General features: G+C 38.3%; 3 protein-coding genes and 1 pseudogene across 5 annotated transcripts; 1 reads left to right on the plus strand and 3 right to left on the minus strand.

The window, feature by feature from the left end:
* Positions 1-412: 412 nt before the first annotated feature.
* On the minus strand, positions 413-10,180 carry LOC104212434 (pentatricopeptide repeat-containing protein At1g62914, mitochondrial-like). The gene is made up of 4 exons (XM_070159228.1): positions 10,100-10,180; positions 9,780-9,840; positions 8,732-9,659; positions 413-1,655 (listed from the first exon to the last, which is right to left on the minus strand). The coding sequence occupies exons 1-4, from the start codon at positions 10,178-10,180 to the stop codon at positions 611-613; spliced, it is 2,115 nt and encodes a 704-aa protein (XP_070015329.1). The 3' UTR covers positions 413-610.
* Positions 10,181-41,178: 30,998 nt separating this feature from the next.
* LOC104239373 (large ribosomal subunit protein eL13z-like) lies at positions 41,179-44,645 on the plus strand. Of its 2 annotated transcripts, none has more exons than XM_009794001.2 (5): positions 41,179-41,404; positions 43,124-43,236; positions 43,333-43,466; positions 43,900-44,058; positions 44,178-44,645. In XM_009794001.2, exons 2-5 carry the CDS (start codon positions 43,131-43,133, stop codon positions 44,397-44,399), a joined length of 621 nt encoding a protein of 206 aa, XP_009792303.1. In that variant the 5' UTR covers positions 41,179-41,404; positions 43,124-43,130; the 3' UTR covers positions 44,400-44,645. The 2 variants fall into 2 exon arrangements, with proteins under 2 accessions (XP_009792303.1, XP_070016170.1); XM_070160069.1 differs by having other exon boundaries at positions 41,328-41,404; positions 43,076-43,236.
* A 1,532-nt stretch (positions 44,646-46,177) lies between these two features.
* On the minus strand, positions 46,178-49,595 carry LOC104239372 (uncharacterized). Of its 2 annotated transcripts, none has more exons than XM_009794000.2 (4): positions 49,472-49,595; positions 47,391-47,703; positions 46,915-46,964; positions 46,178-46,779 (listed from the first exon to the last, which is right to left on the minus strand). In XM_009794000.2, the coding sequence occupies exons 2-4, from the start codon at positions 47,686-47,688 to the stop codon at positions 46,549-46,551; spliced, it is 579 nt and encodes a 192-aa protein (XP_009792302.1). In that variant the 5' UTR covers positions 47,689-47,703; positions 49,472-49,595; the 3' UTR covers positions 46,178-46,548. The 2 variants fall into 2 exon arrangements, with proteins under 2 accessions (XP_009792302.1, XP_009792301.1); XM_009793999.2 differs by having other exon boundaries at positions 47,391-47,741.
* Positions 47,781-54,407, minus strand: LOC104239371 (delta(12)-fatty-acid desaturase FAD2-like; annotated as a pseudogene).
* Positions 54,408-72,089: the final 17,682 nt, after the last annotated feature.

Here is a 72,089-nt window from a genome sequence, read left to right on the forward strand (position 1 = left end):
TGTGAACATCACAAGAGAAGTACATTGATCGTTTACTAGAGTGCTTCAAAATGAAGAGTAATAAGCCATTTTACTTGCGTCTTCCTGGTCGTGTGAAGTTAAGCAAACAGGTGGTCCAAAAAAGAAAACACGGCCAAATACCAAATGTTTAATCAAAATTTTCTTAAATATAAAACAAAAGCAAGATGCAACAACAGGTTGCCAGAGAAAACTCCAAGTTTTATCTCTGCATACCTGCTGACCTCCTTAATGGGAACATTCTTTGACCTATTCACTCTCAGTAATTTAACATGCTTCTTGCAGATCTATGAGGAAAAAAACTCAACCTCTGGGATTTTGATCATGTGGAAACTCACAAACTTAAACTCAGAATAACCTGCCATCAAAAGCCACTAACGCAACCACAAGAACATGGCACAAACTTGAACCAATATTCATAACTAAACAAGTTCATGCAAGGACCTGTTTTATACAAAGCTCTTAGACTCGGCAACCATCTAAATAGGCACTACAAAACTAAGTATTTGAATAACATGATAATACTCATAGAGCTACTACATATATTGATCGAACTCTAGAATATTTCAATTGAAAAAAAACAGAAAACACCTTAAAAGAGAGATTGCCTCTGTGAAGCTTTCTTCCCCAGTATTGCCTCCCAAACCAGTGGCAAGAATGGCCCTTTCTTGTCCAAATATTCCCTAACAGCTTTCTCATCAAGGGTAAAACCCTTCTGCCTCACCGCTTTAATCATGCTTTGGGCATCTTCCAGACTCTTCTCTTTGCAATACCCATCGACCAAACCTACAAAGGTCATCAGGTTGGGGGAATGTCCAGCCTCCAACATCTCCAAGCAAAACTCGAGGGCGTCCTCTAATCTCTTGCCCTGACAGAGCCCGCGGATTAAGATACCGTAACTAAAAGCATTTGGAATTATGCCATTGCCTTGCATTTTCCGGAAGATCCTCACAGCATCATCATATTTGTGGGCTTTACAAAAGCCTTCTACCACAGCAGTGTAGATAACAACTTCAGGTATGGCACCCTTTTCACGCATCAGGCCAAAGAGCTTCATGGCCTCCTGGACCAAGCCGTCCTTGCAAAGCCCATCTAGCATAGCTACAGCATTGGGTATTAGGCCAGTTTCTTTCATTTTCTTGAATATCTCATCTGAATCTTCTGGTGGAGCTGGAGGTGCCTCGGAAGCAGGAGCGTCACTCCTTTCACCTTCGGGGTGAAGTGCAGGATTGGTGTTTGTATTTTCATCTTTACGATCAAATCCAAGCTGAAACCTTTTCAGAAAGTCTTGGCTATCCTGGGACTTGATTTGATTTTCATTATTCTCACCAGGTTTTCTAAAAGTTGTAGAATGGGTGGGGTTGCTGCTGCCGGGGCGCTGCCTTTGCGATGGATTGAAGGGCCTTCTAGGATCAGCTCTTAAGGGCCTATTCGGTATAGGATCAGGTGGAGGAGGGTAGCTGGACTGAGTGGATTCATCAGAGTATTTGTTAGAGCTGCTAAACGAGCGTAATTTTGTTGAGGAAAGTATCTCATTTACATTCACCTTAGGACAGCAGAGATTGCTGTAATATTTCCAATAAATGTTGATACCCTTCTGCCTCAATAAAGTTGTTCTCATAATGCTTATGTACTTGCTTCAGAATAGCGCCCAGTGTTACTTAGTTCTTCAATGCAGCAAAAGATAGCTTTATCCTGCTATTCCAGACAAAAACTCATGTCAGTAGACCAACGAATGAAACTTCAGTTGAAATAAACATTCATACCATGCAATCAAAAACACAAAAGCACTCATATGCACTTTCTTTTACTTATCACCTACAAAGAGAAGTGTTTCAAAAAACGGATAGAGGATTAACTACATGTATGATAGTACAAAAAAGCCGATGTCTACGATAACAAAATACTAGAGCATGAGAAGCAGCAACAGAAGAGTATACAACAATGTTATAAAAGTGTCAGAAATCAAGGTCAAGACAGAAAAAATGAGCAATACAACATCTAAAGGCACAATGTCGATCAACAGCATGCCAAGAGCAGAGAACTCCAGAAAAGACATGGAAATACCAATATAATCCCTTTAAGACGGTTGGTGACAAAGCAGTTACTTCTAGTTCCATTGTTTAACCTGTAACTGACCTGTATCCACTTGATAAATCAATAAACCCACCACACTTCAATTCCAACTAGTAGCAGTTGGCTACATAAATCTTACATATCCATTCTCCCTTATTTGGCTTACTTTATTCCAATACTAAAGTTTGTCTTTTAAGTCAAACAAAGGTTTATCTAAACAAAAAAAAAAATCTCTAATACCCCACTTATATCCAATGATAATGACAACAAAAATCCAACAACTCAAATTAAAAAGGCCACATAATGATAGCTTTAAACACAAAATCAGTGAACAAATATCAATTAATCAACTAGTATTACATTGAAAATGGGGAGTTGGGTGGGGAGAATATTACACTGCACTCACTAACAATTACTTTCTCAGTCCCAATTTGTCCCGCACCTTTGCTTATCGATAGCCAAATTAACTAATTTTCTGAGCTAAACGGGATAAGATTAATTTATTTTTCAAAAAGATTCAAACTCAATTATTAGTTGCAATGTTCCTCTTATCAAAATGGCTAAAAAATTACATTCAAAATAAAGGTTAAAGTTCACTTAGGTTGAATCTCGAAAAGCCAAACAATTTAGGATAAGAAAACAACAATCTTGAATTCGTAAAATAAATTCTCCTAGTAGTTAGAAATATCAAATTCCATAAATAGAGAGATTTGGTAAAATGATTAAAAGCTCTTTTCTCTTCAGAAAAAGACTAGAAATTTATAACTGCACAATAATATTTCTTCTTGACGGGTTATCAACAACAAAATACTTCAATTTTTTGACTCATTACAAAGAGAAATACAAAGGGAAAACATATGAAAGTAAGAAGTCAGCTTACAGTTACAGCGGTATTTTGCCGCAGAAAGATGTTCGGAGAAAATTCACCGATGGAGGAACCGACTACTGAAGCAGCATTACGTACAAAGTCTAAATTGGGCCAGAATGTGCGAATTTTAGAGATAATTGGGCTGGTTGACCACTTTTTGGTCCCGTTTTAAATATTAGAAATGTAGTTGAAAAATAACCAATTCTTAGTTACAAAATTAACCTAAATAGCAGCCCATTCAATTAATTAAACTAAAAATAACCGGAAAATATATAATTTATATATAATCTATGTACAATATATGTATAATCATATATAATCTATGTTTACCGGCTAGATTAAGTAAATAATAAAACCAGGCGGCTATATGTATAGATAATTGGGCTGGTTGGCCATTGTTTAGTCTCCTTTTGGTTATTTTTCAAGTTCAACAGGTGGTTATTATTTAAAACAGGATCAAAAAGTAGCCAACCAACCCAATTATCTCTAAAATTCGCATATTCGGGCCCAATTTAGACTTTGTACGTAATGCTGCTTCAGCAGTCAGTTCCTCTATTGGCGAATGTCCTCGGAACATCTTTCTGCGGCGAAATACCATTGTAACTGTAAGCTGCCTTCTTACTTTCATATGCTCTATCTTTATATTTCTCTTTGTAATGAGTCAAAAAATGGAAGTATTTTGTTGTTGATAACTCGTAAAGAAGAAATATTACTGTGCAGTTATAAATTTTAAATCATTTGACCTAATCTCTCTATTTAGGGAACGTGATACTTGATATTTCTAACTACTAGGAGCATTCATTTTACAAATTCAACATTGTTGTTATCTTATCCTGAATTGTTTGGTTCTTTTGGCTTTTAGAGATTCACGTAAGTGAACTTTAACCTTAATTTTGTAATGTAATTTTTTTTAACCATTTTGATATGAGGAGAATTACAACTAATAATTGAGTTCTTTTTGAAAAATAAATTAATCTTGTCCTATTTAGCTCAGAAAATTAATTAATTTGGCTCTCTATAAGCAAAAGTGTCAAACAAATTGGGACTGTGAAAGTAACTGTTAGTGAGTACAGTGTAATAGTCTCCCCACCCAATTCCCCTTTTCTCAATTAATAGTAGTTGATTAATTGATATTTGTTAACTGATTTTGTGTTTAAAGCTATATTTGTGTGGCCTTTTTGAAATTACATTTCAATGATGTTTAAATTGAGTTGTTGGATAAGTAGGGTATTTAGAGAACTTTTTCTTTTGTTTGGTTAAACCTTAGTTTGTGTTGGGACCAAACTAGGTTTGTTGTTGTTGTTGTTAAACCTTAGATTGACATAAAAGACAAACTTTAGTATTGCAATAAAATAAGTCCAAATAAAGGAGAATGGATACATAGGATTTGAGCCGAGGGTCTTCAGAAACAGTCTTTCTACCTCCACAGGGTAGAGGTAGAGTCTGTGTACACATTACCCTCCCCAAATTCCAGTTGTGGGATTATACTGGGTATGTTGTTGTTGTTGGATATATAGAATTTATGTAGCTGACTGCTACTATTTTGAAATTGGGTGTAGTGGATTGATTGATTTATTAAGTGGATACGAGTCACTTGTAGGGTAAACAATGGAACTAGAAGTAATTGCTTTGTACCAACAGTCTTAAAGATATTGTATTGGTATTTCCATGTCTTTGTTATCAAAGGTGCCCTTAAACCTTGAAGCGAGGCTCAAAATATGTTGAGCGCTTCGCTTTGCTTAGCGAGCGCTTCAGTGATGTGATCATGGCTCTAGGCATACAATATCATTTTATCATAGATTTTCTTCAATTTCTTTGTCCATATATTTGGTATTCATGCTTATAGATATTAATCATGGACTACATATACATATTTGTAGTTTTTATCCACTTGCACCTTTCTTAATTAAATCTCACATTTTTTTGTGCTTTGCATTAAAAGCCCCAATAGACCTTAGAGCTTTTTTGCGCTTTTCTCCTTTGATAACATTGTTCTAGACTTATCTGCTCTTACCACATAGCTGATCAATGTTGTGGACATCCTTTAGATGTTGTATTGCTCATTTTCTTTCTTGGCCTTGGTTTCGGAAACTAATAACATTGTTGTATACTCTTCCGTTGTTGCTTCACATGCTATTGTATTGTGTTATTGTCGACATCTTCGATTTTATACTATCATTACATGTAGTAAATCCTCTATCCATTTTTTTGAAACACTTATCTTTGTAGGTAAAAAGTAAAAGAAAGTGCTTTAGTGTCTTTGAATGCATGGTATGAATGTTTATTTCAACTGAAGTTTCATCGTAACCTCTTTCTGCGGCGAAATTCAGCTGTAAGTCTGTGTCTTTAAGCTCACTTCTTTCTTTCTTTTGCTTTCTCTATATTTCTCGCTCTAATGAGTCACAAAGATGAAGATATTTCTTTCTTTAAGCGAATTTTAGAGATAATTTTAAAATTCCAACATTTCTTTCTGGAGTTTTTTAGCAGCCAAAATTTTTTTTCCGTGTTAAAAAATAATAAAAGTTGAATGGTTTTGAAATGCTGATTAAAGCTTGATTAGCAGTTCCAAAAGTGTCTATTTTTTAATATCTTCCGAATTAATCCTTCCAATCTTTTATGAGCCAGCCTAGATTCTCCAATCGTCCTAAAGAATACTGGGCCTATTGAAGCTCAAGAAAAGTCTTTCATCTAGGGTTCCACTTAAAAACAAACCTCTATTCCTACCTTCTGGTTCCAAAGCCTCAAAGAAAAACCCTAGCTCAGCTCGTTTCAAGTTAGTTTCAATTTTTGCCTTCAAAGTCCCAAATATTTAATTATACGTATATTTCTTCATTTTATTTCTCGTTATTAAATTGTTTGTGCAAATCTTTCAGTGAGTAGTGTAAATGAAGTTAGCTTTCAACTGAGTTTTATATGAAATCATTGCATCAAATGCTTGAATAAACTTTGTTCCATCTTACATATTGAGTAGATATTAATATTATTCAATAAATTGAAAGTATGGAATATTGATATACAATTATTTATCTGTTTGTTATTTCTGAGGTACATATTTATGCAAGATGATATTTTAATTTAAGTGGTCACCTGCCTAGTTAGATATAAGCTCAGTTAGCAGACCGATGAGCTTGTGAATCATAGTAAGTGTTCAAATTAGGTATTTATGAAAATTTGAGTTCAGTTGGAGGATGATTTTTTATTTTGGGATTTTAATCAGGCATATGTAGAACTCAAAGCAGGACTATACGTTTTGCATATCTAATTACAAGTTTTTGAAAGCTGAATTTATGTAGCTTTGCGACTATTGAAACTTGGATTGTGAATAGCAACTTGTTTATAATGAATACCAAGGGATATCTCAAGAATAATTCTTGAATGCAAGCAAATGCCTCGGTATGTGAATTATAATGATAAGCCTATCTAGAAGCAAAACTACATAAAAAAGACCATTAAGAAATTTGTGCTAGAACACCTAGAAGATACCATAGGTGAAAATAGAACATGTTGGAATGTATATACACTTGTACAAGAGCATTTTGGTTGACCTATGTAGTTGGTTGGTTTCGTTTGGCCTACTAGTCAGTAGTCATTCTAAAGCTAATCTAGTTGAACTGCCCCATCTCGTAAGCCTTTAAAGATCTGCTCTTTTAGGTTCTCTCAGTAAATCCACCAAAGTTCTGTGCATTCTTGGTTCATTTTGCTCCAGGAATGCCATCTTTTATTGATATTGTTTCTTTTCTATGGTGCTGTACAATGTCATATATGGGTGGAGATAAAGGGAAATGTTAGATACGGTTGAGTACGCAGTTCATATTTACTTGTGTTTTTGTTCCTTAAAATTCAAAGAACCGTTTTCAAGCAACATTACGAAACAAGCAGCTTCGAACAAATGAACAGTCATGTCTCATTAGAGAATTCAACAAATGAACTAATTCAGCAGATTCGAAAACAAGCATAGTGGCAAGGAAAACAGTGATGTCTCATTCAAACTTAACAAATATCAAATGCGAATGAATTTTTAATATCAAATACCTCAGACTACGATCTCAACTCTGTTGGCCCAACGTTGCAGCTGCTGATGCACCACCAACGTGTGCTAAGGCAGTAGCAGCAGTAGGTATCGAGAGAAAAGGAGAAGCCAGTAGAAGCTCGGATGAGTGAAAGGATCGACGAAGCTTGAAAATCTGGTGCGCGGCTGATTTCCGGCGTTCTTTGTGTGTGTATCTGTTTATATGGGTGTGTGTTGCGGCTGAAGGTTCCGAAAATGAGAGGAGGGATTCATTTCTTGTCTTAGGAGATTCAAGAGTAGCTTGCCGCCGGTGATGAAATCCGGCAGCAGCAGTAACGGTCGGAAATCGCTTAAGAGAGGAGCTTCGTTTGGGTGGTGGACGGCTGGTCTAGGTTCGAAATGGAGAGGGTGGAAACGGGTTGAATAAGAAGAAGAAAAGTCGCTGGTTGAGGGCTGGTGGTGGCTGTGGTCGTTTGGTGTGAGGTGAAGAAGCAGCAGCGGCTGGAATGGGATCTTTGGTTGGTAAAGGGTCGTCTCTGGATGCTGCTTTGAAGAGGAGAGGTCTGAAGAAGAAAACCCCTTTGTTCCTTAGGTTAGACATGGTTATTAGGGTGGGCTTGGATTACGGGGCTGGGTTTGAATTGGGCCAAATTTACCTTTAAAAAGTGACCTTTTAACTCTACTAAACTAAGAATATTAATTCCTAAAATAATAATTATAAAATTATGAAATTATTCTTAATTAATTAAAACAAACTACATTATGACATGAAGTTATATATATTGATATTTTCGAAGATTATACTAAAAATAAAAGTGGGTTAAAAATAATATTTTTCTAAAAATACTTAATACCTTAATTAAATAGAAAAAAATAAAATAATTTTTGTATTTTTTCAATTTTTGTGATAAAATAAAGTAAAAGAGTCAAAACTAGTTAAAATTTCGATATTAGACCTAAACTAAATATTTAAATGCTAAAAAATATAAAATCTCGGGGAGGCTAAAAAATTACATGTCTACCGCTGTTGTATGTGCGTAAGCTCTGTATGGATAAAATGTAAGACAAGAAATGCTCAGCAATTTATGTTTCCCTGAACGTTTCCATATTTATGTTATGAGATCACATAACTCTTAAACTTATTGAGATATTTCATGTTTGAATTATAACTATTGATATTGCTTCTTAAATATTACTTTAGATAATGTTAAACTAGTCCCCTGAGCCTTTACATGTTCAAATCTAAATTCTTAAAATGCTTACCCTATTTTTCCTCAGTTATTTCTTGTTGTTTGGATAATAATCTTCTCATATGCTTTCTCGTCCCCTAGGGCAGCCTCTAATATTTTTGAATCACATAGACCTACTTCTTTAATTGCCAAAATTATGTTTCTTTTTCATGTTACATTAGTGTTTATTTGTTCTCATGATAAATTTCCTAGACTTTTCAATTGTTAGTAACTTCATTCCATATCATCGGCGTACACAGGTAAACCATGAAGCATAAAAATGTTATCCCCAACGGGCACTTTAAGAAGCATTGGCAAAACTATGTAAGGACATGGTTTAACCAACCTGCTCGAAAAACAAGGAGACGCATTGGTGAGTTTCCATTTGTTGGATGGCTTCAAGTCTCAAATTAAGCTTTGGCTCTAGTATACTTACATTTCCTGACCTCTTTTGTTTCTACAACTCCAGCTATGCAGAAGAAAGCTGCAACAATCTTCCCTAGGCCAACATGACAATGTTCATTGAACTACTACATATATCGATCGAAAAACAGAAAACACCTTAAAAGAGAGATTGCCTCTGTGAAGCTTTCTTCCCCAGTATTGCCTCCCAAACCAGCTTTCTCATCAAGGATAAAACCCTTTTGCCTCACCGCTTTAATCACGCTTTGGGCATCTTCTAGACCCTTCTCTTTGCAATACCCATCGACCAAACCTACAAAGGTCATCAGGTTGGGGGAATGTCCAGCCTCCAACATCTCCAAGCAAAACTCGAGGGCGTCCTCTAATCTCCTGCCCTGACAGAGCCCCCGGATTAAGATACTGTAACTAAAAGCATTCGGAATAATGCCATTGCCTTGCATCTTCCGAAAAATTCTCACAGCATCATCATATTTGTGGGCTTTACAAAATCCTTCTACAACAGCAGTGTAGATAACAACTTCAGGTATGGTACCTTTTTCACGCATCAGGCCAAAGAGCTTCATGGCCTCCTGGACCAAGCCGTCCTTGCAAAGCCTATCAAGCATAGCTACAACGTTGGGTATTAGGCCAGTTTCTTTCATTTTCTTGAATATCTCATCTACATCTTCTGGTGGAGCTGGAGCTGACTCGGAAGCAGGAGTGTCACCCCTTTCACCTTTGGGTTGGAGCGCAGGATTGGTGTTTGGATTTTCATCTTTATGATCAAATCCAAGCTGAAACCTTTTCAGAAAATCTTGGCTATCCTGGGACTTGATTTGATTTTCATTATTCTCACCAGGTCTTCTAAAAGCTGTAGAATGGGTGGGGTTACTGCTGCTGGGGCGTTGTCTTTGGGATGGATTGAAGGGCCTTCGGGAATCAGCTCTTAAGGGTCTATTCGGTATAGGATCAGGAGGAGGAGGGTAGTCGGACTGAGTGGATTCATCAAAGTATTGGTTAGAGCTGCTAAACGAGCGTAATATTATGAGGAAAATGTCTCATTTACATTCACCTTGGGAGAGCAGAGACTGCTGTAATATTTCCAATAAATGTTAATACTCTTATTTCTCAATAATGTTGTTCTCATAATGCTTATGTACCCGTTTCAAAATAGTGCCAGGTGTTACTAAGTTATTCAAGTCAACAAAAAATAGTTTTATCCTGCTAATCCCAATGACCTGTAGAGAAAATAATGAAACTTCAGCCGAAATATCCATTCATACCGTGCAATCAAAGACATTAAATCACTCTTATGAACTTTCTTTTACTCTACACCTACAATTAGCAGCATTTTAAAAAAAAGTAGAGGATTAAACCATATGATAGCATAAAAATGATGAATGACAAAAAGATATAAGAGAACATGAAGCAGCGGCAGAAGAGTATCTGGCAATGGTAAAAGTGTCAGAGATCAATGGCCAAAACAGAAAAAATGACCAATACAGCAGCTAAAGGCACAACACCAATAAGCGATGTGCGCATAGCAGATAAGTTCACGTCCAGCAACAACTTGAACATGGATATACCAAAATAATCTCTTGAAACTGTCAGAAACAAAAATATTCACTTATGATTCCCTTGCTCACATTACAAGTGACTTGTATCCACTTAATAAATCAATTAATCGATTATACCTCAATTAGCTACACGAAACCTGTGGATCCAATCTACTCTATTTGGACTTATATCATTCCAATACTAAATAATTTGTCTTGTAAGATCTCATGCTCAGTTTAATGAATGTTGTGATTTCTACAGCACTATTTGATTCAAATTCATTAGCATATCTTCCCCCTAAACCTGACCCCAACTATTTAGCAATACTTCGTTCTTATCATCTGCTTCTCATAAATTTCAACCATCTGCTTCTTCATAAATTCTCATAAAGGATGTCCACAACATTGATCAGCTATGTGGTAAGAGCAGATAAGTCCAGAACAGTATTATCAAAGGAGAAAAGCGCAAAAAAACTCTAAGGTCTATTGGGGCTTTTAATGCAAAGCGCAAAAAAAAAAGTGAGATTTAATTAAGAAAGGCGCAAATGGATAAAAACTACAAATATGTATATGTAGTCCATGATTAATATCTATAAGCATGAATACCAAATATATGGACAAAGAAATTGAAGAAAATTTACGATAAAATGATATTGTATGCCTTAGAGCCACGATGACACCACTAAAGCGCTCGCTAAGCAAAGCGAAGCGCTCAACATGTTTTGAGCCTCGCTTCAAGGTTTAAACGCACCTTTGATAACAAAGACATGGAAATACCAATACAATATTTTTAAGATTGTTGGTACAAAGCAACTATTTCTAGTTCCATTGTTTACCCTACAAGTGACTCGTATCCACTTGATAAATTAATCAATCCACCGCACCTCAATTTCAAACTAGTAGCAGTCAGCTACATAAATCCTATATATTCAACAACAACAACAACATACCCAGTATAATCCCACAACTGGAATCTGGGGAGGGTAATGTGTACACAGACCTTACATCTACCCTGTGGAGGTACAAAGGTTGTTTCTGAAAACCCTCGGCTCAAATCCTATGCATCCATTCTCCTTTATTTGGACTTATTTTATTGCAATACTAAAGTTTGTCTTTTATGTCAAACTAAGGTTTAACCAAACAAAAAAAAAGTTATCTAAATACCCTACTTATCCCACTTATATCCAATGATAATGACATCATAGAACATCATGGAAATGTAATTAATCCAACTCCTCAAGTTAAACATCGTTGAAATGTAATCTCAAAAAGGCCACACAAATATAGTTTTAAACACAAAATCAGTTAACAAATAGTATCAATTAATCAACTAGTATCACATTGAGAAAAGGGAAATTGGGTGGGGAGAGTATTACACTGCACTCACTAACAATTACTCTCACAGACCCAATTTATTTGGCACTTTTGCTTATCGAGAGCCAAATTAATTAATTTTCTGCGCTAAACAGGACAAGATGAATTTATTTTTCAAAAAGAACTCAATTATTAGCTGCAACTCTCCTCATATCAAAATGGTTAAAAAAAGTACATTACAAAATAAAGGTTAAAGTTCCCTAAACAGAGAGTTTTGGTAAAATGATTAGAAGCTCTTTTTTCTTCAGAAAAAGACTAGAAATTTATAACTGCACAATAATATTTCTTCTTTACAGGTTATCAACAACAAAATACTTCAATTTTTTGACTCATTACAAAGAGAAATACAAAAGAGAGTGCATACGAAAGTAAGAAGTGAGCTTACAGTTACAGCGGTATTTCGCCGCAAAAAAAGATGAACATCTTTCCTAATTTCCTCTTGCGAATTTGATTTCATTTGCTCATAATCCCATAATCTCAAAAAGAAGAAAATAGATAATAGCTTTCATATTATAATAGTAGTACCCAACTTGATTTAACCAGAAACTAGAAAACTTGTTTCCAAATGATTTGGACCAAATCCTAAACAATTTAGGTTTAGGCCTCTTGGTCTACTTCCTACAAAATTGATGAAAATCTTTTCAAGTAGTAGCAATAAAGGTGATGTTGTAGCATTTTCTTCTTCCTTTTTAACATTTGTAGTGGTGTTTTGAACACTTGATCCGACTTAACAAGTCAAATTCACAATTTATTGACATTTAAACATCAAAAAACACTGTTAAAAGATTGGCACAAGAGAATAGAACCTTTTACCAAACATTATGCAATTTGTGTTAAAAGAGAGCAAGAAATGTGAGTTTTCATATTTTTACTTGAGTCCGAGCCCAGGTAACTTCACAGATTTTTTTTTAGGCTGACTGAAGCAGCATGTAGCGGAGGAAATTCCCCCCGACTACTGAACCAGCATTAAGTAGAAAGTCCAAATTGGGCCAGAACGTGCGAATTTTAGAGATAATTGGGCTAATTGGCCACTTTTTGGTCTGTTTTAAATATTAACCACCTGTTTTAATGTAGTTGAAGAATAACCAATTTTATTAGTTAGTCTAAATTGCAGCATTAATTAAACTAAAAATAACCGTAAAATACTATAATTTATATATAATCTATATATAATATGTGTATAATCAGATATAATCTATGTTACCGGCTAGAGAAAGTAAATAATAAAATCGGGCGGCTATATGCGTAAAGATCCCTTCTTCATCCCTTTGCTTGCTTTTTCCCTGAAGTTTGAACTGCTAGAATATTTTTCTGAAATTTTGAATTGTCTTAACTAAGAGTCTGTTTGGAATTTACTTTTTTTTTCGAATTTTTTTCACTTTTTTGAAATCAGTGTTTGGCCATAATTTTGTTAGTTTTCACTTGGAAGATGAATTTCGGAATTTTTCGAAAATTTTAAAAACTTAAAAAACTGTTTTTCAAAATTTTTACTCAGATCACTCACAAAAATTTAAAAACAACCCAAAATCATATTCATGTCCAAACACAACTCTAATTTTAAAATACTATTTTCACTTGAAAAAAGATTTCACTTTTTTTTACAATTCTCATGTCAAACACCCACTAAAACTCCACATTTCTTTCTGTGTTATGATAAATATCACATTATGGTAGATGTCTACTCTTCTTCCATGATCTTCATCTCAAATGCTTAATGACATATTTTGTATGTTCAATGACATATTTTCTTCACTTTTTATACATATATAAAGGCCTTGTAATAGATAGAAAAATGCATACAATTAAAGAAAAAAATCTCTTCCTTCTCTCTATCTCCATTTCTTATTCATGTTTTACTGAATTGCTTTTATTTCCTTGTTCCATATTGCTACTTTGAATTATATTTCATAACACGTTATCAGCACGAGTCTCTAACCAATTGTATATATATATCTACAAAAAATTTCCTACATCCGAAAAGATTACAATTAGAAGTCATACATATCATCACATGGTTAGGTATAACGAGAAACTACATATGGTAAATAATGAAACGTAAGAAGGTATGATTGTCTTATACTTGTCATTCCTCTAATATCTCGTATGCACACATCTTTGTACTACACATGTATTGCATAAGCACATATCAATATTACATCTTTTATATCACATGAATGGAATGAAATTTTTGAAGTTCTATATGTGAAAATCATAGTAGTAGTTAATTGTTGATATGATGCATGTCATGGTAACCAAAGATATGTTATATAAGTTGTCTTATGCTTATTTGTATGCTAACTATCTTCAATCTGTCTTGCCGCGTTTAATATTTTTTACTTGGATGAATATTTTTTCCTTTTGGGTCTTTGCACTTGCATAAAAAAATGGTCATACTAATTAGTAGGGGTGTTCATGGTTCGGTTTTTCCCTAAGAAGAAACCAAACTAAGTAAGTCGGTTTTTCAAATATTAGAACCAAACCAAACCAATTATGTCGGTTTTTTCTCGATTCGATTTATGCCGGTTTTTCGATTTTTTCGGTTATTTGTCGGTTTTTTCTTAAATATAAGACATACACTACCAAACACACAATTGAAGAAGAAAATCTCTTCCTTCTCTCTATCTCCATTTCTTGTTCATGTTTTACTAAATTGCTTTTATTTTCTTGTTCCATATTGTTATTTTGAGTTATATTTCATAACACGTTAATAAGATGTATTAAAGACCTCAACCATACACATTTCGACGATCACATTTTCAACGTAACACTATCAAATCAATTGCCATTTGAGAAATGATTTTGCTTATGATAATTTTGACCATGACAATTTATTATGATATAATTTTCTCAGTGAAGGGGAAATTTACCATATGAATAGTATGATAAAAGATCTTATAGTACAAAAGTTGTTAAGAGCTCCGGAAAAACTAATTTGTTACTATTCGGATGAATAAAATTATTCATGACATTGATATGTAAAGTCTCAAAAGAAACTTTTTGAGTTTCAAATGTATAAGTCAAAGTGGTAGTCATATTGCGACATTAAATGAAAGGAAGATTGAATATCTTCCCTATAATCATACCGGGTAAATATGAAAGGTTACCCGATTTTATTTCTATTTGTACTACACAAATATAAGCATGATGCTTGAATCGTATACCACAAGTAAACTACAGGTTTACTAAAACAAGTAATAGTTGGCATAACCGGTTGACCATCCCGGTTCAATTATGATGCGAAAAAAATTAATTGAGAATTACATTGGCATATATTGAAGAACATAAGATTCTTCAAGAATTCTCTTGTGCTGCTTATTCTCATGATATACCAGTTAAGGTTGGGATTGTATCTCTTGATTTCTGGAACAAATAAAAGGTGATAAATATATGGGCCCAGTCACCTGCCATGTGGACTGTTTACCATTTTAAATATATGTGAGCACGTGATTTTTGTTTCGCACGACAATCGCTCCAAGAGAAATAAAAAATAATAATAATTGGCCCTGCTGTACAAGTTTGGGATTTTTACCTGGCACTTTGTTGGTTATTTACGATTTTTGCCCATTTTTACTTTATTAAAACAAAATACAAAAAATGTGTGTGTCATGCATAATTCGAACCGTAATCCGGTCGTTAAATAGAAAATCATAAATAGGCATCTTCGTCCGTGATTTTATTTTTGTTTGATTTTACCTGTTTTGAAATATTTTAGTGTGTGTGCAAATAATTGTATTGAGTGTGTATTTAATTTTAATTTGATTTTTTTTGCTTAGTTTTGTTTTTAAAATAAATAAGAAAAAGAAATAAAAATAATAAAAGAAAAAAGAAATCTCTCTTCTTCTTCCGGATTGGGCCAATTTATTAAAATTGGCCCAAACAAACAATGCCCAAACCAGGCCTGCCCGGTCCAGTCCAACCTGATACCCAGGGTGTCCAAACGACGCCGTTTTAATCCAGTGTGATCCAGGCCGTTGATCTCAGATTGATCAACGGCCAAGATCACATTTCCCATACCCACGAACAGAACCCGACCCGTTTCCACCCGGACCAACCCAAACCCCCTTTAGTTGAAACGACACTGTTTCCCCTAGGCCTTTAGATCCAAGCCATTGATTTCAGTTGATCCGACGGCCGAGATCAACCCACCTATTCCATATATAAGCCTATAACCTTACCCTGCCCCCCCATCTGGTACCCCAGCTCCCGTCTTCAACCTCATCCCCATCAAACCCTAGAGCCGCCCCGGTATCCTCCACCATGAAAACCGGCGGCATGAACGCCGGTGACCTCGCCCTGAACACCATAGAACCCCCTCACCACCCTGAACATAGACCTGTTGACCGTTTAGTTCGAATCATCCTCTAGGTCCTCGAATCTTCATTTGAAGATTCGAGTCAAAACTCGATCTACACCGTTTAACCCCAGCTTCACACCAGACACTCCCCAGACCCCCCTCGTGACCAAACCATACTTGGTTTGGTCCGAATCTGATCAGGGAAGCATGAATCCCAGATCTGAGTTTTGGAACTTTGTGATTCTTCGTCACTGGTCCGTGTTTTGTTCGAGCCAAAGAAATTAAGGCCTAATGGACCTTAATCGAGGTGTTTCTCATCTGAGAAACACTTCGATTCAGCCATAAGAAAGGTCTGTCCAAATCCGAGTTCAAAACTTTTGATTTTTCGAGTTTTAAGGTGAGTTTGCTTTCTTTCCTTTACTTGTTTTAGTCCGTGTGATTTGTTTTAAAAGTTGTTCGTGATTGTTGAAGTCTGTTTTGTTTTGAGTTTCTATTAATTGTGTCCTGTCTACTTTGCCTGAACCCTTGTTGTTTGATTAAGTGTCCTTTTCTACTTGTCCTGATAGTGTGTATGTATGTATTTGTTGAGCAATTAGTTGAATTCCAAATTTGTACTGATTAACTGATTCCTCGAAGCACAATTCTGCCCAGTCAGTGTAATTCAAACCTTGTCGATACTATTAAATGTTTGATTTTTGGTTACGACTGTATGAGTTATAACTAGTATAGTCGAGTCGACAAATGTCGTCAATTAATTTCAGTAGTTCAAATGTTAACGATTGCACCTGTTGCTTGCTGCAACTTTGTTTGAATCAAAGTAAGGATCAAGTAGGTTCACTTATAGTTGCTATATTTGAATCTGAGGGTAGATTGTTAATTGAAATCTGAGTTGATGGCATGTGCACTTGTGCACAGCATGTGCATTGTGCACAGCCTGTTTCCTGCATAAAAGGGCTTTGGATTTAAAAATGGTTTGACAGCATGTGCTGTCAGACTACATCCTGCTGCCCATGCTTGCTTTTAGTTAATAAAATGGGAAAGCTTAAGCCTGCCAGGGGAATGATGGGGTTAATACTTAATTAGCTAAAGTGGAACTGAAAATGGAAGGCACATGGGAGGGGTATGGTGATAGTCTAAACATGCTGTTAAAAGGGGTAATGTGAAGGCTTATAAAGAGAGGATTAGAGGTCAGAGAACTGGGAAGATTGGAGAGAAGAAAAATACACACACTGTGAGGAATTTTTGAAAGAGAGAGTTGAAATACATACAGATATATATACATACAGACAGAGCATACAAAGATAGAGAGAGACACTGAGAGGGAACATCTGAGAGTTCAAATTCTGAAAACAGGAACTGGAAAAGATTTCTTTTAATAACTTCAGTATAATTTCAAAACTGAAGATTGGTTTTAGATTTTGGAAAGAAAGGAGATAGAGGGTGGATATACAGAAAGCAGAAACTGTCTTTTCTTCCTGCTAATTGTTCGATTCCCAGTTTGTTTAACCTGTTTCAAATAAGTGCTGATTTCCCCTCAAGTATCAGCTAGGTTTCTTTTGTTTTGGTTCTTATTGGTTTGCCTTCTTTTGGAGTTGGACCGTTTGAATCCTGAGCCCACTTCTCTGCTTGTTGCTGTCATTTTTGTTGCCTCTGCCCATTGGCTATAACTGCATCTTGCACTGGGATTTTGTTTCTATTTGGTTACCTGCTGCTGCTGCTGTTATTTGGTTTCCTGCTGCTGCTGACCTTTCCCTGTCATTCTCTTCTTCCTCTTTGCATTTCAGCATTCCAGGTACACATTTCAAATCCTATGTGGGTGTAAACTGTAACCGTTCGAAAGCATGAAATGAAAGGAATTCCAAGAAGTTTAAATGTCTGTCTGTAATGCTCGTGGTCTATTGCTCCTTTCGTATGAATTGATCAGTGTATAATTCAATAGTAAAAATGCCAGTTAGTTAATGCTTAAGCTGAGTTTTAGCCTCTTGTATCTTAGTTTATAGTTGTTTGTTGATATGGGTTAAGTAATGGTGTGGTACGTAGGATGTACAAATATTTGACACAGTGACTGATCAGATTCTTGTTTTAGCTATAATGATATGCATAGGATAGGATACTTCCACCTTACACAATGATGTTCTGTTTTATTTTAGTTTCTTTCGTCAAAACCCGCTAGGCAGTATATAGGAGCGCGTTCGAACCCCCAGTGATAATAATGCTTAGTGGGTTAATTCCCTTAACCTAGCCTAAATGAGTCTAGTTTGAATTCAATTCAAGAGATGTTTTGGATATGAGCATAGCATTTGTCACGTAATTTCTTTATCAAAGTAGAACATTTCTCATAAAAGTAGGACGTCTTTTACTTTACAAATAACTAATCAGAAATTGATAAGATTTAGGCCCAAAGCATATACTTGAATTGACATGTATCTTCTTTCTTCTATTTTAGATTGAACATAGTTAGAAATGTAGCCACTTTAGGATATCCTTTTCTAAAATAGAGGCGAGCCTCGCCAAACAAAAATGCAAAATTGCGTGGCCCTCAATAAATAACCATAATAATTATTTAGAGTCCAGGATAGGCCGTTTAGCGAATTTCATGGCCTTCCACAAAAATAATAACGCGTTAGACTCTTTAGGCGCGGCTTAATTAAACCATATTCTTAAATTCGGGTGCACATTGATGTGACCCAAATCCAAATCTCAACGAAGTCCAAATGTGTTGACGATCACGGGCGCATTGATTGTGACGTGGTTCGAGATGCATTTTCACGACGTTGCAATTCTATAAAAATAAGTGATAATGATAAAAGCGGTTTAAACTTAATAAAAGCACGTAAGTCATAACATGTATTTAAATCAGATATTTAGCCATTATAACAATTTAAGCGACCGTGCTAGAACCACGGGATTCGAGGGTGCCTAACACCTTCCCTCGGGTCAACAGAATTCCTTACTTAGAATTTCTGGTTCGCAGACTTCATTTGGAAAAGTCAAAAATTTCCTCGATTTGGGATTCAAGATAAACCGGTGACTTGGGACACCAAAAGCCAAACCTTTCCCAAGTGGCGACTCTGAATTAAATAAATAATCCCATTTCAAATATTGTCACTTAAATTGGAAAAACTCCACCCGCGCATTTAACCCTTCGGGGCGGGCGCGCAAAAAGGAGGTGTGACAGCTCTGGCGACTCTGTTGGGGAAAATTAACCCAGAACCACTGGTTCAGGGTTCAAGAATTCGAGCTTAGAATAATTGTTATATTTGGCTTTATTATCTGATCTTTATTACATGTTTTTGCATAACGTGCTAAATGTTGTCTTTTACCGCTTTGATATTATCTGAACTGTATATAAACTGTGCCGAAACCCTTCTCTTCTTACCTCCGGGGAGAAGCTCGCTGGTCGAGACTCCCTATTCTGTTAGTGTCAATACCTGAAATAAGAAAGAGGTCGGACAAGTTACAAAGCCGGACGATCTCGCGGGTCCCCGGTACGTAGCCCCCTCCTCGACCCGAGTTGTCCGCTCGGGTACACAGTCTAGAACAAATGCCCAGGTTATAAACCTAGTATAACGAAACTTCATGTCGGATCCCTAGTAGGAACGTTTATCTGCATCATGTTGCATCTGACTTAGGGGGCTCAACACAGGGGTTGGGCCCGTCTAGGACAGGCAACCTGAAATGAAAAAGACCACCCTGTTGCATCCTATTTGTTTTGTGCATTTATTTGTTTCGGTTCCGCATGCTGACCGGTTTCTAAAAAGGGAAAATAGCGGCGTAGGGAGATAATTACTTATTTTGGAAAAATAAAACCAATGTTCAAGTATTGTCAAAACCTCGCCGGAATTTTTCTAAAAAAAAAAGAATAAAAACAAAAATTTGTCTTCTTAGTTTGAATTATTAAAAAAAAAATATATACAAATTTTTTTTATTTTTTTTCATATCCAAAATCAAAAAAAAGAAGGTATTTATTTAAAAGTAAAAAAAAAAATCATAATTCAAAAATGTGTTGTTTCTTTTGTAGTACCCCTTTTATAAATTCAAACTAATAGTCCAAATATTGCCTAAAAAAAAATATTTTCTTTAGTCTTTATCTTTTTTTCAAAAATAAAAAAAAATACTTATTCTTGATTTCTAGGTTTATTTGATTTTCTCTATTCATGATATGCCCGAACTACGCCGGTTTGATTCTCACCGGATGTGAGATACGTAGGCAACCCTCATCGGGTTCAACCCCATTTTTCTAAATAGCCAAAAATCAATAAATAAATAAAAAAAATGTGTCAAATTTTTAAAGAGTCGTAAATAAATCGGGTGACGCTGTTTTGTCATAAATAGCCGAATGTTCCCGAAAGGGACGCCGGAAGGCTGACTTTGCATAAATAGCCACATTTGGGTCTTGTTTAGCATTTTTATCCAGTAGACCCACACAGCCTTAAAATCTTCGCCCCCGAAATGTTTAAAGGCCGTGTTTAAAACTCGATCCCCTCTGTAAAAAAAAAAAAAAAAATTTTGAGTCAGTTCGTTTTGTTAAAATCACCTTAATAAATGTGCAGGATGAGCACGATGCGAAATGAACATTTTTCAATAATGACCAAAATCCCTGTCAAGTTACGGTTATGGTGGAATGATCTAGGTGTTGAAGGACAAAAAGAGGTTAAGAAATATCTGAAAGGTCTTGTGGGTTTATTGGAAATCCAGCCTCGGGGAGATATCATAAGAGCTTTGGTTACCTATTGGGACCCAGCGCACAATGTTTTCCATTTCTCTGATTTTGAACTCACTCCGACTTTGGAAGAAATGGCCGGATACATCGGGAATACTGAACTTCCATTGAGGGAAAAATACTTGGTCGCCCCGAGAGTCGTCACGGTACATCGGTTCCTGGATTCATTGAAAATACCTAGAACAGTCCACAACCCGGATCTAGCAGCCGGATTCTGTACTTCATGCTTCATATATGATAGGTACGGTCACGAGGGGGATTCAATAATCCAATCAACAAACTGTGCAGCAAAGGAGTTCGTCAGAAGTGGGACGAGCACAGACGGGTAGCGTTCATGATAATATTCCTGGGCCTTCTGGTATTTCCAAGGAAAGATGGAAACATTGATTTGAAGATATCTGGGGTCGTCAGCACTTTACTCACGCAAAGTGACAGTACTCTCGCGCCTATGGTGGTATCCGACATCTTTCGAGCTCTCACAGCTTGTAAAGCTGGGGGAAATTTCTTCGAAGGTTGTAACTTGCTCCTACAGATATGGATGACCGAGCACCTCTGCCATCATTCCGAGATTTTGAGCCATGGTTCCCCGGAAAAGACCCGCATAGAAGAATCTTACACGAGAACCAAAGAGATCATTTTGCCCAAAGGAGTCCTGGCATGGACCTCGTTATTTCAAGCTCTTACTGCCAGCCAAATACAATGGACGTTGGGATGGTTGCCCGTTGATGAGATCCTATATATGTCGGCGGCTAAAACTCATTTCTTACTGATGGGGCTTAAGAGCATTCAACCTTACACACCCTGCCGAGTTTTGAGACAATTCGGAAGATGCCAGACAATACCTCATGAGGAAGATCTTAGCACTCAAGCAGTTGAGATAAGTCCTAACGGATAATTCCCAGAAGCGAAGATTCGCCAAATCTGGAGTGAGTGTCAATATTTGAAATCAGATACTTGCGTGCGGGATCGAGCCAAAGGAGAGACGGCGCCAGGTTACCTTGCATGGTATAGAAGGGAATTTGAGCATAAAAGGTCGGCTAAGAGACCCCACATCCGGGATTTCACTGAATCATCGCAAAGACAGTGGGATTGGTTAGCAAAGGAAAGAGGCTATTGCGCCGAAATCAGCAGGTTAAAGCAACAAGTGGAAAGCTTGAAATATGAACACAACGTGCAAGTTGCTGCCGATCTGGGAGAGCGGAACAGGTTAATTCAAGAAAATGAAATGCTCAGAGCCCAGATCAAATAGATAAGGGTGGATGCGAATAAACAGCCAAGGCGTCGATCAGACGAACACCTGATAAAAAGGCTAAAAAATGAAATCAGGGAATGGCGAGATGGTTTGGAGAAATCTGAAAACATCATAGCAGAGCTCAGGGCACAGTGGGATACAAGAGCAGATAAGCATCGCCAATACCTGAATCAATTGGAAGGCGACCACGAGAAGACTGTTGTTGAAATGAAGAGAGAGCTGGCTACACTCAAAATCAAAGCAGCTAATCAGGCTAAGGATTTCCAAATTGAGAGCAGATACTGGTACGACTCAATAGCCCAGATAAAGTTGGAAGTACGGCGACTGAAGCATCAGCATATACAGGATGCTCAAGTATTCAAGATATGTAGCGATCAGATAAAACGCCTACTCATAGAGAAAAAGCAAACCAGAGATAGGATCAAGGCCATTGCCCATGCCATCACCAGACGATGTCTACGATGTGAGAACATGTCCAGCGTTACCGTCCTCTCGGCAGTAATGGGTTATGTCAAGCAGACTATGCATGAGCTGGAGCAACTTGAGAGGGATCTCACGCCTAGGACCGCGGTGAGGCCGAACGATGCCCCGCGGACACCAATTTTCAAAACCATAATGCACTCATAGGTCAAATCTGTATCTTAGCATCTTCTGCTCGTTTTTTCCATCAGGGTGATTTTTAGTCTATTTTGAATCTAGGTTTATTTTCAAAGTTCGCTTTTTCTTTTGCAAAATGTAGTTTGTAATAGAACATTTCAACAATAAAGAGTTTGTTTCTTTTACGATCATCTGTGTTTTTCGAACTACGTAATGATCTGATTCACGTAGGCACCGTGATACGTAGGCAATCCTCATCGGATCCGGTCGCATTTCCTTTACTGCAAAAATAAAATAAAAAAAAAAAAACTAATAAAAAATGCCGGAATGACGCATGCTCTCGTAGCAAACATGTAGTAATCCACTTAACTGTATAGGTGCATCATGTCCAACGTGAGATTAACTATCTGTTATTTGCTACAAATTAACCGTGCGTTTGTCATTAAGCATTTCCAGGGTTTTTGAAAGGACGGTTGGTTTGGTGAAAGTCTGGCCTCGCACTCATATTTCACGAGGTCAAGGAGAAGTGTTCAACTACCTGTTGTTAGGGCCAGAAGCAGTACTCACACTTACTTCACCAGGTCAAAAGGGAGTGTGGAAATGTCTTCAGAAATGTCCATTGCAAACGATCCCTGTTTCTGAGGAGAGCTCAATCTCAGCCGTCCTCACACCTGAATCCGCAACTGCGGAGGAAAATAGAATCCTACGGCTCCGCATGTTGGAAATGCTGGACGACTGGAACAATGGGAAAGAGCCGCCAAGTGTCGTCCCCGGATTCCCTGAATTATTCTCCAGGTCAAGTGGGACTTCTAATGTCCCCATAAATTATCCTGCTACCCCATTCGGGTACCCAGCCACCTCAGCCTTCTCCGCTGGATCGCCTTCTGAGCCTCATCCCCGAATGTCGGCCACTGATGCAAGCATGAACATCTTTACTGCATCGCCTTGCCCGGTTACGGCACAACCTACCACATACAAGCCAAGCTTTGACTCATCCTCTTTTACATTCCAAGCACCATCGTTCTCAATGGAACCAACCAGGTTCGCTACCAACACTAATCCTCTACCGCCTCAGTGCGAGCTTGCACCCGGGCAGGATCAGAACCCCAGAATTGCAGAACAAAATGAGATTGCCAAGAGAATGAGAAGCCTTGAACAAAGTTTGAAGAATATGCAAGGATTGAGCGGACAAAAGAGCGTCTCTTACGCCGACCTGTGCATGTTCCCTCACGTGCACCTGCCAACGGGTTTCAATACCCCCAAAGTTTGAGAAATACGATGGGCACGGTGACCCCATTGCACATCTTAAGAAATACTGCAACCAATTGCGGGGAGCCGGCGGAAAAGAAGAACTGCTAATGGCATATTTTGGGGAAAGTCTAGTAGGGATAGCTTCGGAATGGTATATGGATCAGGAAATGTCCCGATGGCATATATGGGATGATCTCGCCAGAGATTTTGTAAAACAATTCCAGTATAACATCGACATTGCGCCAGACCGAAACTCTCTGTCGAATTTGAAGAAGAAACCTTCTGAAAGCTTTAGAGAGTATGCTATTAAGTGGCGTGAACAGGCGTCGAGAGTGAAGCCTCCCATGGATGAAGTGGAAATGGTCACTACCTTTCTCCAGGCTCAAGAGTCTGACTATTTCCAAAACATGATGTCAGCTATGGGTAAGCCATTCGCGGAAGCGATCAAGATTGGAGAGATGGTGGAAAATGGCTTGAAAACGGGTAGAATTCTGAGTCAAGCAGCCATAAGGGCGACCTCCCAGGCCGTCCAAAGCGGGTCCGGAGGAACGACGAGGGGGAAGAAGAAGGAAGAAACGACTATGGCAGCCTCTGAAGCAAGGGAGTATCGTCATCCCAGGCCCCATTTTCCGGAAAGAGCCCCACAACACTACTACCCTCACTCAAATTTGGCATATGCTCATCAACCTTATATGGTCATGAATGCCCAACCTTATAACCATCCACCACAACAAGCCAACCGAGGCCCAGCTCCACCTCCCAGAAATCAGCCTCCTTACCGCAACCACTATAACCCACAACCCCCGCAGAATAACTTCCGCCCCCAGGAGCCACCTCGACGGCGGACTTTCACGCCCATCGGTGAACAATACTCTACTTTGTTCCCTAAGCTAGTCCAGTTGGGTTTCTTGCAACCAATCCCCCAAACGAGGCAAAACCCAACATCGCCTTCTTACAAAGCCGGAGTCAGATGCGCCTATCATTCAGGGGCCGAGGGACATGATACAAACGACTGCTGGTCATTGAAAAGAGTGGTCGAAAATTTGATAGAGCAGGGGAAAATAGTGCTAAGGGACGAAGAGATCCCGAATGTGACTAACAATCCATTGCCCGCTCACAATAATGGGCCGCTGATCGGCATGATTTGTGAAGACAAAGAGTTCGACCCTGCCTTGAAAGCCATAATTGCCATTGTCGACACGGGGAGGAGGCCTGAAATAGACCAGAAATCAGAAAGGGGGGAGGAGGCCAAGGCTGCAGAAAAAGCAAGCCTGAAAAGAAGGTAGAGAAGAAAGTGGTATCTGTGAAAAATGAAGTTCTTTACATACCACGAGGTCAAGCTGAGAAGACGCAGAACTTCGGAATCAAAAAGACAAAATCTATGTGCGTGCCGAAAGGGGCCTATGTGGTCCGGGGGACGATTCAACCACCTCGGCTGAATGAGCCAGTGGTTATCGGACGCGTGCCACAAAAGCCAATGACCAACCCGTCCACAGTGCCGTGGAATTATCAAAAGACTTTGGTGATGTACAAAGGTAAAGAGGTCATGGGAGAACTTCCAGAAAATACTTTCATTGGAAGGTATTCAAATACCCAAGAACTGAACAACGCCACACAAAGGCGCTTCCCTCCAAAGAAGCCCGTGAGTGTTGAAGAAGCGGAGGTGTTCTTCCAACAAATGAAAATGCCGGATTACGAAGTGATAGATCAGCTGCGCAAGTACCCTGAGCAAGTATCCATGCTGTCATTATTGATGAGGTCAACCGAGCATCAAAAGATCCTGCTGAAAACCCTGAATGAAGCATATGTACCAGTTGAAACCTCGGTGGAGCAACTAGAGCGGATGACAGAAAGATTCTTCGCCGTCAACCAAATCTCTTTCAGCAAGAATGATTTACCCCCGGAAGGAGCAGCACACAACAAGGCTTTGCATCTAACAGTTAAATGCGAAGACTATTATGTCAAGCGGGTAATGTTGGATGGAGGCTCAGGCGTTGACATTTGCCCGCTCTCCACGCTACAAAGAATGGAAATTGGGACCAGAAGAATCCGACCCAACAATGTCTGCGTAAGAGCTTTCGACGGCATCAAGAGAGATACCATGGGAGAAATAGACCTGTTGTTGGTCATAGGACCAGTCGAATTTCGAGTCACCTTCCAGGTGATCGACATGGACACATCCTACAATTTCCTCCTTGGCAGACCTTGGATCCATGCGGCAGGAGCCGTGCCTTCCACTCTTCACCAGATGGTGAAGTTCGAGTACGAAGACCGAGAGATCGTGGTCCATGGGGAAGATGAGCATGCCATTTATCGGGACCCATCCATCCCGTACCTTGAACCGAGAGAAGGAAGCGAACATACGGTCTATCAAGCTTTTGAGATTGTACTGGCAGAGCAGCACGAAGAGGGAATACCCTGCCCCCAGCCTTTCTTGTCTAACGCCTCGGTTATGGTAGCCAAAGAGATGATCCGGCACGGATTTAGGCCAGGGAAGGGGCTTGGACGAACCCTTCAGGGAATAACAGAACCCATTACTTTGCCAGTCATCAAGAAACCCTTTGGACTAGGTTTCAAACCTACTCCAGCAGACGAAGAGTGGGCAAAGAAAAGGAAAAATGAGGGTTGGAAGTTACCTCAACCACTGCCGGATTTATATGCAACTTTCATCAGGCCGAGGTACATTGAAGAAGAAGATGATGAGGTCTTCACAGCTGAGGAAATCGAGGAGATATGTGGGGCAATGAGAGAGATGCTCTACGAGGTCCACATGGTTCAACCAGGTGAAGGCACAAGCACTGCTGAGATGTTGTACATGGGGTCGAACGCCCAACTCCAAAACTGGGAGACTACGCCATTCCCGACTAGACGGAAGTCCGGGTAGACCTGTCCTGCCACCTTTCCTGTGTCACAAGTTATCTCCAGGACATAACTTGAATGTTTTCTTCTTTTTGTTGTTTTGAGTTCTTAGTTGTAAACATTGTTGTCTTCCAACTTTCCAAAGAAAATATAAAAAAAATCATCATTGCTTTCCTATTCTTTCTTTTGTTCTGATTTTTATTATTTTTCCTTTTATCTTCCTTTTCAGTCCTAATAATGTGGCTTTAAATATGACATGCTTGCAGACTTCACGCCCAGATCACAATGAGTTATTTAACTGCGAATTAATGAACCCAGAACCAGAATATGATGCGGAAGAGGCTTTTAGGGAGATAAACCGAGAGTTGGAATATTTCGAGAATAAACCTAAGCCAAATCTGAATGACACTGAACCGGTAAATTTAGGAACCCCGGAAGAAATCCGGGAGACCAAGATAAGCATTCACACGGACAAGAAAACGCGAGAGGCGATAATTCAACTTCTTCTTGAATTCAAAGACGTGTTTGCTTGGTCATATGATGACATGCCGGGACTAGGTGTTGATCTAGTGGTTCATAAATTGCCGATTCATCCTGATTGTCCTCCAGTTCAACAAAAGCAACGAAAGTTCAAAACTGAGGTCAGTGACAAGATTAAAGAGGAGATCACCAAACAACTGAAAACGGGAGTGATTCGGGTAGTCCAATATACAACATGGTTGGCGAATGTGGTTCCAGTACCAAAAAAGGACGGGAAAACTCGGGTATGTGTAGATTACCGAGATCTGAACAGAGCAAGTCCTAAAGATAACTTCCCGCTGCCCAACATCCACATCCTCGTTGACAATTGTGCCAAACACGAGATACAGTCTTTTGTAGATTGTTACGCTGGGTATCATCAGGTACTGATGGATGAAGAAGACGCCGAGAAAACTGCCTTCACCACGCCTTGGGGCACCTACTGCTACCGGGTCATGCCGTTTGGTTTGAAGAATGCGGGGGCTACTTACATGAGGGCCATGACTGCCATTTTCCATGACATGATGCATCAGGAAATAGAGGTGTATGTGGATGACGTGATAGTCAAGTCCAGGACGCAGGATAATCACATCCAAGACTTGAGGAAATTCTTCGAGAGATTAAGGAAGTATGACTTGAAGCTAAACCCAGCCAAATGCGCTTTCGGAGTTCCGTCGGGCAAACTTCTGGGCTTCATCGTAAGCAGGAGAGGAATCGAGCTAGATCCAACTAAGATAAAATCCATCAGAGATCTACCTCCTCCGAGAACAAAGAAAGACGTGATGAGTCTTTTGGGCAGGTTGAACTACATCAGTCGGTTTATTGCCCAGCTGACAAGCACGTGTGAGCCCATATTCAAGCTGTTAAGGAAAGATGCGGCGATTAAATGGACAACTGAGTGTCAAGAAGCCTTTGATAAAGTCAAAGAATACCTTTCGAATCCCCCGGTCTTGGTCCCTCCAGAACCGGGAAGGCCACTTTTCTTGTATCTAACAGTCTTGGAGAACTCTTTCGGCTGCGTCCTCGGGCAACACGACATAACCGGAAAGAAGGAGCAAGCAATTTACTACTTGAGCAAGAAATTCACCGGCTACGAGGCCAAATACACTCTGCTGGAAAGGACATGCTGCGCTCTCACATGGGTTGCTCAAAAGCTGAGACATTATCTCCAAGCCCACACTACATTCCTCATAAGCAGGTTGGATCCTTTGAAGTATATATTTCAGAAACCAATGCCTACTGGGAGACTGGCTAAATGGCAAATCTTGCTTACGGAATTCGACATAGTTTATGTCACTCGCACGGCAATGAAAGCCCAGGCGTTAGCAGATCATTTGGCCGAAAACCCGGTCGATGAGGAATACCAGCCATTGGATACCTACTTTCCAGATGAAGAAGTAAACACCGTAGAAGTGATCTCGGAGGAAGCTCACGTTTGGAAGATGTTCTTTGACGGAGCCGTGAACGCCAAGGGTGTGGGGATTGGGGCAATTTTGATCTCGCCTTCCGGTCAGCATTATCCCGCCACAGCTAGACTGCGTTTCTTTTGCACAAATAATACAGCTGAGTATGAAGCCTGCATTATGGGCATGCATATGGCAATCGATCAGGATGTCGAAGACTTACTGATTATGGGAGATTCTGACCTGATCATCCGGCAAGCTCAAGGCGAATGGGAAACTCGGGATGTCAAACTTATCCCATACCGACAACATGTGGAGGACCTCAGCAAGCGCTTTACATCAATAGAATTCAGGTACATTCCGAGGTGTCACAATGAACTGGCAGATGCACTTGCTACTTTGGCTTCAATGCTACCCTACCCGGGCAACGCCCACGTCGATCCTTTGGAAATCCAAATCAAGGAAAGACACGGTTACTGCAGTGTAATCGAGGCGGGATCAAATACGCAGCCTTGGTACCATGACATCAAGAGGTTCCTGAAGACGCAAGAATACCCCGAGCACGCTACTGGAGATCAAAAGAGGACCATTAGGCGACATGCAAGTGGTTTCTTTTTGAGCGGTGAATTGTTATATAAGAGGACCCCGGACCTCAATCTCCTAAGATGTGTCGATATCGAGGAAGCGAGAAAGATCATGCACGAAGTACACGCAGGTGTGTGCGGACCTCACATGAACGGGTATGTCTTAGCGAAGAAAATCCTTAGAGCAGGTTACTACTGGATGACCATGGAAAAGGATTGCTTTAGCTTCGTTCGGAAATGTCATCGGTGTCAGGTGCACGGTGATTTGATTCATGCACCTCCCACGGAACTGCATCCCATGTCCGCACCTTGGCCATTTGTCGCTTGGGGCATGGACGTCATTGGACCAATTGAACCAAAGGCTTCGAATGGACACAGGTTTATACTGGTTGCCATCGATTACTTCACAAAATGGGTAGAAGCTGTCACTCTCAAGTCGGTCACTAAGAAAGCTGTGGTGGATTTTGTACACTCAAATCTTATCTGTCGCTTCGGTATTCCTGCGACTATCATTACAGATAATGCAGCAAACTTGAACAGTCACTTGATGGGAGATGTATGCGAGCAATTCAAGATAACGCATAGGAATTCCACTCCTTATCGGCCAAAAGCCAATGGTGCTGTGGAAGCGGCAAACAAAAACATCAAGAAGATTTTGAGGAAAACGATCCAAAGTTCCCGACAGTGGCATGAGCAGTTACCTTTTGCATTATTGGGGTACCACACTACGGTACGCACATCGGTGGGAGCGACTCCTTATCTTTTGGTTTATGGGACTGAGGCTGTAATACCGGCAGAGGTAGAAATTCCTTCGCTTCGAATCATTGTCGAAGCAGAAATCGAAGACAGCGAGTGGGTCAAGGCTCGACTGGAGCAATTGACGTTGATTGATGAAAAGCGAATGGCCGCAGTTTGTCACGGACAGTTATACCAACGAAGGATGGCCCGTGCTTACAACAAGAAAGTCCGACCCCAGAATTTCGAAGTAGGTCAGCTGGTACTAAGGCGTATTCTGCCGCATCGTGAAGAAGTAAAAGGAAAGTTTGCCCCAAATTGGAAAGGCCCATACATCGTAAGGAAGATATTGCCGAGAGAAGCCTTGTATTTAGGTGATATCGAAGGAAATGACCCCGACACAACGGTAAATGCAGATGCAGTCAAGAGATACTACGTCTAGATCATACTCCCGTGATCCTGACACATTTGAAAATGGCGAAGGTTTTATCCCCCACTACTCCCAAACACTACCCAATCCTCTCTACAAAAAAAAAAGAAAAAAAAAGAAAAGAAAACAAAACATTGATTGAGGCCTGAACTACGTTTGACTTGATTCCGAAAGGATACGTAGGCAGCCTCTCCCTGAGGTTCAGTCACACCAACAATAAAATCCCATTCACCCTGAAATTGAAACCGGGGCACGTCGAGCAGTTTAGAAGTTAGTATCATCTACCTCTCTTTACCAAGCACAAGCCTTCAAATCAATTACCGAATATGGTGGGGAACCAATAAGCATCACAAATGGAAACCGGCACACTCTGAATTTAGAGAAATAAAATGAGAGAGTCTCGGCGGTGAAAACCTTCGGGCACCACGAGGCGACGGGAGAAGAGAAACCAAAATGAGAGAGCTTGTTTAGTAAAAACTCACAAAGAGTGCTATCAAGCGATGACAGGAAGAGAAATGAGAGAGGTCAGCCAGCGAAAACCCGCAAAGGGCGCTGTTAGCCGAAAAGGAATGACTCCACCCCAAGGAGGTCTCGGCAAAGTTCCACCGGTTTGGAATCACAGATCTGTTCTGGTTCAGGAAAACGCAAGTTCATGGAAGGTCAGACGTCCAGTCCAAAGAGCATGTCATGTCATTTAAAGCCAGCGTTATCTTCCTCAGATAAGTCTTTCTCATCCCAAAAGGGACACTCCTTTCCTGAATTTGTGTTCTCCTTTCTTTGCTTCTCTTCGAATCCCTTTTGTGTTTTAACCCCAAGTTCAGGACACACCGGAAAGGGCAGGTGGCAGGTTTGTTTGCACGGAATCCCGTTTCATGAAGGAAAACGCCTCATTTCGTTGGTACGATTGCCCAAGCCTGATGAATCATGATGTTTGATGGTGTTTAAAGTAAAGAGGAAAGAGAGAAATCTCCCCCAGCAAGTCCGCCTTCGGACGAATCCCCACAGAGTCTCCCTCTGTACAAATCCCCACAGAGTCTCTCCTTGTACAATCTCCCACAGAGTCTCCCCAATATAAAAAAAAAATCCCCGTTGGAATTTCCCCAGCACAGCCCCAGCGAGTCCCTTTGTAAAAATTCCCCAACAAGCTTACCCCAACAAACCCTGGGAAACTCGTTTTGAAACAAAAAACCCAGCATACCCCATTGTACAGAATCCGCACAAAGAATCCACTTTGTAAATATTCCCCCCACAGAGCTTCTTTTTGTACAAATTCCCACAGAACACCTCCAATAAAATCCCCGTTGAGAACCTCCAATCAAAACGGGACAAAAAAGACAAAAAAAAGAGGCCTTACGAGGCAAATCATCGCAGAATCTGGAAATACAAGCCTGAACAGTCTAGAAGGGTTTCGCCATTCGAATCAAATCAATGGCGGAACTTCACAACAGAAATACAGACGCAAGAAAGCAACTGGGAACGGTCAAGGTCACCAAACCGACCGTCATTTCCGAACTAACGAATGATTCTTTGTCTGAAAGGTTGAAACAGGTCTGATCCAAGACAACCGTGCAAGAAGCAGGTGTCACCCAAAGAAGAAGGTACATGGGTACAGGAAGTACTTCGGCAATGATGAATTCACTCGAAAGGTAAGCTTCCACGAAACGCCCTTTTATCTTCTATTAAAACAAGAAAACTCAAAAATAGATCGTGTAGTATTCTCGAGCTTTATCCCCAGCCAGTCAGCATTAGGGTTTTAAAACCCTAAACTGAATTTTCCTTTTAGTCAGCATTAGGGTTTTAAACCCTAAACTGAACTTTTTCCTTTCAGCCAACATTAGGGTTTTAAACCCTAAACTGAGCTTTTCCATGCAATCAGCATTAGGGTTTTAAACCCTAAACTGAATTTTCCTTTCAGCCAGTATTAGGGTTTTAAACCCTAAACTGAGCTTTTCCATGCAGCCAGCATTAGGGTTTTAAACCCTAAACTGAGCTTTTCCTTTTAGTCAGCATTAGGGTTTTAAACCCTAAACTGAACTTTTTCCTTTCAGCCAGCATTAGGGTTTTAAACCCTAAACTGAGCTTTTCCATGCAATCAGCATTAGGGTTTTAAACCCTAAAATGAATTTTCCTTTTAGTCAGCATTAGGGTTTTAAACCCTAAACTGAACTTTTTCCTTTCAGCCAGCATTAGGGTTTTAAACCCTAAACTGAGCTTTTCCATGCAGCCAGCATTAGGGTTTTAAACCCTAAACTGAGCTTTTCCTTTTAGTCAGCATTAGGGTTTTAAACCCTAAACTGAACTTTTTCCTTTCAGCCAGCATTAGGGTTTTAAACCCTAAACTGAGCTTTTCCATGCAATCAGCATTAAGGTTTTAAACCCTAAACTGAGCTTTTCCTTTTAGTCAGCATTAGGGTTTTAAACCCTAAACTGAACTTTTTCCTTTCAGCCAGCATTAGGGTTCTAAACCCTAAACTGAGCTTTTCCATGCAATCAGCATTAGGGTTTTAAACCCTAAACTGAATTTTCCTTTTAGTCAGCATTAGGGTTTTAAACCCTAAACTGAACTTTTTCCTTTCAGCCAGCATTAGGGTTTTAAACCCTAAACTAAGCTTTTCCATGCAATCAGCATTAGGGTTTTAAACCCTAAACTGAATTTTCCTTTTAGTCAGCATTAGGGTTTTAAACCCTAAACTGAACTTTTTCCTTTCAGCCAGCATTAGGGTTTTAAACCCTAAACTGAGCTTTTCCATGCAGCCAGCATTAGGGTTTTAAACTCTAAACTGAGCTTTTCCTTTTAGTCAGCATTAGGGTTTTAAACCCTAAACTGAACTTTTTCCTTTCAGCCAGCATTAGGGTTCTAAGCCCTAAACTGAGCTTTTCCATGCAATCAGCATTAGGGTTTTAAACCCTAAGCTGAATTTTCCTTTTAGTTAGCATTAGGGTTTTAAACCCTAAACTGAACTTTTTCCTTTCAGCCAGCATTAGGGTTTTAAACCCTAAACTGAGCTTTTCCATGCAATCAGCATTAGGGTTTTAATCCCTAAACTGAATTTTTCTTTAGTCAGCATTAGGGTTTTAAACCCTAAACTGAATTCTTCCTTTGTTCGGCGTTAGGGTTTTAAAACCCTAAACTGAACCTTTCCCCAGCTAGTCGGTATTAGGGCTCCAACCCTGAACTGAGCATGCATATCCTCTTTCATCAATTTTATGAACTTCCTGGCGAATAATTAACGAAATTTTCCTAGTGAAACTGGGGCAGAAAATTTCGTTCGTTTGTTTTCTCCCGCAGGTCTAACCTCGAGCCACATGGATCGAAATGACCCACGAGATGAGTCCCAGTTCGGAATCAACGAAGAAAAAGAAGAAAAAGAGAGAAGATGTCTCGAGATATCGGAGTAAACGGAAGGCAAATTGACTCCAACATTTGTTTAAGGTCCTGAACCCTGCCAATCGCGTCTCACTCAGTATCCCAGAGATTAAACAAGTCGCCGCAACTCGCAAGCATCAAGATTCAGATCGGAGTCTACAAGCAGAATCAGCTAAGACCCAAGATCAAGTCGTAAAAGAATCATAGATAGGAATCTTGTAACTAGCAGTTGACATGCATATAAGTAGTTAGTTCAGTTTCCAATTTTCGTTTGGTTGTAATAAGGCGGTCAGTGACGCAGCAGTGACAACAGCAACAGCAGTAGCAGCAAGCATTGCAATCCCATGGTAGTCCCAGCTACCAAAACTTCTCGAACTACATTGACCTGATTCCTGTTTAGCCCAGGATATGTAGGAAATCTTTGAAGCAAGATTCGGTCAGATCTTTCAAAAACATGCTTCATACGGAGTGGTCCATAGGCAAAAATCGCTCATACACGCTCACTTTATCTTTGCACGAAAACTCTTCGTGTTTCCGAACAAAGAGGGGCAGCTGTGAGCACGTGATTTTTGTTTCGCACGACAATCGCTCCAAGAGAAATAAAAAATAATAATAATTGGCCCTGCTGTACAAGTTTGGGATTTTTACCTGGCACTTTGTTGGTTATTTACGATTTTTGCCCATTTTTACTTTATTAAAACAAAATACAAAAAATGTGTGTGTCATGCATAATTCGAACCGTAATCCGGTCGTTAAACAGAAAATCATAAATAGGCATCCTCGTCCGTGATTTTATTTTGGTTTGATTTTACCTGTTTTGAAATATTTTAGTGTGTGTGCAAATAATTGTATTGAGTGTGTATTTAATTTTAATTTGATTTTTTTGCTTAGTTTTGTTTTTAAAATAAATAAGAAAAAGAAATAAAAATAATAAAAGAAAAAAGAAATCTCTCTTCTTCTTCCGGATTGGGCCAATTTATTAAAATTGGCCCAAACAAACAATGCCCAAACCAGGCCTGCCCGGTCCAGTCCAACCTGATACCCAAGGTGTCCAAACGACGCCGTTTTAATCCAGTGTGATCCAGGCCGTTGATCTCAGATTGATCAACGGCCAAGATCACATTTCCCACACCCACGAACAGAACCCGACCCGTTTCCACCCGGACCAACCCAAACCCCCTTTAGTTGAAACGACACTGTTTCCCCTAGGCCTTTAGATCCAAGCCATTGATTTCAGTTGATCCGACGGCCGAGATCAACCCACCTATTCCATATATAAGCCTATAACCTTACCCTGCCCCCCCATCTGATACCCCAGCTCCCGTCTTCAACCTCATCCCCATCAAACCCTAGAGCCGCCCCTGTATCCTCCACCATGAAAATCGGCGGCATGAACGCCGGTGACCTCGCCCTGAACACCATAGAACCCCCTCACCACCCTGAGCATAGACCTGTTGACCGTTTAGTTCGAATCATCCTCTAGGTCCTCGAATCTTCATTTGAAGATTCGAGTCAAAACTCGATCTACACCGTTTAACCCCAGCTTCACACCAGACACTCCCCAGACCCCCCTCGTGACCAAACCATACTTGGTTTGGTCCGAATCTGATCAGGGAAGCATGAATCCCAGATCTGAGTTTTGGAACTTTGTGATTCTTCGTCACTGGTCCGTGTTTTGTTCGAGCCAAAGAAATTAAGGCCTAATGGACCTTAATCGAGGTGTTTCTCATCTGAGAAACACTTCGATTAAAGTCCGTTCAGCCTTAAGAAAGGTCTGTCCAAATCCGAGTTCAAAACTTTTGATTTTTCGAGTTTTAAGGTGAGTTTGCTTTCTTTCCTTTACTTGTTTTAGTCCGTGTGATTTGTTTTAAAAGCTGTTCGTGATTGTTGAAGTCTGTTTTGTTTTGAGTTTCTATTAATTGTGTCCTGTCTACTTTGCCTGAACCCTTGTTGTTTGATTAAGTGTCCTTTTCTACTTGTCCTGATAGTGTGTATGTATGTATTTGTTGAGCAATTAGTTGAATTCCAAATTTGTACTGATTAACTGATTCCTCGAAGCACAATTCTGCTCAGTCAGTGTAATGCGAACCTTGTCGATACTGTTAAATGTTTGATTTTTGGTTACGACTGTATGAGTTATAACTAGTATAGTCGAGTCGACAAATGTCGTCAATTAATTTCAGTAGTTCAAATGTTAACGATTGCACCTGTTGCTTGCTGCAACTTTGTTTGAATCAAAGTAAGGATCAAGTAGGTTCACTTATAGTTGCTATATTTGAATCTGAGGGTAGATTGTTAATTGAAATCTGAGTTGATGGCATGTGCACTTGTGCACAGCATGTGCATTGTGCACAGCCTGTTTCCTGCATTAAAGGGCTTTGGATTTAAAAATGGTTTGACAGCATGTGCTGTCAGACTACATCCTGCTGCCCATGCTTGCTTTTAGTTAATAAAATGGGAAAGCTTAAGCCTGCCAGGGGAATGATGGGGTTAATACTTAATTAGCTAAAGTGGAACTGAAAATGGAAGGCACATGGGAGGGGTATGGTGATAGTCTAAACATGCTGTTAAAAGGGGTAATGTGAAGGCTTATAAAGAGAGGATTAGAGGTCAGAGAACTGGGAAGATTGGAGAGAAGAAAAATACACACACTGTGAGGAATTTTTGAAAGAGAGAGTTGAAATACATACAGATATATATACATACAGACAGAGCATACAAAGATAGAGAGAGACACTGAGAGGGAACATCTGAGAGTTCAAATTCTGAAAACAGGAACTGGAAAAGATTTCTTTTAATAACTTCAGTATAATTTCAAAACTGAAGATTGGTTTTAGATTTTGGAAAGAAAGGAGATAGAGGGTGGATATACAGAAAGCAGAAACTGTCTTTTCTTCCTGCTAATTGTTCGATTCCCAGTTTGTTTAACCTGTTTCAAATAAGTGCTGATTTCCCCTCAAGTATCAGCTAGGTTTCTTTTGTTTTGGTTCTTATTGGTTTGCCTTCTTTTGGAGTTGGACCGTTTGAATCCTGAGCCCACTTCTCTGCTTGTTGCTGTCATTTTTGTTGCCTCTGCCCATTGGCTATAACTGCATCTTGCACTGGGATTTTGTTTCTATTTGGTTACCTGCTGCTGCTGCTGTTATTTGGTTTCCTGCTGCTGCTGACCTTTCCCTGTCATTCTCTTCTTCCTCTTTGCATTTCAGCATTCCAGGTACACATTTCAAATCCTATGTGGGTGTAAACTGTAACCGTTCGAAAGCATGAAATGAAAGGAATTCCAAGAAGTTTAAATGTCTGTCTGTAATGCTCGTGGTCTATTGCTCCTTTCGTATGAATTGATCAGTGTATAATTCAATAGTAAAAATGCCAGTTAGTTAATGCTTAAGCTGAGTTTTAGCCTCTTGTATCTTAGTTTATAGTTGTTTGTTGATATGGGTTAAGTAATGGTGTGGTACGTAGGATGTACAAATATTTGACACAGTGACTGATCAGATTCTTGTTTTAGCTATAATGATATGCATAGGATAGGATACTTCCACCTTACACAATGATGTTCTGTTTTATTTTAGTTTCTTTCGTCAAAACCCGCTAGGCAGTATATAGGAGCGCGTTCGAACCCCCAGTGATAATAATGCTTAGTGGGTTAATTCCCTTAACCTAGCCTAAATGAGTCTAGTTTGAATTCAATTCAAGAGATGTTTTGGATATGAGCATAGCATTTGTCACGTAATTTCTTTATCAAAGTAGAACATTTCTCATAAAAGTAGGACGTCTTTTACTTTACAAATAACTAATCAGAAATTGATAAGATTTAGGCCCAAAGCATATACTTGAATTGACATGTATCTTCTTTCTTCTATTTTAGATTGAACATAGTTAGAAATGTAGCCACTTTAGGATATCCTTTTCTAAAATAGAGGCGAGCCTCGCCAAACAAAAATGCAAAATTGCGTGGCCCTCAATAAATAACCATAATAATTATTTAGAGTCCAGGATAGGCCGTTTAGCGAATTTCATGGCCTTCCACAAAAATAATAACGCGTTAGACTCTTTAGGCGCGGCTTAATTAAACCATATTCTTAAATTCGGGTGCACATTGATGTGACCCAAATCCAAATCTCAACGAAGTCCAAATGTGTTGACGATCACGGGCGCATTGATTGTGACGTGGTTCGAGATGCATTTTCACGACGTTGCAATTCTATAAAAATAAGTGATAATGATAAAAGCGGTTTAAACTTAATAAAAGCACGTAAGTCATAACATGTATTTAAATCAGATATTTAGCCATTATAACAATTTAAGCGACCGTGCTAGAACCACGGGATTCGAGGGTGCCTAACACCTTCCCTCGGGTCAACAGAATTCCTTACTTAGAATTTCTGGTTCGCAGACTTCATTTGGAAAAGTCAAAAATTTCCTCGATTTGGGATTCAAGATAAACCGGTGACTTGGGACACCAAAAGCCAAACCTTTCCCAAGTGGCGACTCTGAATTAAATAAATAATCTCATTTCGAATATTGTCACTTAAATTGGAAAAACTCCACCCGCGCATTTAACCCTTCGGGGCGGGCGCGCAAAAAAGGAGGTGTGACAGTCACATGTGCATTTGTTATCAACTTGCAGTTTGGCTTTTGCAAGATTGCTTGCTCAAATTATTAGAGCACAGTTCCAAAATATAAATTATGATGATTTATCTTGATAATACTGGTTTAAATCCAAGTTGGTTTAGCAGAAATTGTATGCCTCCGATTATAGCTAAATCATTGGTTATGAGAACAAAACTCTCAAAAATGAAATTTGGTATGAGATGTATTTTTTAATATACAGCAACACTTGTACGCATCTAGCCAAGTTATAAAAATTTATCCCTATAACAATCGGTTCAGGGTCAGGAACCAAATAATTTCTATATAGAAATATGGATGTGCTATATGATTTAATTATGCCACCAAAATGCACAGAGATGAGTTCCCAAAGAAGCTTGGGAAATGTGTTGGTGATCCCAACATTAGGGGGAGAAATGGACGGCTGAGAAAGTGATACATGAAATGAATTATTATGAATACATATAGATCCTCGTACGAGAAAATATGAACTTGAAGTTCAAGTGATAATTCATTTATAAATTATTGTCAGACGCATTTGTTGACCCAAAGCTAAATGTCATATTGCAGCTGTTAATGCTCCAAAATAGAATAAAGTCCATGAGGGATAGAGTTTATGACACGCATGAAGCGTAACAGACCAATCGGTTCCTAAGATAAAACTCCTTGAAGAAGGAGAGGGGCAAATATTCAAAATGGTCATAATAAGGATGCAAGTGCCCTAGAAGAGCACCACGACATAACACTTCATAAGACCTCATGGGAGAGGCTCAGGTACCTGAAAATAATGAGATAAAGAGATCTCAATAAGTTATGTATTTATTAGGTAATAATGGAACCGACTTAAAGTGATCATCGACGATATTGTTAATATAATGTAGCGCTCAATATTATTAATATTGACGAGGATCTTGAGCTCAAATCTGTCATGAAATTTGGACAGATAAATGATTGGCCAAAATAAAATAAAAAATAATGCAATCAAGATTGATTTCACCTGAAAAAATGTGAAGTTGGACGGATAGTCCAAACACCTAAAAGTATAAAGCCAGTGGAGGTATAAATGTATTCTTGTGCGAAGAAAGATAAGTCGATAGACATAAAGACGACTTGTGTCACAAGAAGATTTGTAAATATCCTGGCATTTCAGGTTTTAATCTAGCAATATATGAAAAATTTGATATGCGTATAATGAAAATTATTGAAGGATTTAAATTGTTCTGAAACATATTATGGTTTCCAAGAAATTTATTAAATAAAGCTTCCTTATACGGATTGAAACAATCATGGCGCATGTGGTATAATCACCCAAGAGAGTACTTGTTGAAAGAAGGGTACAAGAATAATTCAATTTGTCCTTGTGCCTTTATAAAAGGATCTGGATTTGAATTTGTTATAATCGTCGTGTATGTTGATGATTCAAATATCATTAGAACTCTCGGGGAGCTTCCTGAAGCAGTAAACTGTTTAAAGAAAGAATTTAAAATGAAAGATCTTGTAAAGACAAAAACAAAATTTTGTCTTGGTCTACAAATTGAATATATGAAAGATAAAAATTTTGTCCACCAATCAGCATACACTGAAAAGATTTTAAAGTGATTCTATATGGATAAAGCACATCCATTAAGTATCCTGATGGTTGTGAGATTACTCGATATAAATAAAAATCCATTCAGACCTCATGAAAATACTGAAGAACTTCTTGGTCCTGAAGTACCACATCTTAGTGCAATTGATGTACTAACGTATCTTGCTAACACTACAAAGCGTGACATAATTTTTTCAGTTAATGTCTTAGTAAGATATAGCTCTGCTCCTATAAGGAGACATTGGAATGAAATCAAACATATATTGCGTTATCTATAAGGGACTACCGATGTGACCTTATTTTATGGCAATGATTGCAATCCCGATCATGTTGGTTATGTCGATGCGGGGTATTTATCTGACACACACAAGGCTTGATCTCAAACATGCTATGTGTTTACATGTGGAGGTATTGTCATATCTTGGCGATCGACTAAGCAATCAATCGTGGCTACTTCATCTAATCATACTGAGATAATTGCTATTCATGAAGAAAGTCGAGAATGTGTATGGTTGAGGTCTATAATACATCTTATTCGAGCCAAAAATAATTTGAAGTGTTACAAACTACCCACAATTTTGTATGAAGACAGTACATCATGAATATCCCAATTGAAAGGAGGATTCATAAAAGGAGTTAGGACAAATCGCATTTCATCAAAGTTATTTCCCATACATGATATTCAAAAGAATGGTGATATCAATGTGCAACAGATTCTTTCAAGTGATAATATGGCTGATTTGTTCACCAAATCTCTACCGACGTCAACTTTCAAGAAACTAGTGTACAAGATTGGGATGTGAATGATCAAGGATGTGAATTGATGTTCTCATCAGGGGGAGTTAATACGCGTTGTACTCTTTTTCCCTTACAAGGTTTTGTCCCACTGAGTTTTCCTTGCAAGGTTTTTAACGAGGCAACCAAAAAGCGTATCTCTAAACATGTGTACTCTTTTTCGTTCACTAGGATTTTTTTTCCCATAGGGTTTTTTTCTAGTAAGGTTTTAACGAGACACATTATCTTTGGACATCTAAGGAGGAGTGTTATGATAAATATCACATTATGGTGGATGTCTACTCTTCTTCCGTGATCTTCATCTCAAATGCTTAATGACATATTCAATGACATATTTTGTATGTTCAATGACATATTCCATGACATATTTTCTTCACTTTTAATGCATATATAAAGGCCTTGTAATAAATAGAAAAATACATACAATTAAAGAAAAAAATCTCTTCCTTCTCTCTATCTCCGTTTCTTATTTATGTTTACTAAATTGCTTTTATTTCCTTGTTTCATATTGCTACTTTGAATTATATTTCATAACACTCTGAAGTTTTTAGCAGCCACAATTAAATTTTTTATTATATTTCTTTTTCGTGGTAAAAAATAATAAAAGTTGAATAGTTTTGAAATGCTGATTAAAGCTTGATTAGCATTTAGCAGTTCCAAAAGTGGCTATTTTCTAATATCTTCCGAATTAATACTTCCAATCTTTTATGGGCCAGCCTAGATTCTCCAGTCGTGCTAAAGAATACTGGGCCTATTGAAGCTCAAGAAAAGTCTTTCATCTAGGGTTCCACATAAGAACAAACCTCTATTCCCACCTTCTTGTTCCAAAGCGTCAAAGAAAAACCCTAGCTGAGCTCGTTTCAGGTAAGTTTCAATTTTTGCCTTCAAAGTCCCAAATATTTAATTATACGTATATTTCTTCATTTTATTTCTCGTTATTAAATTGTTTGTGCAAATCTATCAGTGAGTAGTGTAAATGAAGTTAGCTTTCAACTGAGTTTAATATGAAATCATTGCATCAAATGCTTGAATAAACTTGGTTACATCTTACATATTGAGTAGATATTCATATTATTCAATAAACTGAAATTATGGAATATTGATATACGATTATTTATCTGTTTGTTATTTATGAGGTACATATTTATGCAAGATTATATTTTAATTTAAGTGGTCACCTGTCTAGTTAGATATAAGCTCAGTTAGCAGACCGATGAGCTCGTGAATCATAGCAAGTGTTCCAATTAGGTATTTATGAAAATTTGAGTTCAATTGGAGGATGATTTTTTTTTTGTTGGGATTTTAATTAGGCATATGAGTTCAACTGGTAAAGTTGTTGCCATGTGACCGGGAGGTCATGGTTCAAGTCGTGAAAACAACAGAAATGCAGGTAAGGCTGCGTACAATAGACCCTGTGGTCCGGCCCTTCCTTACCCCGCGCATAGCGGGAGCTTAGTGCACCGTGCTGCCCTTTGATCAGGCATATGTAGAACTCGAAGCAGGGCTATACGTTTTGCTTATCTAACTACAAGTTTTGAAAGCTGAAATTGTGTAGCTTTGCGACTACTGAAACTTGGATTGTGAATAGCAACTTGTTTATAATGAATACCAAGGGGATATCTCAAGAATAATTCTTGAATGCAAGCGAATGCCTCGGTATGTGAATTATAATGATAAGCCCATCTAGAAGCAAAACTACATAAAAAAGACCATTAAGAAATTTGTGCTAGAACACCTATAAGATACCATATGTGGAAATAGAACATGTTGGAATGTATATTCACTTGTACAAGAGCATTTTGGTTGGCCTATGTAGTTGGTTGGTTTGGTTTGGCCTACTAGTCAGCATTCATTCTAAAACTAATCTAGTTGAACTGCCCCATCTCGTAAGCCTTTAAAGATCTGCTCTTTCAGGTTCTCTCAGTAAATCCACCAAAGTTCTGTGCATTCTTGGTTCATTTTGCTCCAGGAATGCCATCTTTTATTGATATTGTTTCTTTTCTATGGTGCTGAACAATGTCATATATGGGTGGAGATAAAGGAAAATGCTAGATACTGTTGCGTACGCAATTTATATTTACTTGTGTTTTTGTTCCTTAAAATGGTCTGGTATTCAGTATCCTGGAAGCTGCTGTACGTGCGCTAGCTCTGTATGGACAAGAAATGCTCAGCAATTAATGCTTCCCTGAACTTCTCCATATTCATGTTATGAAATCACAAAACTCTTAAACTTATTGAGATAGTTCATGTTGTTTGAATTATAACTATTGATAATGCTTCTTAATTATTACTTCAGATAATGTTAAACTAGTCCCCCGAGCCTTTACATGTTCAAATCTAACTTCTTAAAATGTTTACCCTATTTTCCCTGAGTTATTTCTTATTGTTTGTATAGTAACTTCTCATATGCTTTCTCGTCTCCTAGGGCTGCCTCTAATATTTTTGAATCACATAGACCTACTTCTTTAATTGCCAAAATTATGTGTCTTTTCATGTTACATTGGTGATTATTTGACCTAATCATAAATTTCCTAGGCTTTTCGAATTGTTAGTACCTTCATTCCATGTCATCGGGTTGCACAGGTAAACCATGAAGCATAACAATGTTATCCCCAACGGGCACTTTAAGAAGCATTGGCAAAACTATGTAAGGACATGGTTTAACCAACCTGCTCGAAAAACAAGGAGACGCATTGGTGAGTTTCCATTTGTTGGATGGCTTCAAGTCTCAAATTAAGCTTTGGCTCTAGTATACTTACATTTCCTGACCTCTTTTGTTTCTACAACTCCAGCTAGGCAGAAGAAAGCTGCAACAATCTTCCCTAGGCCAACAGCTGGACCACTCCGACCTATTGTTCATGGACAAACACTAAAATACAACATGAAAGTCAGATCTGGCAGGGGATTCTCCCTAGAAGAGCTGAAAGTGAGATTCATTCGATCTAAAATTGCACTAGATGTTTGCTTTTACCCCTCTCCCCTCTCTCTCTCTCAAAAAAAACAAGAAAGAAAGAAAGAACAGAAACCACAACCTTCAAAAAATGGGAATAATGTAAGAGTGCCGGGGTTGAACTTGTTTCCTTGTTGGCATCTATGTTTCATGCTGAGCTTATTTAGAGTTTGACATGTTGAGCTGACATAGAGTTTAGTTCTTGTGCAAGCAAGTTCATGGGTCAAAAAGCTCTTTACTTATCTATTCCTTTTGATTGGGGATGACTCCATTTTACACCTCTCTTTTTAAGTTGCAACTATGACTTTTGAAGTCGATCCATGTCATATCCTTTGTTTCCATTTTTCTCTGCCAGAACACATCATTCTTTACCATCTATTAATATCTAAAGATTTTCTTTTGTTTTCAGGCAGCTGGTATTCCCAAAAAACTTGCTCCAACTATAGGCATTGCTGTGGATCACAGGCGCAGGAACAGATCCCTAGAAGGTCTCCAGACCAATGTCCAGAGGCTCAAGACATACAAAGCTAAGCTAGTCATCTTCCCAAGGCATGCTAAAAAAGTCAAGGTAAACCTGAGATCACTGTAGTCATGCCTGTCTGCTGTTGACAATGAAAATGTTGTTGTCTTATTGGTATTTTCTTGGAGCAACTTTAAACTTACATCTTCTCCAACACAATTGCACAGGCTGGTGATTCTAGCCCCGAGGAACTTGCCACTGCCACTCAGGTCCAGGGTACTTACATGCCCATTACTAGGGAGCAGCCCACTATTGAGCTTGTGAAGGTCACAGATGAAATGAAATCATTCAATGCCTATGGCAAGTTGCGTATTGAGCGTACAAATGCGCGTCATATTGGTGTGAGGTTGAAGAGAGCAGCTGAAGCAGATAAGGAAGAGAAGAAATAAGATAATAGAAATGTCTCATGGCCTTGTGCACTAGCATTGTTTTTTTTTGGATGAGTTTGGACAATGAGTTATTTTGAATTTTTACTCCTGTGCTACATATTAAGGAAGTCTTTTACGCTCTTGTCAGACTATGATTCTTGTAGTAGTGGTTACCTTGAAGGTTAAGTTCCGGTTATTTTGTTGCTTTTGATATACTTGATTCTAGCTCTGCATTGGTAATTATCCAAATCAAGGTAGTTTTATGAATTATATTGTCTTTTAATTTGATTAAATAAGCCCTAAGCTTCGTGATTTTTTTGTAATTTGTGTTGCTTCATCCAGAGGGATCAATGCTCTGTTTTGTTGTGTAAAACATGTTAGAAATCTCATATTCTGACTGTTGGTGACAGATTGATGGTATGTTGATATATTTTGGAGTTGAGCTACATTTCTGACGAATATTGACACGCAAGTTTCATAGGGGTATATTCAACAATTTAAGTCGATTAAACATTTGACCAGATGGAGAAATCATAAGAATTAGACATTTAATATGATTGATGAGTCTGGGGAACCATCTGTCTGAATGGATAAAGAGCGCATCAATTTACAGATTCAGATTTCTGCTTTGCAACGCCAGCAGTGGACAATGAGCATTTTAACTTGTGAAGTGGTAATGGGATCCGAATACTCGGTTTGTAAATTTTGATTGAGGTTATTCTTTCTTACTAAGAAATTAAAAGGGTTTATTTTGGTGTTTTTTGTATCGATTTTGTGTTAACTTATTTTATGTTTATGGTTAATTGATGATCTAGTTTTATGGTTGTGAATCTTTAGTGGTTTCGATGATTCTGCTTTCCTAAGAAGTTCGGATACATGTGTATGAGATTATATGATCTTATTGCTAATTTACTCTTTTGATGTGCCATTTAAATAGCAATATTATATCAAAATCAGAACTACTCAAAACATTGTGGTCCAGTAGTTGTAAGTAACAATGTAGGGAATATATTAGTTGAAGTAAAAATTAGGGAATAACTAGTGGGGTCATCTAGAAATAAGCGTGAGTCAGGTCATAACGGATTGAGTCAATAGATTTTGGTTGGGTTCGATTATCAATTATTTAAGAAAGACAAAATAGTGGTTCCGTCTAACTTAGGGTATGAATGAGCAAGTATTGGACGGTCTGAACACATCTATGCTAAACTAATAATGACGGACATATCTGTCCTAATTTGCATAGTTCACTAGCATATTTGGCCATTTTCCGTTATCGTTATATATAAATTAAACTCAAAGAAATAAGTAAAAATTTAGATCCGAACATACTGAACAACTGCGATCACCGCCTCATGCGCTATTTTCCATGTGCTTTAGATTCCAGTTTTTATCATTATTAAAAACTTTGTCCAGTACTTGTTTGATTAGTTTTTAAGTTATTAAGAGATAACTACAGATCAAGATCCGAACAAAATTAATATTCTCGTACTGACGAACAACTGCGATCATATGCTAGACAAATTGAACTTAATGTTACTACTGTACTAGTATTTATTAATGAAAGAATCGCCTGGTGGACAAGGTATTCCGCATCTTAAGGGGTGTGATGTACACAGCCTAACTTAATGCAAGTATGAGTGATTGCTTTCACGCATCAAACCCGTGACCTATAGATCACACGAAAACAACTTTACCATTGCTATGGTACTCCCCTTCAAATTAATACGCTCGTACAGCTCTAGATCCGAGCAAAATTAGTGTTCTCCACTGACCAACAACTGCGGTCATATGCTAGCAGGTTAAAAATGCATCATACTGATGCAACAGTATTATTTATTAATGAAACGAACAAAATTAGTATTCTTGTACAACCGATCAAAAGTTTATCCTTATTTAAGACACCTACCGACTAAAAATAACTCATGTTTCCACAGCAACATTTCTTGAAGAAAAAAGAAAAAAAAAACTAACAAGAATCTTTATGTATACAAGAATGTATTTAAACTGTTTTAATTAAGACACATTTCACTTGGTGAATTGAAAAATATAATTAATACAATGAGACAGAACCAATATTTCTTTTTCCTCCAACGTACGTACATGTCCATTTTTCTTGTGCGCATGGTAATACTGCATATTTCTGGATCAATGTCTTCATGTCCTCATCTAGCTAGTTGTAGAGACTAGAGTGATGAGAAAATGGGGACACCTGGTAAGGTAGTTCCTGCGTCCACAATGAAAACATTGCCCGATATATATTCTGAAGTACCTCACAACTGATGTTAAAGCCGGATCTATTAAGGAACGGTTTTGTTGAACCATTCCGATCCTTTTCCATAAGGCTCTCTGTTATCTCAGATTTGAAGACTCCGGGTGATACTCCCAATTCAAGGGCCATCATCTGCCATTAATTTTTTTATATAAATTAATTAATTACTCCTTCTTACACACTTTCCTTATTAAGAATGACATATTTCTACAATCGTAAATAATTCAACTTTAAATTCTTGCAGGAAAAGTAATTACTAGTATGTACCTTAGTGACCATGTCAAGAGCCATCTTCGAAGAAGCATAAGCAAGACTCCCTGGAAATAGTGCACGATTAAGACCAGTAATTGAGGATATATTAATAGCAGATCCTCCACCCCGTTTAGCATCGCGAATGCGTCTACACACATATTTTGACACCAACCATGCCCCTCTTGTATTGCTGTTATTTTATTATGCATTTTTATGGTACTAATATATCGGCTCCTGTTGCTTTTTGAGCCGAAAGTCTCCTGGAAACAGCCTCTCTACCCTTCGGGGTAGGGGTAAGGTTTGCGTACATATTACCCTCCCCAGACCCCATTTGTGGGATTATACTGGGTTGTTGTTGTTGTTGTTATATTACTCCTCTGGCAACTCCAGTGAAGAGTGCAATATATATATATATATATATATAGCCGCTGTCAAATTAAGTAGCAACTTATTTTACATTCTTAAAATAAAATTTCCTGCTATTTGGTTACCTCTAAGGCCGGCATTGTTAACCAAGGCATCGATGCGTCCGAAGGCATCCCAAGCTATTTGTACAGCGGCCTCAATGGTAGCACCATTGGCGGTGACATCAAGCTCGACGGCAATTGCACGCCGGGGGCCCTCTGAATTAATCTCGTCACAGAGTGATTTCAGTCTGTCAACACGACGAGCGGCAGCAATGATCCTGCAACCAGATTTCGCCAGGTCGAGACTGAACTCACGCCCAATTCCTGACGACGCCCCTGTCACCATCACTACTTTTCCTCTCAGTTCTTTCCATGGCTCCATTGTTTAGGTATGCAACTGCAGAGTGTTATGGATGCGTGCCTTTTATAAAAGAGCTGAGGGGAGTACCCATTAGATATAACATATCCATCACACCAATTGGTTGTTATATAAAATAGACATTTTCATAGTTATATAACGATGATTTAAATATACAATACAACGAATTTAAAGTAACAAACCAAAACATTAGTTATTAATGTATTTAAAGTAACAATACAAATACAATATAACAAAAATAGACAATCCAAAATACTTGCCAATGACTCAAGCTAAACATTCAACCAATTCCAAGTAAGTAGTTGTTGGTATTCGTCTTTCAAACCTTGTTTGTTTTCTTCTTTTCAAAACTTGTTTTTATACCAATAAACACCTTTGTCTTGAGATCCTTCATCTTCCTCCCCATAGATGCACTCCTTTAAATCCCTCCACATTGCCTTATAGAATGGAGTACTATCAAATTGGTAGTACTCTCCTACTACTTGCTTGACAGCTTTGGTTGCCTCTATTGCATGGTAATGTGGCATGTTTGAGAATAGATGATGCACAACATGAGTATCGGTAATGTTGTGGAAGACCTTATTTAGCGCACCATATATAGTCTCGCCCTACAGTAGCTCTAGAGCTCCTCTTAGCCAATCCCATTCGGATAAGTCATAATGGGGCAATGAAGGGTGAGTGTGGTGCAATAAAGTGATTAAAACAATGAAGCCATTCACAATTAGGAGGGGTACCCCATAGATGCATACAAGCCAAGCTAGCCCTTGTGCCAAAGTAATGCGATACAACACATAAGTGGTCGCAATTAGACCTGTATCTGAGATGTAGATTTGTAGGCTCTCACGGTTAGTAAATATTGGGCCATATGGATCGTAGTGACATGCAAAGTAATGATAAGGTCTACCGGAGATATTGAAGGCAAAGTACAGAGGGAAGCCGAGAGTGAGGGTGAAGCCAAGTATGAGTAATCGCCCTAGTGGACTGTTCGAGTATTTGGTGTGCCATCTTAGTTCGGCTTTAAGCTTGGGCACATGGTTTTCATCACGCTCAAGAGAGTTAGTGTTGGAGTGGTGACGACGATGACTATATTTCCAAGAGAAGTATGGCACTAGAAGTGTAGAGTGGAGTATAAAACCAATGGTGTCATCTACCTGTTGGTAATCGTTGAAGGCACGATGACCACATTCATGGGCAATAACCCATATTCCAGTGCAGACACAACCATGCACGATCCAATAAGTAGGCCATGCTAGGTAACAATATGGGGATGGAAGGAGGTGGAAGTAAGTGGTAGCAATGTAGTAAAAGATGGAGACAAGTATGAAATCCTGGAATAGATAGGAGAAGGAACGAATAAGAGGTCAAATCTTTCATTCCGGTGGTTGCAGAATTCCTAATCTTGACAAACACCAATGTTCATCTCTATGAATTAGAGTTGCAAAATGTTGATGAAACTGAGGTATATATATGGCGGAGGATTTTTCGAAGGCTTGGGAACTATACTTGCCTGTCTGAAAACTTCCAAAATTACAACAGTAAATTTTTTGTAATAAGTTAGAGGTGGATTCAAGATTTAAATTTATTGAGTTCAATTTTTAAGATTCTTATTATCGAATTCATTATAGTGAAGTTATAAGTTCAAATTTGATATTTGTTGAGACTTAATAGGTTTTTACAAAATCACCAACTCAAACGCTAACATTAATTAGTAGGAGTAACTAAAACAAGAATGAACAAATCCAAAACACTGATAGATAAATATAGATTTTTGGTGAAAGAGAAGTACCTCAAGAATCAAAAGAGACTTCCTTACGCTAACCTTTAACTGAAAGCTCTCCCACTTACTCTCTTCTTTATAGAAAAAAGAGAACGAGAGGCTAAGGGTTTGGGCAACATTATTTGTTCATTAATGGCAGATAGAGGTCTAAATAGAATTATATTAATATCCTTGTACTGAATAAAAAAGGCCATATAATTGGTGGCGACTTCATGCGCCATTGTCCTAGTACAGAATAAAATAAGCGATTTAATTAAAACTTTGTTCATCTTTTTTAAATAATTAATATTAGATTCCTCACACAGTGATGATTAATAAATTCCCAATAATGCCATCTTATATCCTATTTAATTTTATGTCCATAGGGAATTGTTTTATCACTTGATTTGTTCTCTTTTTAGTTCAATCTGATAAAAAAATTGCTACTTAGTTTGTCCAGTTGTCTGATTACTGGAATCCCAGCAATGCTGTTTATTAAAAAGCCAAGAGACCACCAGATTAGTCTAATAGTACTGCGGAAAGCCAAAGGTATATAGTGCGAATGAGTCATAATTACTATACCAAAAATTATGACAGCCACCAAATAATAAATAAGACAATAAAACAACAATAAAAGGAACACCAGAATTTACGAAGTTCGACCAATTTTGCCTACTTCCTCAGACACAATCGATATTTTATTCCACTCCAAAAATACAAGTGAAATAATACTAAAGAGAGAAGATACAAATGCCTTAAGAAGATAAGAAAACAAATGAGAGGTGTGTTTAAATCCTAAACATTAGGCCTTCTTTTATAGGGAAAAAATCCCAACCAAATATGTCACCCACCGATGTGGGACTTTTGACATTTTCAACAAATCTCCACCTTGACAAAATTCCACATCTTCAATTTTCTCTCAATAACAAATTTTGTTGTGTCTTCATCTTCAATCTTAAGTGTTCAAAAATGTTGATCAAATCCAAACAATGTTGAAACTTGACCGTAGTCACCACCTTTGTCAGCATATCAACAGGATTATCGGTAGTATGAATTTTCTTTACCGTGACTCCACCTTCTTCTATGATTTCTCGTACGAAATGATACCGAACATCAATGTGCTTCGTCCTTGCATGATAAACTTGGTTCTTTGTTAATTGAATAACACTTTGACTATCAGAAAAATTGTGATACTTTTTTGTCCAATGTCAAGCTCTTTTAGCAACCCCTGAAGCCAAATTGCCTCCTTCACAGCCTCTGTAATAGCCATGTACTCTGCCTCTGTTGTAGACAAAGCAACTGTTGACTGCAAAGTAGACTTCCAACTAACTGGTGCCTTTGCAAAAGTAAACACATAACCAGTAGTTGATCTTCGTTTGTCCAGATCACCCGCAAAATCTGAGTCACAATATCCAACTACAGACTGATTGTCTTCCTGCTCAAAAACTAACCCGACATCTACAGTATTATGAATATACCGTAGAATCCACTTCACAGCTTGCCAATGCTCCTTCCCTGGATTGTGCATATATCTGCTAATAACTCCAACAGCTTGTGAAATGTCAGGCCTTGTGCAAACCATTGCATACATCAAGCTACCAACAACATTTGCGTATGGTACCTTTGACATATACTCTCGTTCAGCTTCATCCATTGGCGACATAGTAGTACTTAGCTTAAAATGGGGAGCAAGTGGAGTACTAACTGGCTTAGTCTTGTCATCTATGCCAAAACGTTGTAGTACTCTCTTCAAATATTCCTTTTGAGATAAATAGAGTTTCTTTGAATGTCTATCTCTTATTATCTCCATGCCAATAATTTTCTTTGCCTCACCCAGATCCTTCATCTCGAACTCCTTCTTCAGTTGAATCTTCAACTTATCAATTTCTTCCGAATTCTTGGAAGCTATCAACATATCATCAACATATAGGAGAAGATATACAAAGGAACCATCTTTAAGCTTGTGCAAATACACACAATGATCGTATTTGCTTCTCTTGTACCCTTGCCGCAACATAAACTCGTCAAATCGCTTGTACCATTGTCTAGAAGATTGTTTCAATCCGTACAACGATTTTTCAAGTTTGCACACCATATTTTCTTTTCCAGCAACTTTGAATCCTTCTGGCTGAGTCATGTAGATTTCCTCCTCCAAGTTTCCATGTAAAAACACAGTTTTTACATCCATCTGAACTAGTTCCAAATCCAACTGTGCTACCAAAGCCAACATAATTCTAATGGAGGAATATTTTACAACTGGAGAAAACACTTTATTATAATCAATTCCCTCCTTTTGAGCATATCCTTTGGCCACCAATCTTGCTTTGTAGCGAACATCTTCTTGGTTAGGAAATCCTTCTTTATTTGCAAATACCCATTTGCACCCAATTGCTTTCTTTCCCTTCGGGAGATTGACCAATCTCCATGTATGATTTTGATGAAGGGACTGTATTTCATCATTCATGACAATCCTCCACTTATCTTCTTCTGAACTTTGGACTGCGTCTTTATAAGTGGTATGAACATCATCAGCTATAATTGAGGCGGCACAAGCAACCGTCTCTATAAGACGAACATGTTTTGTTATTGTCCTTTTTGCCCTGCTAGTTGCTATTAATTCAAGTTGTTGTTGAGGTTCCTGAGTTGGAATCTCCCTCTCTACTGGCTCTTCTTCCAGAAGATAATCTTCATTTGTTTCCTCCTCTGCTTCTTGTGTAGGAAAAATAAATTTTTCCTCAAACTCCACCTGCTTAGATGAACCCTCATTTTGTTTGGTATCTTCTGTTACCTTATTTACCATAGCAGATTCATCAAAGGTAACATCCCTGCTGAATATTACTTTCTTTGTCATAGGACACCATAAGCGATATCCTTTGACTCCAGAAGTAATCCCCATAAAAATAGCCTTCTTTGCCCTTGGATCCAATTTTGACGCTGTCACATGATAATATGCAGTTGAGCCAAACACGTGCAAAGAGTCATAATCTACAGCAGGCTTTCAATACCATTTTTCAAATGGTGTCTTGCCATCAATAGCAGCAGATGGTAAGCGATTAATGAGGTGACATGCATGTGTAATTGCCTCACCCCAAAATTCTTTGTCCAAGCCAGCATTGGACAATATACACCGTACCCTCTCCATAAGGTCCGGTTCATATGTTCTGCCACTCCATTCTGTTATGGTGTATGTCTGACAGTGAAGTGTCGGACGATGCCATCATTTTCACAGACCTTATTGAAATGATCAATTTTGTATTCACCTCCATTGTCCGTGCGAATACACTTGATCCTCCTGCCTGTTTGATTCTCCACCATCGTTTTCCATTTGAGAAAAATTCCCAACACTTCATCTTTGCTCTTCATTGTATACACCCACACTCTTCGGGAAAAATCATCAACAAAGGTTACAAAATAGTGCTTCCCACCCAATGAAGGTGTTTTGGAAGGACCCCAAATATCAAAGTATACATAATCCAAAATGCCTTTAGTATTATGGATCGCTGTACCAATTTTAACTCTTGTCTGTTTCCCTTTGACACAATGCTCGCAAAACTCCAAGTTGCAAGCCTTTACTCCTTTTAACAATCCTTGATCTGATAGAGTTTTCAAGGATTTTCCTCCAGCATGTCCCAAGCGCATGTGCCATAACCTACTTGCTTCTGCCACTTTTTCGTCACTAGATGTTACTGTCGATGTCCCAATAACTGTACTACCGCGATAATGGTACATGTTATTGTTCTTCCGATTGACCTTCATTACCACTAGTGCACCGGAGCATACTCTCATCACTCCATTTTCTGCAATGATTTTGAACCCTTTTGATTTTAGGGCTCCCACAGAGATGAGATTTTTCTTCAAACCAGGTACATATCGAACATCTGTTAATGTTCTGATCATTCTATCATGGTTCCTTAATCGTATTGAACCAATGCCATATGAGGTAAGAGGGCTGTTATCCGTTATGTGGACGACTCTATATTCTCCTTCTTGAAAATCCACGAACCAGTCCCTGTTGGGATACATATGATAGCTACAAGCCGAGTCCATCAACCATATGTCTGATGATGTTGATGGCTCTGTTGTAACTAATGAGAAGTCATCATCACCATCAGCTACATTTGAATCCATAATGGCCTTTCCATTGTTATGTTTGGCCTTATTCTTCAACTTCGAACAGTCTTTCTTCCAGTGCCTCTTTTCTCGACAAAAGGCACATTCATCTTTGCTGGGTCTAGATCTTGACTTGGATCTTCCTTTCTTTGTCCTCGTTTGATTTTGAGGACGACCCCTCACAACCAGTGTTTTTTCTTATCCGCCCTTCTATTTTCCTCCCTTTCTTTGTTCATAGCTGTACAAAACCAAGCAAACTTCTCTGAGAGAAATTTCGTCATTCCCATGGAGTAGAGTAGTTTCAAGATGCTCGTATTCATTAGGAAGTGACCCCAACAACATCAAGGCCAAGTCACCATCATCAAAAGTTTTATCCATATTTTGCAAATCTGTGACCAACTTATTGAAACTGGTGATATGTTTATTCATCGTGGTACCAGGAACATAGGTGAAGCGAAACAGTCTCTTCTTCATGTACAATTTATTTTGACTGTTCTTCTTCAAAAATTTATCCTCCAGTGCTTTCCATAATTTACTTGCAGAAGTTTCCTTTGTGTATGGATATTTCTGCTCTCTAGCAAGGTAGGATCGAATGGTACCGTAAGCAATACGGTTGATAATTCTCCAATCTTCTTTCTCCAGTAACATCTGGTCCTTTTTCTTCAATGGCAAGATCTTGCCCTTGTTGAAAAAGGACATCTAGAATCTCGTCTTGCCATATCCCAAAATGTCCTGACCCGTCAAAAATTTCTACCGCAAATTTCACATTTGACACAATTTTTGTCATAAGCGAAGATGCCAATGATGACGTATTGTTGACACTTGATGTCGATTCTTCTTGTTTATTGTCTCCCATCTTTGACACAAATATTATTTAATAGCTGACGACACAAATCAAGATTGTTTCCTTTTTGGTGTGGAAGATCAGACTAAGCTGCAACCACAGAGCATACTCAGACAGAACCTTGACTCAGTTACCAAGATAAATCTTTTCTGATGTGGAAGATCAGACTATGTTGCAACCACAGAGCATACTTAGACAGTACCTTGGCTCTGATACCAATTGTTGCGGAAGTTTTAAAGGTTTTTCTCCTATTATTTCTATTTCATCTAATATCTTTATTATATTATCTAAATCCTTTTCGTTTTTTATGATTCCTATTTTTTGTAGTCCTGTTTTAAAATTGTATAGTTCTGTTTCTATGTCTATTAAGGTATAATCTTTTTCTAATATATCTCTATTTTCATCTTCTTCTAATATTAAGGTTTTAGATTCTTTTAAGTCTTTACAACATGTATTTTTATCTTTGCAATCTTTACAACATTCTTCTTGGTTTTCTAAGTTGTTCTGGCTTGCATTTAGTCTTGTTCTTATTCTAGTTGCTGTTTCTATTGTTTGTACTGGTGTTTGTGTAAGTTTTTTAAAGAATATTACTCCATCCCTACTTATTAGACAACTACCATTATTATGTAACATAAAACTTAATCCTAATACAAAATCTACGTTTATATTTAAATCTCTTACCCAAATTTTATCTACTTTATAGCTTGGTTTATAAAAATCTAAGCATGTATTTATAAAACTAATCTGTGATTTATCTATATAATGCTTATATATATTATGAGTTCCATCCATTTGCATGGCTGCAACTGGTTTGTCTAAATTTTTTATCAGATTTGGGGGAACTATTCTTTTATTTATTATGCATCTTGTGCATCCAGAATCTACTAGAGCTAAGGTTTCTATTTCATAATCTTCTATTTTGATTCTTGTTAGGATTTTTATTGTACTTAACCTTTTATCTTCATTACATATGAGTGCATCATAACTTTCTATACTCATTAGTTCTTCTTCTACTGTTGTTATGTTTCTTTTATATCTTCTAATTTTTCTTTTCCCTTTTCCATTTTCTGTATTCTTTTTTCTAATTCATTTATTCTGGATTCTAATGTCATTATTCTCAAGTTTATTGTAGGATTAGTTGTTTCTTGATATTTTTCTTCTTTATTTATTTTAGTTTCAAAATCCTTTTCTATACAAGTTATACATCCTTCTAAATAGTATAGCTTACATTTAGCTCTTTTATTTCTACTGGGGTACCATTTACATATAAAACATTGGTTACTATCTCACCCTTTATTTCTTTCGAAATTATGGGCACATTCTTCTGATATATTTGCAAAATTATTTTCTTCTAGATTTAGTCTTTCTAATCTCACTTCATTTATTAGATCGTCTTCTTCTGATTCTGAGGTGTCAATCGGGGTTTTTTCTTCTATTTCTACACTTACTATTGAGTATATGCTTTCATTATCTGACATATATTCATCTACATTTATTAAAGTTTCTTGAAAATCTTCTATTAACTGTGAATTCCTTGTTTTATTATTAATTCTCTTTGGGCATGTATTTGCCAGATGTTCAACACTACCGCAAGTAAAGCATTCTAATTTATTTTTATAATTTCTATCTGTTATATATTTCCTTACATGTCTATCTTTGTCTAAATATGACTTTCTAGCTGATGATTTTCTAAGATAATAAATTTTTCTATTATATCCTTATTTGTATTGCGGTTTATATTTTCTATATTTTTTACTTTTATACTCATTTTTATCATAACTCTGCGTTGTATATACAGTCGATCTACAAAAATTCATATTATTTTGTTTTAATTGCTTCTGTATTTGTAGATTAGTACATTTTTCTTGTAGTACTTCCATTATATGTTGTATTTTATGTCCTATAGACCATTTTGCATGAGGATTCTGTATTACTCATTCTCTTTTATACCATCTTTCTTCTATTTCTCTTCCTAAAACTCCTGGTAATTTATTGAATAATTTTTTACCTAAATTCTGATCGAAAGCATTCCCGCTTATAGTACAATAATAAAAATAGTCATTTAAAAACTTTTTTATATGAAACCAACTACTTATACTTAATTGTTCTAGTTTTATTAAAGCATTTTTCTGTAATACTACTAATCCACTATTTGAATCTTCTCCTGTAATTAAACTATGTATCTTATTTGTAAAATTATAAGGATTTGCTCCCATTGCTATTAACATTTGGAAATCTTGTGGAAATTCTATTTTATAGGCTTCCCATAGGCCTTTGGTTGATTCTCCTAAGAAAGTTTCCATATATTTATACATTGTTTCTGCATCTGTATCATTATAAGTTTTTATAAAGTCCGCTACTACTATTCCTTTCCATAGGTCTATTACTGAGTTCCACATTTGTGGAACATGAGCTGCTATATTTAATATTTTACCCTTACTTCCTCCTTCCTGTACTCTTATAGGTTCTTCTATAGGCATTCTTTTTCCTGACGGTTTTACATTTTCTATTTCCGTTTCTTGATCTATTCTGTAAACTCTTTGTCGAGGTACATTTCATGTACTAGTATCTACTGTGCTTTGATAGGTTGTTCTTTGGAAGGAGCTTGGGCTAGAACTGGTTGATTCCATCAATTCTTTTAGGCTTATTAAGGATTCTGTTTCTGTTTCTTCATAACTATCTTGTATTTCATAAAAATTTTTATCTAATTTCTCTGATTTTTTCTGTAAAATATCTTCCTTTCTATATCCCCAAGTATCTGTTCTCAATTCACATTTCTTAAAGTGTTCTTCTACTTCGCTTAAGGTTAGCCTTCTAAGTTTACATCCTTTACACTGGAAAGTCTGAGTTTTATTTTTCTTAACTAGTTTCTTTGCTCTTTCTTGTGCTATATCTACTTCAAATTCGTCTGGTATTACTTCTATGTTCATAAACTCAGTATCAGTATCTTCTACTGTGCTTTCCGTTGTATCGTCTATTTCCTTTTGGGTGGAATAATTATAATTAGTAAATCTAATTGAGGTTTCTCCTTTTGAGTTTGTGTACATTAAATGCGATTCTGGCTTAAATATTTTTGGTTTTGCAAAATCTTCTAAATTCTATTCTAGTCCAGCATATTCTTCTGGATTTATTTTAATAGGCTTTATTAGTTTTATTCCTTTATTTCTCATTACCTCGACTACATCGTCTACTTTAATTTTGAATCTTGTATTACTATTTGTTGCCATTTTTCCTATGAAACCTACACATATTAATAAATTATTTCCATTGTTCATTTCTTCATATCCTTTAGTCTGTATTCTTATTTTAATATTTTTTCAAATTCTGCTACATTTATCATAAAGTTTGGGCTGATATAAAATATTCCTCCATTATTTGTCATGTCTACTTCTGTTAAACCTAGTATGGATTTCTTTTGATCTGACCATCTATCATCATATACTACTACTAATACTTTAGTTCCTAAGTTTTTTCTAGTTAATCCTTTTAATCTGACTACTATTAATCCCATATGCATTAAATTCCTTTTATAGTTCTTTATTTGTCTTACTGAATCTGGATTTATTAAATTTAATGTAGCTACTTTACTTCCTATAGCTGATAATTGTTATTCTCTATAATGTCAATATAGATGAGAGTTATTTGAAAAATACCCCGTATTATATAATATTTTCGGATTTAGTAACCTTTGTTGATTCTGCTGAAAAATCTGTATGTCTTTGTCTATATCTATTATTTCATCTAGTCTCTGATTGTCATCTTGTCTTTTTCTAGTTATGATTCTTGCTAACATATTATTACCTATTCTATTATCTGAAAAACTTACTCTTGATCTTTCTTCGTTTCTCCCACCTGGAAAAAAGTCCATTTTTGTGGTTTTCTTATTTTAATTCTATCTTTTTGTGGTGTTATTTCAACTCTTTTTAATTATTCTATTAAAACGTCAACCTTTGGGATTTCTGTTTTTATCTCTTTTTCTTTAATAATTTTATCTAGTTTTTTATTAATTTCTAGAAGTAATATTATTAAAGTATTATTTTATTTTATTATTGTTTGATCTGCCTTTCCTTGAGGGATATAACTAGTTAGTCCTTCTGGGTTGGGTTGAATTCTTTCTGTAAGTTTTAATGCTTCTTCATATATTGGATCTACTTCTATATCACTCATGAAAGAGCGATTTCCTTTATTTTGTCTATTTCTTCTTTTAAAACACTTATCTCACTTTTTAGTACTTCTACTTGATCTGTTATTCTTTCTATTAGCCTGGTCGTTTGTATTTCTAATTCCTGAGGTTTTTCCGTAATAGTTTTAATTAATTTTTCTATTTCGTTTTTCGTAGGTATTTTTTCTAGATTAAACTTATTATTTAAATATTGTATTTTTCTGTCTATTTCTACTTCTTGTGATTTTATGAAGTCTAAATTTTGTTCTAGTTTCTCTAGAGTCTTTTTCTGTTTAATTTGTAATGCTTCTACTAGTTCTAGTGTTCTTATTAAATTTTTATTATTTTCTTGTGTTTTTTCTCCAAAATTTATTATTAAATCTACTATTGTATTATATTGTTTGTCTTCGCTATGTAATATATGTTCTCCACTGCTAAAATTACACTTAATTACCGTATTATCTTTTACTATTCTATACTTCTTTTCCGGATATATTTTTAAATCTAAATATTCTAGGTTTTTTAAGGTAGCTATATTGTCTATCCTAAGGGTATCCAAATTTTTCTTTTCTTAAAGAACTTTATTCTTTGATTTTGTAAATATATTTCTCCTTCTATACTTTGTATTTCCCACTCTAAAGCTGATATAGTTTCTAAGCTAATACTTCTTTTAATTATATAACTTTGTTCTCTATTTATTTTGGAATCTGATATTTCTATTTGTTTAGCTAGTTCTAAAGTTGATGATAGTAGTGTTTTAGTTCCTTTTAGTATTTTCTTTAGCTCTTCTTTTCTGACTATATCTCTTCTTAAACGCCAATAGTTAAAGGCTATTTCTTTGGCTATAGGATGCTGTCTTAACATATGGTTTTAACCTAGTGGAATATATTTTATCTTATTTCTAGTTGTTTGAATATAATTTTTCTCCTCTTGTATTTCAATACTTGTTCTTTCTATTTCATGAAAAAGGAAATTCTGAAAATCCTCGGTATTAAAAATATCTAATTCTAATTCTAATATTCTTATATATTTTTTATAATTTCTAGTGGTCTTATAGCTAATATATATCAGATGATGGTAACTTATATATTTGGCGAACAATAAAATTGTCTAGTAGTATATTCTTCTCCTTCTTTGAAACCTTCTTCTCTGATAGTGGGAGTAGATTGACTGGTGATATCTGAATATTTTCGATATTAGGTATAGTTGTTTTCTATATTTATCTAAACAGATTCTGTTATTTTTTTCTAGGTAGATAAAGTGTACTGCTAGATCTATTATAGAATAGAATCTACTATCTATGTCTATTATAAATTCTTCTAAATTTTGAGTAAGACTTCTAGCAAAACTTTCTGGATGGGTGTAGTTGTTGCGGTTATTGGACATTAATAGTAAAAATTCTTTGCAGTTAAATCTTATATTTGTGAAAATCCTACTCGGTTAAATCTATTGGTTAAATCTAAAGTGTCTAGACACTTTATTATTATTGTCTAGTATATATATATATATATATATATATATATATATATATATATATATATATATATATATATATATATATATATATTATGTGACTTCCCGGGGTGGTTGGTTTGGTTTCGGGAAGGTTTTGGAGTGAATTTGGACACTTAGTCCCAAGGTTACACACTTAAGCTGAAAAATTTGACTAGAATTTGACTTTTGTGGTAGACAACTCCGGAATGGTATTTGGTAGTTCCAATAGTTTCGTATGGTGATTTTGAACATAGGCATGTGTCCGAATTTGGATATGGAGGTCTTTAGGTTGGTTTGATGCTTGTTAGCAAAAGTTGGAAAATTGAAGTTTTGAAAGGTTGAGAAGTTTGGCCGGGAGTTGACTTTGTTAATATCAGATTTGAATTTTGATTCGAGGAGTTGTAATAGGTCTGTTGTGTCATTTGGGACTTTCACACAAAATTTGAGTTCATTCGGAGTTGATTTGATATGGTTCAACATGAATTTTGGAAGTTGAAAGTTCATTAGTTTTATTAGGCTTGAATTGATGTGCGATTCGTGATTTTGATGTTATTTTATGTGATTTGAGACATCGAATAGGTTTGTATTGTATTTTGGGATTGGTTGGTATATTTGAACGGGGTCCCGAGGATCTTGGGGGTACTTCAGATTGAGCTCGAACCATTTGAGGACTTGGTGTTATTTGCTGAAGCTTTGGCTTCTGGTGCTTTCGGATATGCGGTTGAGTTGGCTGCAGATGTGGCCTATGTGCGCAGATGCGATGTATGATGGAGGCTGGCTAGGAGCGTAGGTGCGAAGGTGTTGACAATTCTGCGAGCCCGCAGATGTGGACGAGAGTGCGCAGAAGTGGAGTTGGATGAAGGCCTAAGGATTTCGCAGATGCGGAAGTCGGATCGCAGAAGAATTCCTGCAGGTGCGAAGGGAGGAATGCAGGTGTGCATGGTCATGGAACTAATAAATTTTCCCACCTGCGATGGACTGTCCGCAAGTACGGCGTCGTAGGTGCGACTGTATGAGCCGTAGGTGCGAGTTTGCTGGAAAACTCTATAATATCGAGGGTTTGAGTGTTTTTCTCATTTTGGATTTGTGGAGCTCAGTCTAAGGCGATTTTTGGAGTGCTTTTCATCCTAATTGAAAAGGTAAGTGAAGTTTGTTCAATTTTGGTATAAGATATTGATTACCCATTAATTATTATACCTAATTTTCATGAATCTAAGGTAGGATAATTTGGAGATTTTTGGACTATGTTATTGGAGAGTGAGATTTGGTGATTTGAGGGTCGATTTGTAGATGGAATTGGATGAAACACATGTATTTGGACACGTAATGAAATGGATGTGTGGAATTTGTGAGTTTGGTCGAGTTCTAGAGTACAAGCCTGGGGTTGACTTTTTAGGTTGACTTTTCGATTTTGATTAAAGACCTTAGCTTTATTATGTGAGATTGTTTCCTATGGCTCTTATTGATGATATTAAGTTGTTTTGGACTAGATTCGAGCCGATCGGAGGCCGATTCGCGTGTGCGGGGCATTTTGGACCATTGATTTCTGCGTTTTGAGGTAAGTAACATATCTAAACTTGGATTTGAGGGTTATTAACTCTGGGGGTGCTTGCACTAGAGTATTCAGGATTCAAGTTGACTTTAAACTATTGTCGGACTTGTATTGCTATCATGCTTTGTTATATCCATATCTTTCCTACTCGTTTGATTATTCGAGTTATGATCCATGATAGAAATCATGCTTAGGCTAAATGCTTATTTGGTTGAGAAATAATGGGCTATTCCTATTGTTTTGAGGTGTTTGCTTCAACTGTAACTATATATACTCAATCATGATTCCCGATTTACATATCATATCTTAGTCTCTGTATATTACTTGCTTAATTCATCACATGTTGTTATTTTTCATACGTGGTACTATTTGGGCTGAGTTCTATGAGGTTGTGTGTCTTTGAGACTTGAGAGATTATTGACTGATGTGGGCCGTAGATCTGCATTGTGAGTGATATTTGGATCGGGTTACACGTCGCAACATGCCATATTGGATATTGATTTATATTTGTGTGACGACTGGCCGGTCATTTTAAAAATTTACGCCCCGATCCCTTATTAACTACTTTTTCCATGTTTGTTTCTGCTATTGTGAGTTGCCGGGAGGGTTTATTTGGAGTTTCGGAGAGTTTTGGGACACTAAGTCCCTAAATGAGAGCTTAGGTTTTGGAAATTTGACCGTAGTTGGAACATGTGAAGACAACCTCGAAATGGAATTCCGTTGGTTCCGTTAGCTCTGTTGGGTGATTTCGGGTTTAGGGGTGTGTTCGGATTGTGTTTTGGAGGTCCGTAGCTAATTTAGGTTTGAAATGCCGAAAGTTGAGTTTTTGGAAGTTTCCAGTTCGATAGTGAGATTTTGATCTAAGGGTCGGAATGAGATTCCGGAAGTTGGAGTAGCTCCGTAATGTTGAATGTGACACATGTGTGAAATTTTAGGTCATTCGGATGAGGTTTGATAGACTTTTTGATCGAAAGCGTATTTTGTGAGTTTTTGAAGTTCTTAGGCTTGAATCTGATGCTAATTGGTTGATTCGATGTTGTTTGAGGTGTTGTGGAGATTTGTATAAGTTTGGATAGTAGTATATGACTTGTTCGTGCTTTTGGTTGAGGTCCCGGGGACCTCAGGATGATTTCGGATGGTTGACAGGAAGGTTTAGAGTTGTGAGTTGCAGCTGAAGCTTCAAGGCTGCTGTCATAACCGTACCTGCGACTTGGGGACCGGAGGTGCGATACCGCAAAAGCGATTTGAGGCAAAAAGGCAATTGACCGCAGATGCGATCAGTGCTCCGCAAAAGCAGCACCGCATCTGCGGTAAAGCAGTCATAGGTATAGAAGTCCCCGTTTAATGAAATATCGCAGATGCGGTCCCAGGACCGCAGATGCGGTTTCACTGGTCAGAAAAGGGCAGAATCGAGAGTTTAGTTCAAAACTTGGAAAAATCAAATTAGAGCTCGGGAGAGGGCGATTTTGGGAGGAATTTGAAGAGGAAACCAGTGGGTAATAATTCCTTAATCCTTTCTAGTCGTATTCCATTAATCTATTGTTAGTTTTGTCATTTAATTTTGGATTGGAAATGAAAATTGGGAAAAAATTGAAAGAAAGTTCTTAGACCTAGAATTCAAATTTTGATTGGGAATTTGACCTTGGATAATTTTGGCATGCATAAACTCATGAGAGTATGAGGATTCTAAAAATATAAATTTTACCCGATTCCGAGACGTTGGCCCGAGGGACATTTTGGTCATTTTACCTAATTTCACGTGTTAGTTTAGAATTTATTTGTAGAATCAGTTACTTGAAGTGTTATTTAAATTATGCAATTGAATTGAATAGATCCAGGCCATTTGGAGTCGAGTACTCGTGGCAAGAGCGTGGTTTCGGGTTGATTTTGAGCTGGTTCAAGGTAAGTGGCTTGCCTAATCTTATGTTGGGGACATTACCCTTAGGATTTGTATTGTGATAATTGAAATGCCTTGTACGTGAGGTAACAAGTGCGTACTTGTTGAAAATCCCGTTTTCACGAAGTAGCTTTAATTGTGTTTTTTTCCTTTCCTGCTTACATTACTTGAAATTTAAGCCTGCTGCTAGCTTAGAGAAATATGTCCAATTGACTTAACTGCTTTATTTGCTTAAACTGCCTTATTTGTATTATGTGAAGCATGCTAGGTTAGAATTACATGTTTTACCTTAGTATGAAGTTGAGTTTAATTGAGTATTCTTTGTATTATTGCTGTGTGTTTTACTTTGGGACTACGGAACGGCATCCCGGAAAATCCCCTGTACGTATTTAATTTGAACTGAAGTGCGGGATATCAAGAGATCTCTAGCATATATGGAGGATACTAAGAGATCCTAGGGATACCCAGATATCCCTAGTCTATATTGAGGATACCAAGAGATCCTCAGGATACCAAGAGATCCCTAGCATATATTGAGGATACCAAGAGATCCCTAGTCTATATTGAGGATACCAAGAGATCCTCGGGATACCAAGAGATCCCTAGTATATATTGAGGATACCAAGAGATCCTCGGGATGCCAATATAGAATCCTCGGGATAATGAGAGATCCCCGATTATTGTCTTTGTGAAGAGTGGTATTTCCTTGTGATTGTTTTTGTCTTTGTTTCAGTTGTTGTTATCCTTATTATCCTGTATTAATTCTTACTGTTATCTTTCAACTGTACTGCTTATCTTATTTTGTTATACCTTATATTTTATTTAATCTTAGTAGGGCCCTGACCTTTCTCGTCACTATCCGACCGAGGTTAAGCTTGACACTCACTAAGTACCGCTGTGGTGTACTCATGCCCTTTCTGCGCATGTTTTTGATGTGCAGATCTAGGTACCTCCATTCAAACTTATCACTCGTGAGACGAGGCACTTGTAGAGACTTCGAGGTATATTTTCCGTATCTGCAGACCGAAGAGTCCCTTTCTACTCTCCCTTATATCAGCCCTTCTGTACTTTCGTTTCCTTGTTAGATATTCTGGAGTTAGATGCGTGTAGACATTCAAACGCTTGTGATCATGAGATTCTGGGTTTTGGGAAGTAATAGTAGTTTTCAATAGTCGATATTGTGTATGATGAGAAGCACTTTAAAATACTGTTTTATTTCATTATTTTGAGTTTTATTTATTTCTTACTCAAATTGGTTTATTTTCTGCATTGTTAGGCTTACCTAGTCGTAGAGACTAGATGCCATCATGATGGTTCACGGAGGTCGAACCGGGGTCGTGACAAGTTGGTATCAAAGCTCTAGGTTCATAGGAGTCATGAATCAGAAGCTGGTTTATTAGAGTCTCGTGGATCGGTACGGAGACGTCTGTACTTATCTATGAGAGGCTATGTAACCGTTAGAAAAATTCCACTTCATTTGATTTCCCTGTCGTGCTAGATTTTTGACATCACAATCCTAAGATGGTGAGGACACATGCTACCGGAGGTGACCAGACACCCGCGCCCCTTATCTGAGCCGTCAGAGGTCGGGGCCGGGGTAGAGGCCGAGGACGCACACGTGGTGCAGCTAGAGCACCCGCGCGAGCTTCCACCGAGGTGCCACCAGTAGTTCCAGCCGGAGTCCAGGCACCTGATATGCCTACTGCTATTATTACTCTAGCACTTTAGGAGACATTTGCATAGTTCCTGAGCATGTTTGGTACGTTAGTTCATGCGGGGTTGATTCAGGTGATACCAACTACTTCACAGATCGGGGAAGGGACCCTGACTTCCGCCACCCCCACTCCAGAGCAGCGAGTTCTCATTGGTCGGATTCCAGGTGTCATAGCGACACAGCCTGTGGTCCCAGTTCAGCGGGTGGTGAGGACCTCTCACCGAGTAGAAGACAGGTGGGTCCAGGAGAGAAATGACAGACAAGGTCAGGAGAGAGAGAGAGTATAGGGAAGTGAGGAGACCTCGTAGACTGGAGAGACCCATTGGTCCTTATTTTGGAGGAAGAGTATGACATGGTAGAGGTTTTGTGGGTCAGACAACTCTGTTTGAATCTTAGATTTCACACAGTGTTTCAGGTGTTCAGGGGTCTCAAAGTACCTGTACCACACAGTTCCCACTGCCACATCCTCCCAGAGCTTGTTTTGAGTGTGGTGACACACGCCATGTGGTGAGGGATTGCCCTAGACTTGGGAGGAGTGCACCTCCATAGACTTCTCAGCCGCAGCATACCTGCAGAGTTCTCAGGCTATGGTTACAGCTCCAGTTGCTACCCCACCTGCTAATCCAACTAAAGGTGGAGGTCGGGGAGGCAGAGGTCACCCAAGAGGGGGAGGCCAGGCCAGATACTATGCCCTTCCTGCCTGTACCGAGGCTATTGCCTCTAATTCTGTCATCACAGGTATTGTCCTGGTTTGTCACAGAGAAGCATCAGTTCTATTCAATCCAGGCTCCACTTATTCTTATATGTCTTCTTATTTTGCTCCACATTTGGGTGTACCTCGAGATTCTTTGAGTTACCCTATTTATGTTTCTATTATTGTGGGAGATTTTCTTGTTGTGGATCGCGTTTATCGGTTGTGTTTGGTTGCTTTTAGTGGTTTTGAGACCAGAGCCGATTTATTGTTGCTCATCATGGTAGATTTTGATATTATCTTGGGCATGGACTGGTTGTCGCCCCATTATGCTATTCTTGATTGTCATGCCAAAACCGTAACGCTGGCTATGCCAGGTATATCGCGTGTTGAGTGGAGGGGTGCCTTAGATCACACTCCCAGTAGAGTTATTTCCTTCCTTAAGGCTCAACGTATGGTTGAGAAGGGGTGTGACATGTACCTAGTTTATGTGAGAGATGTCAGTATTGATACCCCTTCCGTTGATTCAGTCCCAGTAATATGAGATTTTTCTGATGTGTTTCCTGCTGACTTTTCGGGCATGCCTCCTGATAGAGATATTGATTTTGGTATTGATCCATTGTTGAGCACACATCCCATTTCTATTCCTCCATATTGTATGGCTCCTCCTAAGTTGAAGGATCAGTTACAGGAACTGCTTGATAAGGATTTTATTAGGCCAAATGTATCACCTTGGGGTGCTCCTGTCTTGTTTGTGAAGAAGAAGGATGGTTCTATGCGTATGTGCATTGATTATCGCCAGTTGAACAAAGTTACAGTGAATAACCGTTATCCTTTGCCTCGTATTGATGATTTGTTTGACCAGCTACAGGGTGCACGAGTGTTTTCTAAGATTGACTTGCGTTCGAGGTACCATCAGTTGAATATTCGGGAGCTAGATATCCCGAAAACTGCTTTCAAGACTCGGTATAGTCATTACGAGTTCCTTGTTATGTCATTCGGGCTGAACAATGCCCCAACAACCTTTATGCATTTGATGCACAGTGTGTTTCGGTCGTATCTTGACTTATTCATCATTATCTTTTATTGATGATATTCTGGTATATTCCCGGAGTCGGGAAGATCATGAGGAGCACCTGAGGACAGTGCTTAGACTTTGAGAGAGAAGAAGTTATATGCTAAGTTCTCGAAATGTGAGTTTTGGTTGGATTCCGTGGCATTCTTGGTTCACGTGGTTTCTAGTGAGGGGATAAAGGTGGATCCGAAGAAAGTGGAAGCAATGAAGAGTTGGCCCATACCATCTTCAGCTACAGAGATACGCAGTTTTCTTGGCTTGGCGGGTTATTACTATCATTTTGTGGATGGGTTTTCATTGATTGCAGCCCTTATGACCAGGTTGACCCAGAATGGTGCTCCGTTCCAGTGAACGAAAAAGTGTGAGGCGAGCTTTCAAAAACGCAAGACAGCTTTGACTACACCCCTAGTTTTGATATTGCCTATAAGTTCGGGGTCTTATAAGGTCTATTGTGATGCCTCGAGGATTGGCCTTGGAGCGGTATTGATGTAGGACGATAGGGTGATTGCCTATGCGTCTAGACAGTTGAAGGTACATGGGAAGAATTACCCTATCTATGATCTCGAGTTAGCTGCCATTGTTCACGCCCTGAAGATCTTGCGCTATTATTTATATGGTGTTCCTTGCGAGATTTATACTAATCATCGGAGTTTGCAACACCTGTTCAAGCAAAAAGATCTTAATTTGCGCCAGAGTAGGTGGTTAGAGTTTCTGAAGAACTATGATATCACTATTTTGTATCACCCGGGCAAGGCCAATGTGGTGGCCGATGCCTTGAGTCGTCGGGCAGAGAGTTTGGGGAGTTTGGCTTATTTACTACCAGCGGAGAGGCCCATGACGATAGATGTTCAGGCTTTAGTCAGTCAGTTTATGAGATTGGATCTTTTGGAACCCAGTCGGGTCCTAACTTGCGTGGTTTCTCGGTTTTCCTTATTTGATCGTATCAGGGAGCGCCAGTATGATGACCTTTATTTGCTTCTCCTCAAGGACAAGGTTCAGCATGGTGATGCTAGAGATGTGACTATTGGTGATAACGGGGTATTGAGGATGCATGGTAGGATTTGTGTACCTAATTTTGATGGGTTTCGGAAGTTGATTCTAGAGGAGGCCCATAGTTCGCGGTATTCTATTCATTTGGGTGCCGCGAAGATGTACCAGGATTTGAGGCAACACTATTGGTGGAGGCGGATGAAGAAAGATATAGTTGGGTTTGTAGCTCGGTGCCTCAATTGTTAGTAGGTGAAGTATAAGCACCAGAGATCGGGTGGGTTGCTTCAGCATATAGAGATTCCGGAGTGGAAGTGGGAGCGGATCACCATGGAATTTGTAGTTGGGCTCCCACGGACTTTGAGAAAGTTCGATGCCATTTGGGTGGTTGTGGATCGGCTAACCAGGTCCACGCACTTCATTCCTGTGTGTAGTACATATTCTTCGGAGCGTCTAGCGAAGATTTATATCCGGGAGATTGTTCGTCTACATGGTATTCTAGTTTCCATCATTTCAGATAGAGGTACTCAATTCACATCATGGTTTTGGAGGGCCGTTTAGCATGAGTTAGGAACTCGGGTAGAGTTGAGTACAACATTTCACCCTCAGATAGACAGACAATCCGAGCGTACTATTCAGATTCTTGAGGATATGCTTCGTGCGTGTGTGATTGAGTTTGGAGGGTTTTGGGATCGATTTTTGCATTGGCGGAGTTTGCCTACAACAACAGCTATTAGTCCAGCATTCAGATGGCACCGTATGAGACTTTATATGGTAGGCAGTGTAGATCCTCGGTGGGTTGGTTTGAGCCGGTGAGGCTAGATTATTGGGTACAGACTTGGTTCAGGATGCTTTGGAGAAGGTTAAGTTGATTCAGGATAGACTCCAGTCCAGTCAAGACAGAAGAGCTACGCGAACCGGAAGGTTTGTGATGTTTTCTATATGGTTGGAGAGCGGGTTCTGCTTCGGGTATCGCCTATGAAGGGCGTTATGAGATTCGGGAAGAAAAAGAAGTTGAGCCTAAGGTTTATTGGTCCTTTTGAGATATTGCGGCATGTCGGGGAGGTTGCTTATGAGCTTTCCCTATCTCCCAGCTTGGCAGGAGTTCACCCGGTATTTCATGTTTCGATGCTCTGGAAGTATCACGGTGATCCGTCACACGTGTTGGATTTCAGCTCAGTCTAGTTGGACAAGGATCTATCCTATGTTGAGGAGCCAGTGGAAGTATTAGATAGGGAGATTAGAAACCTGAGGTCAACGAACAACGTATCAATGAAGGTTCATTGGCGGGTTCAGCCGGTCGAGGGGGTGACCTGGGAGACCGAGTAGGATATGCGCAACCACTACCAACTCATCTTTTCACTACTTCAGGTATCTCTCTGTGCTCGTTTGAGGACGAACGAATATTTAAGTGTAGGAGGTTGTGACGACCCGGCCGGTTGTTTTAAGAATTTATGCCCCGATCCCCTATTAACTGCTTTCCCTGTGTTTGTTTTTGCTATTGTCGAGAGGGTTTATTTGGAGTTTCAGAGAGTTTTGGGACACTTAGTCCCTAAATGAGAGCTTAAGTTTTGGAAATTTGACCATAGTCGGAACAGTGTGAAGATGGCCTCGGAGTGGAATTTCGTTGGTTACATTAGATCCGTTGGGTGATTTCGGGCTGAGGGGCATGTTCGGGTTGTGTTTTGGAGGTCCGTAGCTAATTTAGGCTTGAAATACCGAAAGTTGAGTTTTTTGAAGTTTTCGGTTTGATAGTGAGATTTTGATCTAAGGGTCATGATGGGATTCCGGAAGTTGGAGTAGCTCCGTAATGTTGAATGTGACGTGTGTGTGAAATTTCAGGTCATTCGGACGAGGTTTGATAGACTTTTTGATCGAAAGCATATTTTGTGAGTTTTTGAAGTTCTTAGGCTTGAGTCCGATGCTAATTGGTTGATTCAATGTTATTTGAGGTGTTGTGGAGATTTGTATAAGTTTGGATAGTGGTATATGACTTGTTCGTGCTTTTGGTTAAGGTCCCGGGGACCTCGAGATGATTTCGTATGGTTGACGGGAAGGTTTGGAGTTGTGAGTTGCAGCTGAAGCTTCAAGGCTGCTGTCATAATCGCACCTGCAGCTTGGGGACCGCAGGTGCGAGACCGCAGGAGCGGTCGAGCAACCGCAGAAGTGCTTTGAGGCAAAAAGGCAATTGACCGCAGATACGGTCAGCGCATCGCATCTGCGGTAAAGCAGTCGCAGGTGCAGAAGTCCCCCTTTAATGAAATGTCGCAGATGCGACAGGGTCTTCGCAGAAGCAGGACCGCAGATGCGGTTTCACTGGTCAGAAAAGGGACATAATCGAGGGTTTAGTTCAAAACTTGGAAAAATTAAATTGGAGCTCGAGAGAGGGCGATTTTGGAGAAATTTGAAGAGGAAATTAGTGGGTAACAATTCCTTAACCCTTTCTAGTCGTATTCCATTAATCTATTGTTAGTTTTGTCATTTACTTTCGGATTGGAAGTAAAAATTGGAGAAAAATTGGAAGAAAGTTCTTAGACATAGAATTCAAATTTTGATTGGGAATTTGACCTTGTATTTGGATAATTTTGGTATGCATGAACTTGTGAGAGGATGAGGATTTTGAAAATATAAATTCTACCCGATTTCGAGACGTGGGACCAAGGTCCATTTTGGTCATTTTACCTAATTTCACGTGTTAGCTTAGAATTTATTTGTAGAATCAGTTACTTGAAGTGTTATTTACATTATTCAATTGAATATAATAGATTCGGGCCATTTGGAGTCGAGTACTCATGGCTAGAGCATGGTTTCGGGTTGATTTTGAGCTGGTTCGAGGTAAGTGGCTTGCCTAACCTTGTGTGGGGGACATTCCCCTTAGGATTTGTATTGTGATAATTGAAATGCCTTGTACGTAAGGTGACAAGTGCGTACTTGTGCTAATTGTTGAAAATCCTGTTTTCACGAAGTAACTTTAATTATGTTTTTTTCCTTTCCTGCTTACATTACTTGAAATTTAAGCCTGCTGCTAGCTTAGAGAAGCATGTCTAATTGACTTAACTTCTTTATTTGCTTAAACTGCCTTATTTGTATTATGTGAAGCATGGTAGGTTAGAATTACCTATTTTACCTTAGTATGAAGTTGAGTTTAATTGAGTATTCTTTGTGTTATTGCTGTGTGTTTTACTTTGGGACTACAGGACGACATCCCGGGAGATCCCCTGTACATATTTGATTTGATCTGAAGTGCGGGATACCAAGAGATCCCTAGCATATAGTGAGGATACCAAGAGATCCCTAGTCTATATTGAGGATACCAAGAGATCATTGGGATACCAAGAGATCCCTAGCATATATTGAGGATACCAAGTGATCCTCGGGATACCAAGAGATCCCTAGTCTATATCGAGGATACCAAGAGATGCTCAGGATACGAAGATATCCCTAGTATATATTAAGGATACCAAGATATCCTTGGGATACCAATATAGAATCCTCGGGATACTGAGAGATCCCCGGTTATTGTCTTTGTGAAGAGTGATATTTTCTTGTGATTGTTTTTGTCTCTGTTTCAGTTGTTGTTATCCTTATTATCCTAGATTAATTCTTACTGTTAGCTTTCAACTGTACTTCTTATCTTATTTTGTTATACTTTATATTTCATTTAATCTCAGTAGGGCCCTAACCTTCCTCATCACTACCCGACCGAGGTTAGGCTTGACACTTACTGAGTACCGTTGTGGTGTACTCATGCCCTTTCTGCACATGTTTTCATGTGCAGATCCAGGTACCTCCATTCAGACTTATCACTCGTGAGATGAGGCACTTGTAGAGACTCCGAGGTATATCTGCCGCGTCCGCAGACCGAAGAGTCTCTTTCTACTCTCCCTTTTTTTTTGTATTAGCCCTTCTATACTTTTGTTTCCTTACATTCAAAGGCTTATGATCATGAGATTCGGGGTTTTGTGAAATATTATTAGTTTTCGAGAGTCGATATTGTGTATGCCGAACGACACTTTAAAATACTGTTTTATTTTACTATTTCGGGTTTTAATTATTTCTTCCGCAAATCGGTTTATTTTTCGTATTGTTAGGCTTACCTAGTCGTAGAGACTAGGTGCCGTC

Source organism: Nicotiana sylvestris, chromosome 10, assembly GCF_000393655.2.
Source record: "Nicotiana sylvestris chromosome 10, ASM39365v2, whole genome shotgun sequence".
Lineage (NCBI taxonomy): Eukaryota > Viridiplantae > Streptophyta > Magnoliopsida > Solanales > Solanaceae > Nicotiana > Nicotiana sylvestris.

Coding starts and splice junctions, on each gene's coding strand:
- LOC104239373 (XM_009794001.2), top strand. CDS start 43,131: ATGAAGCATAACAATGTTATCCCCAACGGGCACTTTAAGAAGCATTGG. Junction 43,237..43,332: donor AAAAACAAGGAGACGCATTG/GTGAGTTTCCAT, acceptor CTACAACTCCAG/CTAGGCAGAAGAAAGCTGCA. Junction 43,467..43,899: donor TCTCCCTAGAAGAGCTGAAA/GTGAGATTCATT, acceptor TTTTGTTTTCAG/GCAGCTGGTATTCCCAAAAA.
- LOC104239372 (XM_009794000.2), bottom strand. CDS start 47,688: ATGGAGCCATGGAAAGAACTGAGAGGAAAAGTAGTGATGGTGACAGGG. Junction 46,965..47,390: donor TAACAATGCCGGCCTTAGAG/GTAACCAAATAG, acceptor CACTATTTCCAG/GGAGTCTTGCTTATGCTTCT. Junction 46,780..46,914: donor CTCTTGACATGGTCACTAAG/GTACATACTAGT, acceptor AATTAATGGCAG/ATGATGGCCCTTGAATTGGG.
- LOC104212434 (XM_070159228.1), bottom strand. CDS start 10,180: ATGTTCAAGTTGTTGCTGGACGTGAACTTATCTGCTATGCGCACATCG. Junction 9,660..9,779: donor GAATAACTTAGTAACACCTG/GCACTATTTTGA, acceptor AATGTAAATGAG/ACATTTTCCTCATAATATTA. Junction 1,656..8,731: donor TTTTTCGATCGATATATGTA/GTAGTTCAATGA, acceptor GCTATTCTGAAG/CAAGTACATAAGCATTATGA.